Consider the following 72,089-nt stretch of genomic DNA (forward strand, 5'->3'; position numbering starts at 1 on the left):
CTTGGAAGGCCTTCATTATTATTGTCACAGAACTGCTGCACCTTTTTGCTGGTACAGTGGTCTCACTATATAAAGTACAACATTTCTTGCCATATTCATTTATGGGATTTGTGCTTTCCTTTAATGCTTTCCTGCTTACCAGCACTGATTTAGGTCTTTATCAGTTTGGGACTGTGCTAATAGGACCTATGCTAATAGGACACCGGCAAGATATTCATAGTAACCAATCAGCAGTTCACTGTAGTAGCTCATTGCAGTTATTAATAAGAATAATGAAAGCAGGCATATGGTTGCTATGGGTTACTATGGTAAATTTGTTCCTTTCACTACAAAACCTTTCATTCAATTGTAGAATGTCTAACCGTTCTGTTGCTGGATCTTTCTATGAAAGATCTTTCTTTAAGCTGATATCATAACATTCCTCTGGACAGTACCGATTCCCAAATCTGCTGATTATTGGCTTTTCTATTTCAGAATCGTACAGCAGGTGGTTTGGCTCATTAAATACATGTTCACTTAATATTCTACTTTTCTTTGTCCAGCAAGTAGGCAAGAATTTAAATGTTGTGAAATGGGATATTATTTTCCTTGAAACACAATACCTGTCTGTTCTGCTCGACAAAAAATCCACAAAACCCCAAAGAGATTGGCTTTCCCAACTAGACGATGATTAGTGAGCACAGACAAAAGCTTATAACCTTCTATCCTTTATGTACAAAAAAGCTTTAAAAAAACAGAACAAATAAGGACAGCAAATAGCGACTTGCTTTGCAATAAAGTAGATGTAAACTCAAGTCAGAATGGTCCATCACCAGTAAAGAATCATGGAATGGAATCTGTATGCTATTAATCTGAGGACAGGGAATTATTATACTTCCCATAGAATGCCTTGTCCTTTCCATCCATCGCATTGGTAAAAAATCCCCCCCCCCCCACAGGTTATTAAAATGCTAGTTTAGGCCTCATGTAGGGGTATGTAACCAATTAAACTATTTAATCTGGTCACCAAGGAAATCTCGCACTCCTGTCAATAATCCTGTCTAGATAAAGACACAGTTTTGCGTAGTAATGTGTGCCCAAACACTTGTACCCAAAAGGTTAATTTCCCATAATAATCCTGACACAGCCCATTACAGTCAGTGACTATGTTTCACAACTGTGCAAAAGGTATCCGCTATAGCAACAGGCAATGTGACTGGCTACCGAGTAGGGTAGAATCATTGGAAGACAAAGGTGCTTCCGAGCAGTGATCTGTATAGCTGTTTATAAATTCTCAGAACTGAAAAGGTAAATATGCCTCTGTGATTGGTGCAGCAAGCAAAAAAAAAAAATGTATAGGTCTAATTTATGTTTTACTGGTTTAGCAGGGTGCTGGGGTTGCTGTACAGTGGCAGATTGGCAAAAACTGATATGAAATGTTATTGTCATTGTCTTGCCCTCCTGTCAACAATTTTCCCTACTATACTTTCTATAATCCACCCCTCCTACCAACGACTGCATCCCTGCAATGCCCTATTATAGGTATAGCCGCTATCTGCAGCCCCACAAAGGGGAATCTATCCTACTGTATATCACCTAGTTATCTTGTTTAGTAAAGGTTCAGATTCTGTGCATGTAGGAGTTTAAGGGTCTAGGCACATGTTCTGATTCGGAGGGGGAGATTAGTCGCCCTGCAACAAATCTCCTCTTCTTCGAAGCGACTAATCTTCCTAAACTGCCTCCCGCCGTCTAGAATCTAAATCGCCAGCGGGAGCAATTTCGTTCCGAAGTTTCCTCGTGAGGCAACTTCGGCGACTTCGGAAAACTAAGCACTCCAAGTGCCATCCCACCTGCGATTTACATTCTAGCCGGAGGGAGGAAGTTCGGGGAGATTAGTTGCCCCGACGAAGAGGAGATTTGTCGCCAGGCGACTAATCTCACCGAATCTGAGCGTGTGCCCTGACCCTAAAAGTTCAATGGTTCTTGTTGTTCTGCTTCAGTCTAGTTTACTTATCTCACTCTCCTAGTTAAATCCAAATGGGCAGCCCCAGACACCAGTGCTGTAAATGAAATGAGCAGATGAATCTAAGGGGCAGATTTATTAAAGGTCAAGTTGTATTTAAAGGAGAACTAAACCCCCCATTAATCGAAAATCCCCATCCCCTTCCGTCCTTAGGCACCCCTCACTCCCTTCTCCCTCCTTAGTAACTCAATGGAAAAAGTGTCCCTGTCATGTACCTTGGCATATTCATGCAGAGTAGCGCCATCTTCTGGTTCCTTGCGGAAGTGAACGCTGGCACAGAGCTTTTTCGGACATGCGAAGTTGGGACCATCCTGGTATTCGTGTCTACTGCGCATGCGCGGAAAGCCCTGAAGATTGCTGAAGGAAAAGAAGAGTATCCGAAGATACAGAAGATGGCGTCGAAGAGCTCCGCTGCGCTACTCTGCAGTGCTGTGTCACATACTGCTCCAGCAAATAAAACACGCTAAAACACAACATTTATCAAAGGTAACCTGTTTAAAGGCATTAGTCATACTATTACCAATGTCACTTTTTGATGTTTATATTAGAGAATAAACACATTTTAACAAATATGTTCGCTAGAAACTCCATACTGTGCCTGTAGACCTATATGACAATGCATGCTATGGATAGGACTATAATTTGCTGTACCTTTAGACCTACTGTATATAATAATGCATGCTGTGGGCAGGGCCATACTTAACCATATAGGCACCCAAGTGGTGGTGCCTAGAGTGACCGCTTTAAGAGGGTGCCCTCAAGTGTATGATATATATAAGATCTGCAAGACCAAAAAAACTATCCTAGCCCACCACCGCCATTTTTGTCTACCAGACTGTTTTTGATCATTGTGATCTTTCACTTTAGGGACCTTTTAGTTTACCCAGGAAAATGATATATAGCTTCAGGACAACCTAAGCTTTCAAAATGTCCTAGAATTTTGGTTTAATTCCACTTCTGTAAAAAGATATAGGCTTTTAAGTGTCTAAAAAATAAAAAAAAATAAAAATGTTTCCAATAATACAAACACGTATATATCAGAAACATTATTTTATGCACTAATAGCAAATATATATAGTTTTATGGATATTCCTCACTTATATAGGTCAAAAAGTCCAAGCAGTACAAATTTCCAAAGCACTGCTCCACAAAGCTGCATACTTCTGATTTTAAAGTCACACATTCCACTAACAATAGGTTTACACTAGAAAACAACACATCATTAGAAAGAACAGATTCTGATGAATCCAAAATGGGTAAATATATCTGTGTACAGGTATTGGATCTGTTATCCGGAAACCCATTATCCAGGAAGCTCCAAATTACAGAAAGGCCATCTACCATAGACTCCATTTTATCCAAATAATCCAAATGTTTAAAAATAATTTCTTTTTTCTCTTTAATAATAAAATAGGTCCCATACCTGTACTGTGCCTCAGTCCTCGTATTGCCATTACCATACTGGGAGAGTTACGAGCCTTTACCAAATATTTCCGGTACCATGAAATAAAATGTTATTTAAAACTGGGGGAATTTGTTCAGTGATTTGCCCATGCTGAGGTGGCGCCTCTTTGGTTCTGGGAAGTGATTTATGATGAAAAACCTGCACAGGTGCATTGAACTATAGGGAATAAATCAGCACTGCATGGGATAGCAAAGATTCTTTACTAACACCTTCCTAGAACTGATAATGGATCGTCTCAGTATCACTTTTAGAAAATCCAACCTTCGGTAACCCCCCTAACCCAGCAGTACTTAGGTCCAATAGTACAGTAACTAGGCTGCACAAATCCATATTGTTGGCAAAACAATCCTTTGTTTTTATGTATTGTTTTTGTGATCCGAATTTCAGAATGGTCTCATACTGAAAACCCCAGGTCTAGAGCATTTTGCATAATGGGTCCTTTTTGCTTTGTGTCTTCCCCCCCCCCAGCCCATCAACTGGACAACATTGGTCAATTTGTATAGAGCACAGAATGTATCCTTCATATAGAATAAGGATTCTTAAACCTATAGGCCAGGACCCAAAAATGGATGCCATACTGCTTAAGGTTGGTCACCATGATGCCTATACACATTGAAATATCTTCCTACAATAGAAAACACATATAAAATTAGGCGAACAAATGCTTATGTGCCAATTTTTGGGTCATAAATCTGTTAATTCAGCTCTCAAATCTGATGGCCCTATATTATAATATAAGACAATGTACAGTTGATATAGAATATATTACAAAGGTTTCCTATATAATATACAGTAGAACCTTTTCATAGAGAATACAACATATACAAATTTTTAATTTTCTCACTGAACAAATTAAATGTGTTGTTACTATAATAACAATGTGTTGTTCCAGTGGGTTACATAGAATAACAAAGAAAGGCCAGTTGCAATATACAGATGAAGCCACTTGGATTTGTGAGATAAATGCGTCATGACTCATGGTTAATTGAAGAAACTGCGTTATCTAAAGTCATCTTAACTCATTTAATGCATTTAACCTTTCCATTAGCATACCAAAGCACCATTGTGAACAATGGTGAATGCTTTAATTAGATGGGATGTTGTGACTCAGTTTTCTGTGTTAAATGAGATAAATGGGATATCTGTGTTTAGTTATTCTGTGTCAAACAGACAAACCAAAGTGGCTGCATCTGTACATTACGGCAGCATACAACATAGCGTACATTTCTTTGGTGAACTTCCAATGTGGCCCCCTCTTATGCTAATTTTTTATTGATTTTTTTGAAAAGAAATATATGGTGGCAGGGGCCTTTATAGTATTAAAATATTGCATTGGTGGCCAAGGGTTTAATTAAAAAAAAACACATTGGTGTTCAATGGAACCCATCTTAGGCTCCTTTTGTGGCTTTGGGTCTTTTCGTGGCTTCAGGGCTTCAACTTCGGGTCTTTTCGTGGCTTTGACTCTTTTTGCGGCTTCGGCTCCATTTGCAGCTCCTGGTCTTTTCATGGCTTCGGCTCTTCGATGCTGTCATGGTGTCCTGGCTAATTCCAAAAGTGCAGCACAGCTGGGCCCTACTTTAGGCCCAATACAAATGTACCCCCTGTGTCCCCTGATGGCGGCCCTGCATTACACTTACTAGATATGAGAATTTTTCGCACTATTAGTGATGTTGGTACTACACTATATCGTAAGGATACAGATAGAAATACAGTATTACATGCACAATTTGTGGCTTAAGTCTAACAAGATGCAATGGATGCATTACCTGTGGCTTTCTTTTAACTGGATCATATTTTTCTCACCCACATAGTGGCAAAAACTACGAAAAATTCAGCATAGATTGACGTGCCTTTCTGAGCATGTGGTGTACTGTATTATATGCCGCTGTGGTTTGTACTATGTGGGGAAATGTACTACAACTTTTTGAATCCGAATGAATAACCAGAGGTCTACTATACAGTATGTACAGCCTTGGCTTCTGGGAGAGCTGACACTCCTCTTGCGAGACATTGCGCAAATTTTGGACACTCACTTCCCTCCATTCGGTGTGTGTTGATTGAATCTGTACCCCCCCCTGATATGTGGGGGAAATAGTAACAGTAGGAGTCTAAATGGATTCGGGCATTGGACACTGTGGCCCCTAGTTGGTCGTTAAGTGTTTGTGTTATACATTTTCGCACTGCTTTCACTAATTTGTACGCAAATTGGTGTCTTTTTTTAACAAAACTGTTCTTTACAGGTAGCTGTTTTGCCCATGGGGATTTTGAAGGTTTACATGGCAATATTCATGTTAATTGGAAAACGTTTTGAATGTTTCTATTTGAAGGGATTTATCCCCTTTTTGATGGGTCATTAAAACTATGAATGTTTCCTGGCATGTGCCAGCCAAATAGAAAAGTGAATATCCATTATTATAAAGTGGAAGAGTTGTGACTGACCAAATATCAACATTATTGATGAATATGTAGCTATTATTTGGTAGCTCTATATATGCTTTATGTATGCATTGCTTCATTAGTGCAGGTAATAGAGTGGGTGGCTTTTTTCTACCATTTGGAGTCCATACTGTAATTGCCATTGTTCAACTGGAGAAGAAAAACTGTGTCGAGGAAAGTGACGGTAGCCACTGTATTATGTAGCTGAAAAACAAAAATAAAACCATCAGTCAAACTTTAGGATTACCAAAATCAACTGTCTGGAATATCATTAAAAAGAAAGAATGAACTAGGGACTGGAATTCCGGAAAAAAGTGTTATGGATAGACAAGACCAAGATGAACCTGCATGAAAGTAATGGCAAGAGAAAAGTATGGAGATGAAAAGGAACTCCCCAAAATCCAAATTATACTCAACTGTTAAACATGGTGGTGGGGGTGTTGCTGCCACCAGGTACTGGCAAGCTTACCTTCATTGATGATGTAACCACTGATGGCAGTTGCGCAATGAATTCTGATGTTAATAGAACCATGTTATCTGCTCAAGTTCCAGTAAATACCTCCAACTCATTGAATGGGGCTTCATCCTGCAACAAGACCAAACTACTAAGGCAACATTGGGAGTTTCTCACAGCTAAAAAATGGAAAATTCTTGAATGGCCAAGCCAGTCACCTGATTTAAATACAACTGAGCATGCCTTCCATACGTTAAAGAGGAAACAAGCCCCCAGAACAAGCAGGAGTCGAAGGTGGCTGCAGTAGAGGATTGGCAGATCATCACCAAAGAAGATACTCAGCACTTGATGAATCACAGACTTCAAGTAGTCATTGCATACAAGGGACATGCATCAAAGTACAACTAAAGTCTAAAATGTGCACTTTAATAACGTCTGAATTGTCTGTTTTAAAATGTTACACAGACGAGCAGAGGGGTAAATCAGAAGAAAAATGTGTCTTTGTCCCAAACATTATGGAGAACATTGTTCCATAGTATAGTTAAAACAGTACAACAAAGGAATAACTTCACTTTATACACCTTCATAGAAGCTTTCTCTTAAAATATTCATATCTAAAATAATCTATGGGGGGGGGAGTTTATAGTAAGGGCCAGACTTTAAGATGCTGCGCCCCTAGGACCCCCACTGCTTGCACCTGCCATTCGCAGTCCTCAGCATCATAGACTGAACATGGTGATCCCCGTAGGCTACTATGCTAATGGATGTGGTTTATCAAGAGTGACAAAATGTCCATCTGACATTGCCCTAAATTTATGAACAACCAAAGGTGAAAACAAGCTGTCAGGGGTTGTAGTAGCATGGAGAGGGGTTGTGGTTGTGGCAGAAGGGGTGTGCAGAGAGGTGGGCCTTGGAAATCAGGTAACCCATTTTGATACTGTTTGCTGGACATGTATCTGATGTGACATACCAGGGGTCGCAAGTTGGCTATGCCTTCGTTTATCTCAGAGCTACACCCCCTGACTCGTGCACTATGACCTGATTGGTTGACTGGTGCAAAACTATGTCTATGTTTGTGAATCATCCCCCCTTGCTTAAATTGCAAGAATCTGCTAATGATTTAAAGAGTGGATCCCGTAGTAAAGCACATCTTTGTCTTTTTTTATTGCTAAGGAATCCTTGGAACTTGCCTAGTCACATTTGTTTAAAGTGATATTTACACGTTCCGTTTGTCTTTCAGCACAGGAGTACAGTAAAGTTTTATTGGCCATATAATTTTGCATACAATTATTTATATGCAGATCTATCTCAACGCAATTGATCTCTCCAGTGTTGCAATGTTTGCTGTTCTTGTCTCCCACGCTATCATAACATCAGCAGAGAAGGGTTTAATATAACTCACTGTTTTATGACTCTTTACTACAGACTTCAAATTATATCTCTTAATCATGTGTAAACTTGTTCCCTTTGAATATTCTGACATACAGTCATACAACAAGCTGTCACCTTTCTCTGGTGTGAATAGAAATTAAAGCTACAACTTGTCAGGGGCAGACATAGTCAGCATAGGGACCCCCTAGTCATTGCCATGTGTGATTGGTCCAACACAATTCTGGGAGGTTGCAGTAAAATTATAAGGGACTGAACAGTACATGCAATATTTTTTACATAAAAACTAAAACGATTGTGCAACTGCTCATGCTGTATGGCCACCTCTGGGCACTGTGGTGCATTATTTAATCACTGTTTCTCTCAACCGGAATGCGTTTTTATATGAAAGGAGAACGATAGTCCTCATGACAATTTTTTTATAGTGCCCCGTCCGAAAATGCTGTGAGGAATCCTTACCGGCATTCCAGTCTTCACCGACGCCAGAGACGAGATGGCGCCGCCCAGGTCTCCCATGTGGCATGTTCTGACACCAATGCATCAAAACATGCGCAGCGGCACCAGTAACAGAACTAGATGGGGACCGGCCGCTCAGCTGGGCCCGTCGTCCGTGTGATTTTTCTCTCGCACTGCAGCCGGCTGCAGTGCGCGCGATCTGCTGGGGGGCCCTGCGGGGGTGCGGCCCCTGGCCCAGTTGCACCCCCTGCTCCCCGGTAGCTACGCCCCTAAGCGGCATTACGCCAGTGTGTCAAAACGGGCGCAGCGTCGTGACGCTGGTGCTTCAAGATATGCAGCATTGACGCTTAATGTCAGCACGTGACGCATGACATCATCACGCTCGTTTGGCACGAAAGTATGCCAATAAAAGATGCCATAACCTTGCAGATCTTGCCCAATTATAGGTTCAACTTGTTGTATTCCTGGTGTTTTATTTATTACTACTATTCTGATTCCTGTTATTGATTTCGGCCTGTTATCTCGTTTATGAACCTTGCTGCCTGAATCAACCTTTGCCTGGACTTGACTATTCTTCTTCTATAACCCCTTTTTGATACCGCGAACTGAGTTTGGACTTGTCGCTTCCTCCTTGGTCCACAATATCTGCGTGAAGCCTTCCGGCAACCGTATCTAATTTTTCCCCCTTCAGCTGCCCCTTGTCCAATATCTGGGGTAGAGTTGGCACCTGGTTGGTATTTTACAGGTCTGTCTGGTAACAATGGTGCTTAATCCCAATGTTATTATTATTAGTTTGTCCCATGACAAGAGAATACATACTGGAAACCAGGCCCAGTCAACTTGCAGTCCCCCACTCCTTCACTATTAAAGTCTTCCTCCTGGCTCCTAGTCAAATGGTTCATATATAAGTATAACATTATAATTATTTATTCTATAAATCTTAAATAGCTGTGCACTGCTGTGTTCCTACATATATATATATATATACTTTCCCCATACACTCCTCCCTGATCCTTACTCTCAGCCCGGGACAATTTGTTGCCATTACAGTTCACCTCAAGGACCAGTGTCAGACTGGGACACCAGGGGCCCACTCTCAGTACTATTATTCTTCCTCTCTTCACTCAAACTCTATTCTCCTAGTCTCTTTTTTTACATACTATAATCTATTATTTCCTGTATTTAGCCTCTTTGTTCTCATATAAATAGGGAATGGCCGTGAGATAGGCCAAATATTTAGCAGCACGAGGGCCCACTGACACCTGGGCCCACCGGGAGTTTTCCTGATTTTCCGGTGGGCCAGTCCAACACTGACAAGGACCGAGTCACCCATGAAACCATTTTGCCTGAATGTTCAACATCTCTGAAAAGCCGTACCATATTGCATCAAGCAGGCCCTCACATTAACATTGTTCCCAAAGTTCCTTAGAAATCATTTTCTGTAGTTTTTATGTTTTTTTGTATGCTAAATAAAGGATGAAGAATAAACAGAAGAAAGAGAGAAAAATCTAAGTGGCAGGTCAGCATAGAGTTTGTGCGTGGGCCTCCTGGTCATTGCTCCATCTCCTAAAGCTGATATCTGTGGGTGGGAAGGACAGGTGTGGTGTAATGCTGGCTGACACACCATTATTTAATACATGGAATTACATAATCCATGTTTGACCAACTGCAACCTCCTCAGACAATTGATTTGTTAAAGGGCATGTGATGTAGCACTGGGTCCTATCATCTGGATTTAAAAAAATGTTTTTTTTAAGCCAGTGGAATAACATTCAAATATGGCCGTGCTGCCTTTATTTACTTGAAAGGAATCCATCGGTCACCATGTTTGCCCACTGCAACACAAAACTGAAAAGACCTGTGTGCCATGGGGCTAAATGTTCTTGAAATGTTACAATGGGTGCAGAAAGCCTGAGCTCTCATTTGCAAAACATATGGAATCCATAGTTTTTACATAGATGTTATGTTAGCTAACCTGCATTGTAGTTATAGTAGGTGAATATGTGGAACATTCTCTCTGGACCTGTTTAAAGGACTATACCAATTTTTTTGTAGGTGGTTCATAAATCATGGGGCTGACTGCCATAGAGCAGTTCAGTGCATTTGTTGGCATGGGCCATTCAAAGGGGTGATTCATCTTTAAGTTAACTTTTCGTGTGTTATAGAATGGCCAATTCCAAGCAACTTTTCACTTGGCCTTCATTTTTTCTTTTTAATAGTTTTAATTATTTGCCTTCTTCTGACTCTTTCCAGCTTTCCAATTGAGGGTCACTGACCCCATCTAAAAAAACCAAATTCTCTGTAAGGCTACAAATCCATTGTTATTGCATTGGATTGTCATTGCATTTTTGTTTTCAGGCTCTCTCCTGTTTATATTCCAGGCTCTTATTCAAATCAATGCATGGCTGCTAGGTTAATTCGGTCCCTAGCAACCAGATTGCCAAATTGAATAACTAGAGAGCTGCTAAACAAAAAGCTAAATAACTAAAAAAAATACAAAAAAATCAAAATCGATTGCATATTGTCTCAGAATGGCACTCTACATCATACTACTAATTTAAAAGTAAACAACTTTAAGGATAGATTTGGGGATAATACCTTTTTACTCTTCTACTTCTGGAGGCACATCTTGAAGGTCAATTAGAGCAACATCTAGAGTGAACAATTTAATCGATGTGCTACAGATTATGGCTAAATGACTGATGCACCTGTTTTCGTATGTACCACCTCTTTATGAACTAGGGGGGCTGTGCAAATACTGAGCCTTAAAGAGGGGTATAGGAATTAAGTCCTTCAACAACTGCTTTAGATGGGCTGAAAAAAACAATTACGAAGATATTCTATATAAACTATATTTTCAAACTTGAACAGCAATTTCCAATTGATGTAGGGTTTAATATTAGGTAAATACCAACATCCAGCCTCAATGAAACCCTAAGCCTTCCCAGTGTATAATCTTGGCTTCTGGGTGGGCCTTGTACCAAACAAGCCACACCATACACACCCTAACAAAATAAGGAGACAGCACAACCAAACTGTAGGTTTGGCCACACCTTTTATAAGAAGATATCAACACAAAATGAATCATAAGTGTAAAGAGAGGTGTAAGTGCAATTGTAGACTTTATGGGATAGCAAATTATAATGTATCTTCCTCTGCTCTCTGACTTATAGATGAGTCAAAATCAAGTAGCCCATATGCCAGTGGTTTCCTGCTTTTGTAGTTATGTACAATGTCAGAACAGAGCCTATTTTACATCATAAAGGATACATTTTAATGGGTCTATTATCCAGAATGCTTGGGACCTAGGGATCTTTCTGTAATTTAGTTCACCAAACTTTAAAGGAATTGTTCACTATAAAAACTGGGTAAATTAGATAGGCTGTGTAAAATAAAAAAGGTTGTCAATATAGTTAGTTTGGCAAAAATGTAATGTATAAAGGCTGGAGTGACTGGATGTCTTGGTTTCCATTGATTGACTACCAGGCAGTAACCAATGAGTGACTTGAGGGGGACCACTGTTTGATATTTAATGTGACCTGCATGCTAAGGATCAATAGAAAACTCACTGAACAGTTAAGTCCCATGCGGCCCCTCTTCAAATCGCTGACTAACTCAGAGTTAGAGAGCTGAAAAGCAGGAAGTAGTGTTCTGGCTATTATGTTAGACAGCCAGTCACTCCAGCCTTTAAATATTAAATTTTCTAACTATATTAGAAACATTTTGTATTTTGCACAACCTATCTACAGTATTTGCCCAGTTTTGATTGTTATACTGAACCTTTAAGCCTACTAAAACATTTTAAAAAAAATCTAATAGGTTAGTTTTGCCACCTGAGGGTCCTCTGTTCCCTAAAGCCCTCACATAGTCTTGGGGTCTGTTCCCTTTAATGTTGCTAGGGTAATTAAAGGTGTGGTTCACCTTTAAATTAACTTTTATTTTGCCAATTCTAAGCTACTTTTCAATTGAACTTCATTATTATTATTATTCATTTTTATTTTAATAGTTTTTTAATTATTTGTTTTTTTCTCTTACTCTTACCAGTTTCAAAGGGGGTCACTGACCCCATCTAAATACAAATGCTCTATAAGGCTACACAGTTATTGTTATTGCTACTTTTTATTACGCTTCATTCCATTGGGACCCTCTCTTAGTCATATTCCATTATTTTATTCATTATTATTCCATTATTTATTACATTGTTATTATTTATCGCTGGGCGACTTATCTCCCAAAATCTGAGCGTGTCTCTGCCCTAAGCCCTAGCATCAAGTTCTTTAGCTCAAGAAGTATAAGTGATTTAAAAAAATAGTTTAAAAAGACAAAAAGAAAAAAAGAAGACCAATAACAACTTATCTTAGAATATTATGTTTACATCATAATACAAATTAAATTGATTATGAATTACACTACTATCAAAAGTGTCGGGTTTGGTTCTATATTTTAGTTTTCCAACACAATGCAAATAAATCTGTAAAATGATACAAAATTCCATTAAAATTGCCTTCCTTTGAGACACGTAGGGGTAAATTTATCAAAGATGAAGTTCCGCCACTAGAGTGAAATTCCGCAGCTCTCAATTCATTTCTATGGGATTTTGAAAGGCGTATTTATCAATGGGTGAAGTGAAAGTTCACCCTTTGATAAATACACCTATAAAAATCCCATAGAAATGAATGGAGAGTGGCGGAATTTCACTCTAGTGGCGGAACTTCACTATTAACTTCACTCTTTGATAAATATACCCCATAGTAGGGGGAAGAGAGTAGCAGAAGACGCTGGTGCTGATGTTGCTCAAATTTTCTGGTTTATTGCAGTTGAAGTTGAGTTTTTCATTATCTGTATTGCAATTAATTCTACTGATGGAGATCACTGCCTGAAAAAGGAGCATTGATGCATCGGAGCATTTTAATGCACAAAGAGTTGTGCAGTTCTACATCTTCTCTACTTATACTGTAATACATCAGAGGCCTATTGATACCCTTGGTTTCAGAATGAGATAGGTATCAGCAGACACACAATAAGCCGTATCCTTTACCATTTATGTACCATCAAAACAGAGCGTACATTCCCTTTTCTGAAGTGCACCACTCTAGGCCAATTGTACGTTTGCCTGAAGTGTTTGGGATCTGGCCCAATAAATTCTCAGTATCGTAAGTGCTCCTAAGGGCATTCTCTTCCCTGTCCATAAAATTCAGGCAGTTCAATTACAAACAGTGAATAGGCACTTAAGGCGAACAAAGACAGAGATAGGTGCGTATAAAGCACAGAGAAGCTGCCTTAAAGCCAAAGTTCACTTTTAAGTGAGAATGTCCCATTCTTAGCAACATTTCCATCGAGATGGGGGTCGCTGACTCCTTCAGCCAAAAACCTGTGAGACTACAGTTTTATTGTTATTGAAACATTGTATTACTATTTTCAGGAACTTTCCTTTTCAGTTTTCATTTAATCCAATGCCTGGTTGCTAGGACAAATTGGTGCCTACCAACCAGATAGCAGCTGAACTTTTAAGCCAAAGAGCCGCTTAACTAGAAGCAAAAAATAAGAATATCACCCTCTGAGTCACACTAAGGAGCCGATTCACAAAGGGTCGAATATCGAGGGTTAATTAACCCTCGATATTCGACTGGGAATTAAAATCCTTCGACTTCGAATATCGAAGTCGAAGGATTTTAGCGCAAATAGTGTGATCGAAGGATTATTCCTTCGATCGAACGATAAAATACTTCGAATCGAGCGATTCGAAGGATTTTAATCCAACGATCGAAGGAATATCCTTCGATCAAAAAAACTTAGGAAAGCCTATGGGGACCTTCCCCATAGGCTAACATTGAGTTCGGTAGCTTTTAGATTGGCGAACTAGGGTGTCAAAGTTTTTTCTTAAAGAGACAGTACTTCGACTATCGAATGGTCGAATAGTCGAACGATTTTTAGTTTGAATAGTTCGATTCGTAGTCGAAGGTCGTAGTAGCCCATTCGATGGTCGAAGTAGCCCAAAAAACACTTCGAAATTCGAAGTTTTTTTACTTCGAATCCTTCACTCGAAGTTAGTGAATCGGCCCCTTAAAATTAATTTAAAGGTACACAACACCTTTAATACACAGAAGAGTGTTTTGTTGTCCAAGTGTTGTTTTGGCTATACAATTAGTATCCCAACAGGCTCAAACTATGTTGATTGTGACATGTGCCAGAGAGGCTGCTAAAAGATTCCATAGACATTATTTATTTACTTGGGCCACTGTGTACTTGAAATGCCAGGACCTATTTTGTATCTCAGTCTGGAGCTGTATCCAAGATAGCATCTGATGGTGGTTGTATTCATTCTGGTTCTTAAAACACAGATAGTGGAATTAAAATTGATATTCTTTCATTCAATATAATCAATGACCTAAATAATCAGTGACTGGCCAGTCTACTAATTCATAAACAATTACAAACAGCGAAAAAAATGCAGCTGGCCAGACACTGTTTATTTAGGTCATTGATTATATTGAAATAAATAATATACATTTCAATTCCACTACCTGTGTTTTAAGTATTTGATTCCATTCTTGGAATTTTTTTGTTGGTTTGAGCACCAACATGTGAAATTAAAATTTGAAGTTATAATACTGAGAAGTGTTACGACTGATTAATGTATCTGATCTGGTGCTTGACCGCACGGTGGCCTATAAAATAGATTCCTTATGGACTAATACGAAGCAAGCTTGCCTTCAGTCTCCTAAATACTGCAAGAAGCCCCAGCCTGTAATGCGTTATTAATACCTTCATTGCTGTGATCTTTGCTGTGTGCCAATAATCATCAATGATGAATGTGTGTGCTCTGCGCTGATGGTGTGAATTCATATATATTTACACACAGTCAATAAATAGTTTAGGCATGGTGCTTATTTAGCATTCCTGATTCCTTGATAGGTGATGGCTTTATCATCATTGACTTGTGTGCTGCAGTGCACTTTTGACTGCATTAATCTGTATATTAGAAATCACAACTTTTGTTGAAGACCTCACTAAACAAAGCAATTACAATTACATGCAGATAATTTGTAAGCGTAGCACCCATGTATCTATTACCCAAGAGAGTGCAGTAGTCATCTGTCCTGGTGTTGGTGCACTGACATGCATCAGTATCTGATACAGCATTTGCCTATGAAAAATGTTAGGGCATAGCTCATGGCCCTTTGGTTAAAGATTTCAACCCCAGCAACTCTGCTAAAGATGATGGACTTCTTGATCTGATTTTCCATACAGGTCAGAGAATAAAGGTTGCCATGGACGTAGAGATCTGCTCGTTTGGCAATGTCGCCCCGATATGTCCGATATGTCCACATTGAGGTGGGCGATATCGGGCTGATACGATCGTGGGCCCTACTAGGGCCCAACGATCGGCTCATAAGGCATCCGATACAGGCGGTCGGATCGTGGGACCACATAAATGCACAGATACAGGCGCGATCCGATGGGATTTTTTAACCAGCCAGAACGAAACCTGGCCAGATATCGATTGGGGAAGCCCTTTGGATGGCCCCACACACGGGCCAATAAGCTGCCGACAAGGTCTGTCAGCAGCTTTTATGGGCCCATGTATTGGGACCTTTAGTCCTAAAACAGTCAATTTGGTGCCCTTAACTAGAATTACCTGCAAATACTGACTACAAGGAGTTTGCCCTACATTTTGGAAATTTGGAGGAGATATTAATTCCAGTGACTTTTTTTGGAACTGTGGGTTCCAGTACTCTGGCCAAATTAAACAAGCGCATGCAAAATAGATGATCTTGTGTCTGTGGGACACTTTACCAGTAGTGATGAGCAATTTTTTCACCAGCCATGGATACACGGCGAAGTTCCGCATTTCGCCATCAAAGTTTTTCTCAAAACGGCGGCAACATTTTGCAGCGACAAAAAAGTTGCCATAAGAAAAACACCCAAAAGAAAAATGGCCATTAACTTTAATGAATGTTGACAATAAAGCCGCGATAAGAAAAAACGCCCATTGACTTTAATGAATTTGGAGCCAGAAAAATTGTTGTGCTCCTTAAAAAAAATGAATGTTGACAATAAAGCCGCGATAAGAAAAAACGCCCATTGACTTAAATGCTTTTCACAGTTTTGCAAGTTTTTTTTACTTGGAATCCTTCACTCGATCTTGGTGAATGGGCCCCTAGAAGTTAACTCAAAGGTAAAGTGTCTTCATCAGAACTGGATATCCAAGTGCAGTGAGATGCGCAGGTCAGGGAAAATTATAGACTGGGACTCAATGTAAACTCGCACCAACCTTCCAACTGCAAAGAGTATGTTATTGGTAGTTCAGCAACAAGTGGGTTTTACTGCCCCTTTTAAAGACAGCTGTTAGAACCGAGGCACACAAGTCAGCTAAGCCAATTTGCTCAATTTCCTACCATAATGGAAGTAATTGTTCAGAAAGGATACGTTGGTCATTTTCTTTAGCTGTGATTGTATTGGTGCATATATCTGCATATATGTGATCTGTTTGGCTAACTGTTTCTGCAGTGAAGTTGCCCAGTGTCTTGATCATTTGGAGCCATCTTCTTAAAGGGGTTGTTCATGTTAGCTTTTAACATGTTGCAGATGGTGATATTCTGAGACAGTATGCAGTTAGTTTTCATTTTTTATTATTTGTGGTTTTTGAGTTATTTAGCTTTTTATGCAGCAGCTCTCTAGATTGCTATTTCAGCAATCTGGTTGCTATGGTCCATATAACCCCAGCAACCATGCATTGATCTGAATAAGAGACTGGAACATAAATAGAAAGATGAGTAATAAAAAGTAGCAAAAACAATACACTTGTAGCCCTGCAAAGCATTTGTTTTTTTTAGATGGGGTCAGTGACCCCCGTTTGAAAGAAGAAGAAGTTGAAAAACTATAAATAATAAAGAATGAAGACCAATTGAAAAAATTCGATAGCATGCTAAATGTTACCTTTAAGGTGAACCACCCTTTTAAAGTTATATACTTGCCACTGTGGTTTAGGTCACTTTTGGAAGTAAACTGCTATTTACCCTTTGTTGCAGAACTGCACCTTCCCAACTGTAAGCTGCTGGGTTTTCTAGGTGTTGTCATTACCGGTTGATAACCCTTGATTTATAGTAGCAAAATAGCTGCCATGCTAAAATGTTACAAAATATTGTGAAACGATCGGATGTGGCCCCAGGCTACACTTGCCCACAAAGGAAACCTGGATATTGAAGAGAAAGGTGCAGCTTTACAGATACACACTGGCACTGTCTGCATTATAGAAGTTGAAGGATCAGTGGGGAACACTTTATACAGAACTCACTGAACTGGAAAATGAATATGGATCCAAAGATGATGCTATTAAACAGGCCTGTTCAGAATATACTGCAGTGTGGAATGAAGGGAAGAGGAAGCACAGTGTAAGGGATGTGTAGGCAGTAGGTGGAACCAAATAAGCTTGACATCTAGAAGATCGGCCACAAAAGCAAATATTACATAGAGCAGTGTGTTACTCTACACCTGTGGCTGTTGGACTTTTTGTTATGGTTAAGCCCTCTCTTTGGTGGCCTAATCTTGGTTTAGCACCTCCCTTAGCTCATGACAAGGTTATTGATTTAGAAAACCATTTGTGTACCAGAAGGACACCATGGTGGCTCAGTGGGTTGCACTTCAGCCGTGTAATTGGACTTGGAAAGCTTTAGCACAATTTTGTCTGATTTACAGCAAAGTGTGAGCACAATTGCATCAAACTCAATGCACCCATACCACTGCAATGATTCTATGAAAAATGCTACATTATGGAAAAAAACATGGCAGTTTCATTCAAAACTGCATAATTGTGATGTAAATGAGCCCTATAATCTCTGTTAAGTGCATTATCCCCATGTCTCACCGTTATTGTCCTTCAGGCTCAGCCTGCCAGCTTGTACCCTTATATTCTGACTTCTTGAAGATTGTGTCCTGAAAATCATTGCTTTGGGCCGAGCCCACATGTAGTTGTACCCCCTGCCCGTATAGTAGTTATGCCAGAGGGCAGATTTGGGCAGAAATAGCATCTTCTCAGTTGGTGTGACATTAGCCTTAGGGTGAGTGGTGAGCAGTGCGTGTTTGTGTGAACGAGAAATAATCCAGGACAAGGACAGTATCGGGGTGTTGAAATCAGTGAGACAAATTAAGGCAGGAAATAATTAAATGTTTTTTCTAAGAGAGGCAGCACCCAGTGCCAGCTTTATATGGCTTTATTCAAGCTAATATCTATCTTTAGGCCAGAATGTTACTTTCAGCTGCACATTTGCATAAAATAATTACACAGATTTTTAAATATGCATGATTTCCTATGATGTACTATACTGGTAAATTAGCAATGTAAAACCTGTTTATGCACAATTTAAGAGCTATACCCCTATTTGTTGACTGTGTGTGTGTGTATGTGTGTGTTTGAAAATGTGTTACTCAAATAGTATATTGATAGAAGGGCTGGTTTTACATGTACAGATACTGTATATGGGGTATCTTGTATACTATGGGGTCTTGTATAATCTGTGTTGAGCAAATGATCAAAATGTATATTTTTGTTCCCAGGGGCATATTTTCTATATGTGCAGTCTCAGGAGGCTCAAAGGATTAACTCTGTCTTTATGAGTCAGTGCACTTGGGGTGGGTGGAGGCCCGTGCCTAGGACAGTGATGGATGGAAGTTCAGAAGTGTTCATACCATGGATGTTGGTCATTTTCTGTGCCAAATGGGCCACTTCAGATTGAGTTGACAGTTTATCTGCCCATGTATGGGTCCTGTAAAATATCATACCTGGTTGATATCTGGCCAAAAATCAGCCACATTTCTATTGGCCAAGTCTAAAAATCACATTGGGACGAGGATTGCATCTGCTTGTTGATTCTGTTATCCCACAATGGACTGCATTTGCCTCGTATGGACATGTTGGGAGCAGGTCTGCTTGTTTGGTGACTAGCGGATTGTTAAACGTATGGCCAACTTTATGACCAGCTATTTGTTGGGGGGGCAGTCAGGAAGGGCTCACTGAAGACACTAATCAGGTCTGAATCTGCAGCTTAAGTGTGCCCGTGTGTGGCCAGCTTTATTTTTGATGATAGGATAATAGCTCTACATAAAATAAGGGTTAGTTCACACGAGGAGATTCGGGGAGATTTTGTCGCCTGGCGACTAATCGCCTCTTCTTCTGGGCGACAATCTCCCCGAACTGCCTTCGCGTGTCTTCCCATCTGCTATAATGAAGTCGCCCGAAGTTGCCTCATGAGGAAACTTCGGGCGACTTCTGAAAATGAATCGCCGTGTGTGCTTTAGCACAGGCGACTTTCCATTATAGCGGATGGGAAGACACTCAAAGGCAGTTCTGGGAAATTGTTGCCCAGAAGAAGAGGCGATTAGTCGCCATGCGACAAAATCTCCCCAAATCTCCTTGTGTGAATTAACCCTAAGGGGCCCGCTGACCAGGGCTGAAACTAGGGGTAGGCAGAGCAGGCGCCTGCCTAGGGTACAATCATAGGGGGCCGAATTTTTAATGGGAATTTTTTTCGGGGTTTGTTATTTTTTTCTTCTTTATAAAACCTGGTTTATATATTTGTATGGCTGCACTATCCACTATTGGTTAGTGCAAGCAATCCCCAACCTCCCTCTTACTTGCTGGAATCAGAGCATATTTTGCCATCCAGCACTTCTTTTCAAGGTGCGGTGGTGCATGCGCTGTAGGATTCAGCTCGTCCAGATGTTTATGTCTCCGCCGTCACGTCATATTGAGACGACATCGGGCATCAGAGTGAGAGAGGCGGAGAGCTGGGCTGGCGCGTTGGTGTGACGTGGGTTGAAGAGAACTGGTGAAAACCAGACTGGCCTTATTTTCTGATGCTTCCTGTTCCTATTTATGGCTGATCACTGACACAGGTACAGATTTGGGGGCAATATTTATTGCTGGCACAGTTACAGATTTGGGGACAATATGGCTGGCACAGGTACAGATTTGGGGGCAATATATATGGCTGGCACAGGAACAGATTTGGGAACAATGTTTATATTAATGAAAATTTTCAATCATGAATATGTTGTAAGGTTTGTTTATTAAAAAACTTAATGGTAATGTGGGAAATATTACAAGATGGGGGGAGGCGCTGATTGAAGCCCTTGCTGAGGGTGCCAAACTACCTTGGCCCTGCCTTGCCGCTGACCCAGATGTAATGCCGTTGCTTTCCCTCTACCCTGCCTCATAGGTGAGTATAAGGTGCAAATGTAGGGAAGGAAGGGACTGGCAATGGCAGTGAGTTGTTGAAGAGGTGTGTGTGGCGGCCACTAGCGTAGCAGCAGGCCTAGATTTGTGGAAAGGCCACCAAGGTCTGGGCCTAGGGCAGCATGTTGCCCAACTACACCCACTAGGGTTGCCACCTTTTCTGGAAAAAAATACCGGCCCTATATATTTATCTTTTTTCCCTATTAATTACATTGGGATCAGCCATCATTTTTACCGGCCAGGTGGCGACCCTAACACCTGCAGTGGTTTATAAACAATGGGGATGCACAGGAGATATGATCGTTTTTTACATCCCCATTGCTCTGGTCCCAATGATGAAAATTTGAGCGATCAAAAGGGAAACGGGGGCAAGCGGTAGTGGGCCTAGGGATGCCCAATATGTAAATCCAGCCCTGGCGAGCCTTGTACACCCCAGTGAGACCCTGTCACCCATTGGGATTTTTTTTTAAAATCTGCTTGAAATTGGGTCAGATACCAGTTGGGCAAACCTTCCTGACTGCCCCTTACACAGGCTCATCAGTTGAAGCTTGGTTTGGAGGAGCCAAGTCAAAAACTTTTGTTAGCCAATGGGGCAAATTTACTTACCTTTGAATTTGTGCCAGCGTTGGATTTGACGCACTTCGCCAGGGCACCACTAATTCACTAAATTCAGAAGGGAGGTGAAAGGTAGTGAAGTTGCGCTACCGTTAATTTTTCAAGCAAAGCGAAGTTACGCTAGCGATGCCTAATTTGCATACGGAGCCAAGTTAAAGTACAATGGACGTATATGTCGCAGCAAATACATTACACTACACAAGCCTGGGAAAGCTTCATAAAATAAAGTAGAGGTGTTATTTTGCCCTACACATGTTCCCACTGTATAGTTTAGGTGCCATATGTTAGGAAATGTAGGGGGGAAGGAGGGTACCCCCAAAAAAAAATTACGATCTTTTTCAGCCTATCATCCTTAAAAAAAGTAAAAGACGCCAGCGTTTTTTGGGACTTAGAAAAAATGTCAACTTTTTTTGAAGCAAGCCCTATCTACTCTATTGCACTTCGCCTGGTCTGAGGTGGCGAAGTCAAGTCTGGCACAAGAGGTAACGTTCAGTAAAATGCGCAAGTTAGTGAATTAGCGTAGTTATGTCCCTTCGTCATAGCGCAACTTCGCCTGCCGTACGGGTGTGAAGTAGAGCTAGAGTAGGTCCACTTCGCTAGCGAATTTACACCAGCACCTGTTACTAAATTGGCGAAGTAACGAAATTACGTCATGCTGGCGAATTTTTGCTAGCCTAGCCACTTCTCCCTTTAGTGAATGTGTCCCAATGTATGGGCTGCTTCATTATAAACCCTGCTCCTGTCCTTGTGACCACTGCTTGATGACAGATCTTTTCTGCAATGATATTTTCAAGACATTGATATAAAAAAATATACGGCTATCGTGCGGTACAGGGAATTCTCTGTGGCCACCTAGTGTGTGTGTGTGTGTGTGACTAGAGCATTACCCAGAGCAGTGAGAGTGCGTTACAGGAATCGGTATGCGCGTGTATATATTATAATATATTATACAGAGAGCTGTATGTGCGCAAGGCAGAGCAGTAGAACGCGTGTGTGTGTGAGCAGAGTGCTGTGCGGTAGGAGGAGTAAAGCAGCATCAGGCTCCGCCCTCACACACCGCTCAGTCTGCTGCAGCCGCCTCCTGCCCGGGAGTCCTGCAGAGAAGCTGCTCACTCGCTCACTGACTGATTGACTGACTGGCCGTGCTGCTCCCAAGCCCACCACCTGCAACTGCTGCCCGCCTGGCTGCTAGCGATCCGCACACAGGTACCAACCGTGTGACTGTGCTGCATCTTCTCTCTTTGCATCGGCTTATGGCTGCCTGGCACGCAATCGGCTTTTTCTTTATTTTATGTACAGTGTGGGCTGAATGGTCTGTATGTATGAATATTGTGTGTGTATAGCAGCTGCTGCTACATCTCACTGCATATGTATGTAACATGTATTAATCTACAAGGTGTGTGTGTATATATATATATATATATATATATATATATATATATATATATAATTATGCTTTTTTTTTACATATAAATCTTTGTGGATATATATATATATATATATATATATATATATATAACATATACAGCCAGTGTGTACATATACTAATGTTTAAACCGTGCAACTGGGTGTAATTTAATTTGGAAGCGGGTTGCCATCCAATATATGACATTATATATAAATACCTATATATAAATACACCCGACAGTTGTACTACAGTGAGACCAAGCCCATATCATATATATATATATATATATATATATATATGATATATATATATATATATATATATATATATATATATATATATATATATATATGATATGGGCTTGGTCTCACTGTAGTACAACTGTCAGGTGTATTTATGTACAAGGGAACCCAGGTGTGACTTGCTGTATTATGCACTTGTGTTGTTTGATCACATTGGTGGCACGCACACAACCTGACACAACTTGTTACTGCCTCCCCCTCCAATAGCTGCCATTGGCGTAAGTGCTGCGCTCCCATTTCTATCTTGTGTATGTCACACAGTTAATTCTACCTGGCACTATTTATCCACAAATTGCCAAGCAATGATTCTGTGATATCACTGGTTTCACTATTGTGAATATGAATGTTCCACTGCTTTGAGCCTGGATCTTTTCTCTCACTCCTGTTCCTTACACCTTTCTTTGCTGTCTCCCACTGATACCTGTTAATAATCCAACTGCCTTACGCCGCTCTGCCCACCTTTTCCTATCCCACCAACATACTTCTCTCTCCCTCTGCCCACTTATTTCTATCCCACCATTTTATTCCACTCTTTTCCCTCTCCCACTAATACATATTCCTTACCCAGTCAGTTTCACCTAACTTTCCTCTCTTATACCTTTCTCTCTTACACTTATAACTATTTTTAACAAATTATCTTACACACATCGCCTCTCTCCTTCTCACACCTATTTATAACCCACCAAAGTATACCTGTCTCTGCTTTTCTTTACCCACTGCCTAAATCACTCTCTGCTCTCCCCCGTTAACCCTTATGCCTAACCCACCTTACATTTTTTTCAGTCTGTTCTCTCCCACCTAACCCAGGACCTCTTTCCAATCTCTCTCCCCTTACACCTATCCCTACAGAACTGCCTTACACCTATATTGGCTCTCTACCACTTGAACCTATTTCTAACCCATCCCTTGCATTTATGTCTGCTATCTTTCACTTACACATCTGTTGCTGTCCCACTTTTTCCTTTCAAACAGTAGCACTCATTACTCGCTAATACCTTAGTTCCAGTCCTGTCCATACACAATATGTACGAACCTCCCTATGTGTCTACCTGCCATTTGCTCCAGCTGTGTATGACTTCATTTCTCATACTTGCTGCTGTTCCACCACTCTCTCACTAATACTTACCTACTACACCTGTCACTGTGCTACAACTGCTACTCTCAGGGTCTCACTAATCTGTCACCTGCCAAACTGTCACCAGCTGTAGCTATTTCCTTTCCTCTAATTCCTTGGTATCACACCTGGGACTTTCCCTCTATGCTTTAGCTGCCTCCCTCCTATTAATTATTTGGCACCACACCTGCCACTTTTCCACTTTTGCATAGCTGACTCCCTTTCACTAATTATTTGCTACCATACCTACCACTTTCATGATTCTGTTTATCTTCTCATAAATTCTTCTAGCTGCATCTTTACCATTGATCCTTTGATACATTATCTGGCACTTTCCCACTATCCCCTACCTCATGGGTCCCCAACCACCAGGCCGTGGACTATAACGAACTGGGCCACCTTTCGTCCTGGCTGCAATCTATAATAGCTGCAAAAACAATGAAAAATACCCATATTACCTTCAATTCCAGTTCCCTGATACGCCATCGCCATGACAACAAATATTATGAAGCCCAGGAAGCTTTCTACTGATCGCACCAAGGCCAAAATACTCTAACCATGCATCTTCACACCAATTGCCCCCCCCCCTCCTCTGAAAAACTGTCTTGCTTGCAACTGGTCCTTGGTCCATAAAAGGTTGGGGGTCACTGCCCTAGCTGCCTTTTCTGTCACTGATTCTATTGGTACCATAGTATTGCTGTGCATTAAACATGCCCTAACCTACATTTCTAAACCATATAGCATAGACCATTATATATAATTTGCCAATGTTATCATACCACCACGTTTCACTTGCTGTCTCTATAAATATATAGCGTTATATCCTTCTGAAAATAACGACCAACCAGGCTAAATTTCCAGGGTCATATTTCCCAGCATGCTCTTTTTTTTAGGAGGGTGCTTTTAAAGGCTTAGCTGGTTTTGATTAGCGGCCGCCACATCCAAGCTGAAATATATCACCTCTGGATAGTAGCTTTTCCTTTAGTTTTCTTTGAAGTGAATGCCTAATGTTCTAGATTTTTGTATCCGCATTGTTCTTTCCATGCTGTATATTCTTTAGTGGTCTGCCTTGCCAGTCTAGCTGAGGGATTGTGCTGCATAAGCTATTTCACACTGCAGAGGTCTCAGATCTATGCAACAGAGCTCCCTGGCTAGATCTGGCTCTTGCGAAACTATGAATAATTTAATTTATATAGACCGAATCATCCTTACCAAGCCAGTACTGGTTTAATGTTCTGGGTAGAGCAGAAAAGGGGTAGTTAGAGTAAATCCAGCGTAGGCAACAGGGATGGAAACCACTTAATTTGAAGCCACAATGTAGAAAACCCTCTGTTTTCACATATATTGATAGATCTGTGAACTGCCTGTGTGTCAGCATGGCCGACTAACTATCTGTTATCACGTACTACTAGCACTGCATGCTCATCACCTGGATGACTATCAGTTAGTTTGAATGCACCATTTAATGCTGCTTATATAGCCAATGCCATGCTTACTAATTAGCTGATACTTGCCCAATAAAAACTGGATGTTGGGGCAATTTCTCCATCTTTACTGGCCATTTTCTCTGTTGCCTGCCTGGATGGAGGGTAGAAAAGATGGCAATATTTGAAAAGGTTAAAATGATTCACTTACATGAGGGGCCAATACTTTGCCTGGTCAATGTGAGTTTTCTACCTGGTCTGACTAATATCAGACGAGGAATAACTGGGGACCTCATAGGGGCCCGTATTGCTAGCACTGTGAGTTGCACCTTACAATTGTGTGAACTTTTCATTCGGTGCAGACAAACCTGATTTTTAAAGGCACCGTTCCCAGTGAGAAAGCGAACTGGCCAACCTTTTCATCTAGTGGGCAGATTCTATGTTAACTCAGCATAATCACAGGCTGGCCGCACATGAGCTCTGGGATGCCGCTGCCAAGCCCTACTTTGGGCTGCAGATGAAGGTGTTCTGTTCCTGGTTGTGCGGACGCAGCAGGAGGTGAGGGGCTCAGTTATTAATCTCCTTCAGAGCTGGGAATTCCTTGCAGTTTTACACTGATTACATTTCAGACGGTATAATCTGTTCCCGGATTTCATTTTTATTTCTGTCACACCCTAAGAGATAAATAAGAAATAACAGGTGCAGTTGTGTTTGGGGGTTCAGATAACCGACAGCAGTTGCTAAAATAAAATTGTAAATCAGTCAACACCATTTAAAAATAAGCACACATTTGTGCACTTTCACTCTGAAATCCAAGTAATGCTGGTGACCGTTAAATGGGGCTCATATGTTTTGCTGTATAGAGTATTCAGCCTAATGTAAGCAGTGCTTGTCACCGTCTTCACACCCCACAAATGATGCCGTTGTTGCCCCCTCATTACCCGCTGCTTCATCTGTTGATCTGGCTTGGACTCCTTTTGCACAGCTGTGTCACTGCACGTCACACTAACTCTCATCCCTCTCTCTTGACAAAATACTTCTCCTCCTCCGCACACCCCCACGCACTCCCACTCTCACACAGTCATCCACAGACTTTGCTTTCATCTGAAGAGGCTGTATTGCCAGCGAGCAGCCCATGGGGAGTTTGCAGAGAAGGCTTTTGTCACTGCAGGAAGTTACATTTCTGCCCCGTCTCGATTTCTTTCCTGCTTTGGTCTGTTTTAGCATCACTAGTCACCGCACCGGATGTGCCCCCAAGCTGTCAGCACAGATAGTACCAGAGAGAGAGAAACTGTCATTTAATCTATTCTTTGTTACCTAGCCAACAGTGTGAAGTGTGTAATTGTCTATAAGCCACCGGCTCATTGGGACGACACTCTTCCTTACATCTTCACCCCTATTTGCTCCCTCTTAAAGACAGCTCTGGCCTCCAATGCCATTCATGCATAAGAAAAAGCAGCACGTTTATTTTTGGATGTTTCTGTATCTATTTTCAGACGCTAGTACAGTAGTTTTCTGACTTTTTTTTTAGTTTAAGGCCATCAGAAGTGGTCCAACCTCTGACCAGGGCCCTCTATTGCTAATAAGATGTTTACTGAAATAGGAAATCAGTGGTGTGTCAGTTATTCAGCCATAATTCCACAACAACAAATAGCTGTTTGACAAAATCTCATCCTAAATGACATTAATGCTGGGCTCTCGGGTGTATCTAGGAGAAGAAACAAGTATTCTTCTTAATTCCCCACCAAACTAACCTCCAGGATGTGTCCCATTGCCACTGCTCCAGTTTTGGAACCACTGCCCTAGGGCATACTCTAGGCCAGGGATCCCCAACCTTTTGAACCCGTGAGCAACATTCAGAAGTAAAAGGAGTTGGGGAGCAACACTAGCATGAAAAATGTTCTTGGGGTACCAAATAAGGGCTGTGATTGGCCATTTAGTAGCCCCTATGTGGATTGTCAGCCAACATTGAGACTCTGTTTGGCAGTGTACCTGGTTTTTATACAACTAAAACTTGCCTCCAAGCCTGGAATTCAAAAATAAGCTCCTGCTTTAAGACCACGGAGAGCAACATCCAAGGGGTTGGAGAGCAACATGTTGCTCACGAGCTACTGGTTGGGGACCACTGCTCTAGGCTGTATGCAGCTTTAATTGCATACAGAGTAGTGTGTGCTGCCTCAAATAATGTAGGAAAGATGCCAGAAAATAGATAGGGTACAATACACATTGTATGATGCAGCAGATTGACTGTCAGGTGGTCTTTTCACTGTCTAGCACCGTACCTACAAAAGGTTTACATACAGCAGAGAAGGCATGTCTATGTAGTACAGTAGGGGGCATAATGCTGACATGGCCATCTCTCTCAGAATACTATTATTACTATTACTAAAACATTTTAAGGTTTGAAGAGTGGAAGTCTAGAAGAGGAACATTAAGGATTTGAACATTTCCTGTCTTTTGGCTATTGGTTATTCATTTTCTGTTGACTGATTCACCTCTTAGATATACTGTGTGGCCTTATTTCCTTGCCTTCAATTTGACAGACATGTTACAGACACATCTAGAAGTTGTACATGGGTTTATGGTATGCTTGCCATGCTTTATAATACTAGTTCCTGCTTAACGTTATAGGGTTTGAAAAATGAAGAGGTGGCCGCTAGCTGCTGAAAGAGATACATACCTGCAACCCTGACAGTGATAGACTCAAAGCCCATGGACCTGTTTACAGAACTTCAGCTTCTAGAGAAAGCCTCCACTCTAGAGCGCCTCCGTGCAGCCAGGAAACGTAGGGAACAGCAGCTGAAAAGATGGACGCAGAGAGAGAAGGAAGAGGAGAACAGGAGGAGAAGACAGCAGAAAGCCAACAGGAAAACGCCAACTATCAGGAACAAGAGAGTGTCCTTCCCTCCTCGGGTCACCCTCCACGAGGCTTGTCTGAGGAACGATCCTGAAGAAGGTACTGACACAAGTTTGCTATAACAGTGGGTGATGGAAAGATTTTAGTTGCATTGCCTGATCATAGAAAATGACAAGGTAGTGCTGTGTATCCTTAGAAGGGGTAACAGGGTTACAGTTGATATGAGATGCAATATAATGAATTTGAAAATCTGTGTAAGATAGCCAAGCAGAATGAAAGGAATGGGACTGTGCTTCAGTGGCAATTACAAATCGATGGCTTACTTTCCCTTTTTTTCCTACTAAATAAGATGGGTTAGAGATTTTATTAAATGGTATGTGTGGTTAGTAGATATTATTATGCAAAACTGATTTCTTTTTCGTACAGGATAGTTGTAACTGAGCGGTGTGCAGGGTTAGCACAGGAAGTGCAGAGGGGACAGCAGGAAAGAATGGAGGTCTAGAGCCGAGGAAACGCTACGGAATATTCCACGTGCTTTGCATAGCAAAATACCCACAGGATGTGACTTTATTTAGAAGTAGATGTACAGAATCAACACAATTGTGTGACGTTCTTGCTTATAAGATGCACCAGTTGTTTTGAGGATGAGGTGCTTTTTTAAGGAAAGTTAAACTAAGCTGGGGGAGGTCCAATTAGTCGGGCAAAATAGATACTTTCTTTCCCGTGACAGGCGCACCTCTTCAATAAATTACTTTGTTTGGAAGAGTAGTGCAGCCATGTTTGTTGGTCTTCCAGGTGATTGCACAGTAAACTCCAACTTCAGCCAAGTAGCCAAAGCTACACAAGGAGCACCTGCAAGAAGAAGAAACGTAACACTATGCTCTCTTGCAATGCAATTTACCCCAGGCCAGTTAGTTGTTTATAGAACTGTCGGTGCTTAACTAACTAGCTCAGCCCAGGAAATTTACCTTTACTTGTCCTTTAAAGGGGAACTAAAACTTAAAGAAGACATATAGCAGAAGTGAAAGTCCCTTTAATTTTGTAGTCAACAATGAATACTATATGGAGCTGGTTAACACTCCGGGCTAAAAATGTATTTACGCCTTTACGCTTTATTTACACTTTATTGATGATCCCCCTCCCATAGAACACATTCCTTCTGTATTTAAAATGAGTATAATGCACTGGCACAATCTTGTTTTTACACACTATGTCTTCTTTAACAAAGCTGTAAGCTAGAAATTTTAGTAATAAAATTAGTAATTTGTAACCCAAGGCAACCACACCCCTTCAGTAGTGGCTCTCGTCTGCTGACTGTTTTGCAGTGGGACCTACTCCTCAATAAGGGTGCCCAGCTTCATGCAGTGATGATGTTTGGTTTCTTGCAACCATGTGTAATCAGTGGTACTTTGGGGAGGAGTCCATAAAATTAGTGTTTTGAACTTTTGCCCAGTAACATGAGTTGATTGCAGTAACCTTCTTGGTCCCTATCCTGTATACGGCATAATAAATAAATCCATGGGTTGCTCAATCCAATAAAGTATAATCTGGCCAACTGACTTGCCAAATGGTTGTATAGTCTGAAACCAGGAAATAAACCACAGAATTGCAAGAAGAACACAATAATACAAAAACTTCTATGCAAAGGGATATAATATAATTACATTAAGAGAAATATAGCAGATAATCAGTTAACGAGAGGCAGATATATAAAAGCACAAAGAGCAGGGTCATTCCATTGAACGTAACACTTCAGGCACATTTCTAAGTGCACTGACTGTGTATTTGTTATGAACCACTGAGGACATCTTTTCAACCTCACAGCCAAGCACCGAGCCTGTGTTGTTCTCTGCATGGTATGTCTAGCTATATAATAAAAAATCAAATATTGGGAAATTATACCAAACTGGCTTTGTCGCTTGGAATTCTGGAGAAAAAAACTCTGCATCTTTGTTAAAACATGCTGATTTGCATCTGAGAACAGAACTTTGCACACTGACTTGAGTTATTAAATGCCCCTTCTAATTCTGGTATCAAAACTCCATTCAGAATAGTTGCTGATAGTTATGTTTTCTCAACTGATCCTACAATGGTAATTTTTTGGAAAATCTAGCTGCGGAGAAGATATCTGTTTCGTTGGAAACTTTTTTCGATGTTAGTAAATCTGTGTCTAGCTCTCAGACTTTATTATGTATTTACAGGTTGAATTATGGTTTAATGGAAGATAGATTGTACCTATGAATATGTACACTTTCTTTTGAATAATGCTATAATCATGCAATAGCCTGTAGTGCTATATAATGGTATGCAGAAAAATAAGAATATGTTGTTTTAGTTACTGTACATGGAAAGCAATAACACTATCAATGGACAAAGACATTTCAGGATAATTAATCATAATATAATAGCAGTGAGAGTAGTGTAAGCGGAGTGATATGAGCAGCAATATTATATGAGGAGAGGATGATACATAAGCAACATAGTAAAATATAAATATAGTAAAGGAAAGACTGATAAGAACAGTGTAATATCAGTGAGCAATAAAAAAAGATCAATATAAACATCCGAGTGATATAAAGAGCAATATACTGTCAGGAAGAAGAATAAAAAGATGGATATAATATCAGATTGACTAATGTAAAGAGCAATATAATAACAGAGGTAGTGATAAAACAGCTGTGTATAATATCAGCAGTCGGGGTTGGAACAGGACAGTGGGACATCAGACCAGCTCCCCCCTGGGCATTGCACTGTTACCTCCACCCTGATCGCTGCACAACAAGATAAGATAAAGTACATGTGTGTGGGACCAGTGGTGGAGGGGTTTGCACCTGGGGTGGGCTGGGGGGAGTGCGGGCCCCTGAAGCAGCAGCCCCGGTGGGTCCTGGATCCCCGCAGTCTGACACTGTCGGCAGTGGACTATGAAGAACATTGAAATATCAAGGGAAGAGTTAGAGCAGAATAATGTTAGGGGAGAGATATAGTTTGCAATATAATATCAGGAGGTAATAATACAATATATAAATAAATAAATGTTGATTTAGTATAATATCAGGGAAGATATGACAAGCAGTAAAAGTCAGAAGAAGGGAATGAACAGCAATATAATACTGGGAAAGATACATAAATAGCAATATAATATCAGTGTAAGGTATACAAAGGGCAATATATTATCTGGAAAGAGGTAAAAGAGCTATACAAAATCAAGGCATATGAAAACGAGTATAATCTCATGCAGGGCTGTATTTTCTATGCACCTGAAGACATAAATATCCTTTTCCAAACTTTCTTTTAAAGATATCTGCCCCCCCTCCCCGCCAGAACCTTGATGTGAAATCCAATAGTGGAGTTGAGGGTGAGGGAGTTAACCCTTTTAGATCCATTCAGTGAATGCAATGGTGTGTGTGGGGGGGTTGATACTCTCAGGGGGAGGGATATGAAAGGTAAAACAGTACAATAATAAGTGTAGGGATGTATAGAAAATATTATAAGGGGTAAATGTATAATGTGCAGTATAAAGTAGGGAGACTTAAGGTGGCCATACACTATAAGATCAAGGGAGAGATGTAAAAGAGCAATTTGAAATAGGAGGTGCATTTAAACAACAGTAATATGTCAGGGGCAGATATGAAGAACATTTCAGTATCAGGTGGAGGGATGCAAAGTGCATAATGCAAAGAATAATACAATTATGAAAAAAAGCAAAAAGATCTTTAAAAAAAAAAAAATCACCAAGCCAATATAATAATCTTTCGAGCAGTACAAGCCAATTATTCGACACAATAACAAGCCAATCTTTATAATAACATACACAATATGAGAGTGAGTAGGTTTATATAGAAACATAGAACAGGATGACATGTTAATTGATATAATAACATACACAATGAGAGAGCAAGTAGGTTTATATAGTAACACAGAACAGGATGACCTGCCGAGTGATAAAATTATGACACAGAGCTTTATTATAACTTGCAGTGGGAGATGACACCATACAGAGCAACACTTAAATGGTTATATCAGGGCTGTAACCTCCAGAATTGGCCTGTTTCTTATTCAATCCTATAAAAACCTCATAAATACATAGGCACACCTATACATTAAATCCTTTGCATATCCAGCTTGTAAGTGTATGCCAGGAACAGAAAGTTGATTCTTAAATTCTGTGTAAACATGACTTCTGACTCGGGATAAAAACCTTGAAAGCGACAGCCTTGACTTGTAGTAAGGACCAGCCGAATACAAGTCAATGTCAGCCTGGGCATTTCTCATTCTGGTCATTAGAAGTGGTGACAGAATGAGGAGGTCATGTTGACTGATGCTGTTGTAGGGCAAGAGGTGGTCAAAATACTCTGTTTTGTCCCATTACCCTAAGGGTTCGATTTGGTTCAGCTGAACATCCCTAGGTATAACAGGTAATCATGCCTTACCCCAGCTAATAGTTGCAGTTCAGCAGAAGCAGGTTGGACACCCTCCGTTTTGAGCCCCTGTATTATAAAGACACCTCTGTACAGGTATGGGACCTGTTATCCAGAATGCTTGGGACCAAGGGTTTTCTGGGTAAGTGATCTTTCCATAATTTGGATCTCCAAATCTTAAGTCTGCTAAAAATAATTGAAACATTAATTGAACCCAATAGGATTGTATTGCCACCCTTAATGATTCATTCTATCTTAGCTTGGATTAATACAAGGTATTTTTAAAATGTTGAATTGTTTGCTTAAACTGTCTATGGGAGATGGCCTTCCTGTAATATTTAGCTTTCTGGATCACAGGTTTCCGGATAATGGATCCCAAATCTGTACATTATTTATTGTACTGGGTTACTTTCATGGCACTGTCTTTAAGACAGTTATCCCCAACCAGTATCTTGTGAGCAACATGTTACTCACCAAACTTTGGATGTTGCTCTCAGTGGCCACAAAGCAGGTGCTTATTTTTGAATTCCAGGCTTGGAAGAAAGTTTTAATTGCATAAAAACGAAGTATAGTATCAAGTAGAGTATCCTGTAGGTTGCCAGTCCACATAAGGGCTACCAAATGACCAATCAGAGCCCTTATTTTGCACCGCAACATGTTTGTGTTGCTCCCCAACTCTTTTTTTACATTTGAATGTGGCTCATGGGGTAAAAACAGTTTCGGACCCTTGCTTTAAGATGTTTGTATGGTCTCCGCATGGGTTTACCTCCCACACTCAAAAAACATTCAAGCATGTTATTGACTTCTGATAAAACTGACTAAATGTGACAGGGACAGTAGATTGTAAGCTCCACTAGGGCAGGATGTCTTTATACCAAGACTTTATGGTAAATGCACTTTTCTGTGTGAAAGGTGCCTGAAAATCTCAAGTACACTGGTTTAACCCCTCCACTTCCCAGCTGTGCACTTTAAAAACCTTGTGCTCTAATGGTGACACATTAATGGGAGTCAGGGAGTGTTTTATTAACACTTTATATGCTGACACGCCTGATATCATCAAACAGTTGGGTGTTGTAGTTTTGCAAACTGAAGGGCCCAGAGTTGCACTGATAAACACTCAAAGGTGCAAATAACAAACGGTGGACAGAACTATAAGGTGTCGGCAAGAGATTAGGAAAGGAGTGCCAGGTCGCTATTCATTACACAGTGCTTGGCTGCAGGAAAGGGGTTACTGAACCACAAGGACACCTAGCTATTTTTGTACCAATAAACCTTGGCAGAGCTTGTTATGCTGTTTGTTAAGAACCGGAGCTGGCGGGTTTGGGTAAGAACTGAGCACCAGATCTGTGCTTGAGAGAAGTGGGGGCTGGGCCAGATGTCTCCAAGTCACACATTAAAATGATTGCAACTCCGATCGGGGAATCCCGAGAAATCGCAAACCCAGCATGTGATTAGATTAAGCATTGTGTTTTTTGGGAGAGAAATTAGCTTTTAATACCATCACACTGAAACACCAATTAAGTAAGAGAGATGTGATCCATCATTTCCAGTGGGACTTTATATTGGGCTCTACATAAACCTCAATCAGACATCAATCAGGAAGGTGGAATAATTGACAGCCAATGCTTACGCTCATTAAACCAGGGTACGTTATGTTCCGTAAAGCAAAGATCTTGGCATGGTAATGTGTCCACCAGAGAGCACTGTTTAACTGGAGTCTATGTATTAGATTAAATATATAATATCAGGCCAGGCAGTTTGGAAGCCTCTTCGGATAGCTCACAAATAAATGAAGGTCCAGGTGTAGAATTACCTGAGTTAATATGTTGTTATTGAACATTTATAGAGAAGTAGTCTGTGTAATTGCAAATGTTGCAGTTTAAATTGCAGCCCTTAAAGGGCCAGTCTAATTCCCTTACAATAAGGGAGAAATCGATGACATGACACTGAAGATTTCTTCCTTTGCCTTCCCCCAGTTCTCTCGCTCCTTCAAAACAATGTGGACCCCGACCTCAGTAATGAAGATGGACTGACTGCCTTGCACCAGGTACAGAAGCCGCCTCCGTGTTTACTGTGTACAGGGTTCCCTATGATTCTCTTTCCCAGGGAAGGTTAAATGAGTGCGTTAAAGCTCCATGCAGTGGGCAGACAGTAAGAAATGGCACATTCTTCCTCTCCCACGTTGTTCTCTTTATGAACAAAGGCTCTAAGTGCTCCCAACTTGCTGTCTGGCCTTGCACACACCCCACACACACTCAGACAGGGAAGATTCAGCTGTGTGCTGGCCTCTGAAGTGGGTATGGGATTATACAATGTACGTGGGGACATTCTCCGTGAATAGAATGACACATTGATTTTTTTTTTCCTTATATAACGTTGCACCTCTCCCCCGCTGACTGTTGCTGATGACACACACTCTGCATCTGTGTGTAACAGCACTTTACTAATAACATGTTTTAGTGTAACACAACCTGTCCCCTCCACCCCCTTGTCCCATAACCTGCGCTCTCCCTTTCTGTGACCTGCCACTCATTCACCCCTTTCCCTACCCATAGTGCTGCATAGATAACTATGAGGATCTGCTGAAGCTGCTTCTATCACACGGTGCTAATGTGAACGTGACCGACAATGAGCTCTGGACCCCTCTCCATGCTGCTGCTACCTGTGGGCACACGAACCTGGTGCGCATCCTGATTCAGCAGTAAGTCATACTCTGTATCAGTATAGACTGTGGTGTGATCATTCTTACCTTTCCATGTACAGTCATAGAGTGCTAAAAGCTGCATGGTTGCCTTTATCTTTTCTCTGTCACTGGTACAGAAGTTGACTTGTGGCTATTTGAACCTGTTAACCCCCCTTGCCACAATACAGTAGTATGATCTAGTGCGGGAGTAGACAACCCTCCATGTTCCCAACAGGCTTTGCCATCATGCACCAGAAGGCATACTAACTAGAGGTATCATAGACAAAATACCCATCAAAGCAATGTGGATACATTAACTTGCTATAGCAATAAAGCAAGCTATCAGTGGATGCTGGGAAGTTATACATAAACGATAGGTAGTAGCTAAAAGGCTATAAACATGGCATTATATTGCATTAAATAGGCAGGAATATACCAACCAACAGCACTAGTAGCAGGGCAGGACAAGGCGACAAGAGGTAGATAGGAAACCCCAGACTGCAGGGATTACTCGCAGGAGCTATAGGCAGTGTATGATGGCAATCTCATGCAACTAAGTCCTAGTTCCTACAGAATGACCCCTCCAGTGGAAAGGGAATGTTGGGAGGCAAGGGTAAATAATGCACACATTGAAGAAGGGTTGAAATTTAATTGTCAATGGTTGGGGAGCATAGGGTTTCTCGCCCACTGTATAAATGCATGCAGACATGATGGTGGCTGCTTTTAGAACATAATTAGTGTATAATGATTAATATTGCACGCTTACTGCATGTGATCACACAGAATAACTGATCAATGCATATATATATATATATATATATATATATATATATATATATATATATATATATATATATATATATATATACTCACTACTTCTTCTCATTATCTAAGTGGTGCCGACCTGCTTGCGGTGAACGCTGATGGGAATATGGCATATGACCTCTGCGAGGATGAAGCCACGCTGGACGTCATTGAAGGCTGCCTGACATACCGAGGTGAGAACCAAGTGGGTAAGGCTTGAGATGCTCACATTAAATAGCACTACAGCTCTCAGCATCCTCTCATAAGCCATTATATCTTGGAGGATACTTGTGGCAAAGAAAGAAATGGAGTGATACCAGAAATCCTCTACTGTACCAGACTGAACACGTACCTTCTATAGTTCCGTTTTGTATCCACAGGAGTACTTAATAATGATTAGGTACCTCTGTGGGTTTGAAACGCGTAGGGCCCATGGAGATGCAAGAATATTTTTAACTATGAATAATAGTCATTTTTTTTTATTTATTTATTTTTTTTTATTTTTTAACTAATGCTTTTGGCCCTGTGGATTCTTCTGAGTGCCGGATAGCCCTGTTCTTCTTGTCGAATGTCCAATAGATAACCCACCAGCACACCCTGGCCTCTTATTCAGCAATGGTCCGGTGCACATTAAGAAGTAACGTCTCCCTCCAATATAATAGAAATGCAAAATTACCGCCACACAGGACACAATGCAAGCAGGGAAACCCCTGTGTATTTATTAAAGTGTAACCTTTAATAAATACACAGGGGTTTCCCCGCTTGCATCTTGTCCTGTGTGCCGGTAATTTTGCATTTCACTGATACTTGGGCCCAGGTATCGGAGGGCCAGTCCGACACTGCGTATGCCATCAGTTTGACCCAATGCATGGGTAGATAAGCTATTATTGGCCTGCGTATGCCCTGCTTAAGTCCTATGTCATTCCAAGCATCGTCTCTAACAAAAATAAATGAAAAGACTGCAAGATTCTAGTTTTATGGGGTAGGTCAACTTCATTTTCACCTGTAGTAACCTGTAAGAGAAAACCCCAAATATTTTCTATTTAACAGGCCAGTATAATATAACGCCCACAGGCATGCATGCAAGACTTCCATACTGCAAGCTCAGCAATATCTATGCACTAATAACTTTCCTTTCGCAGAAAATAAAATGTTCCACCTTCTTGCACCATCTTCACTCACACACATGTATGTTGTACGCATCAGAGTTTCCATACCTTGCTAATAAGTTGATCTGAAACTCATTCTTACCACTTCCTATTGCTTCTTGCTTTGTTCTTCTGTATTGAATCCCCCTGAACAGCAAGTGTATATCTATATATATATATTTGTATTTCATGGTGCAGAAAGTTATACTTTCGTTTCCTTTCCATGCATGTGAATTACGTGAACTGCAACATTCTATAATTGTGTACAGACTGTTTAGCTACATATAAGATAAATCTTGCCCAATGGAGCTGATTTGCAGACAATCATTGCTTGTGTTTTTTGTAGGCATTACGCAGGAAATGATTAATGAAGCTCGTCAAGCACCGGAGCGTCACATGCTGAATGACATAAGGGCATTAGTAGCTACTGGACAGGACCTGAACAGGACAGATAACCAAGGAGCCACACTGGTGAGATGTGAAACTGGCTATGGGAAGCTGGTGGATTACACCAATGTTGTCTACGACTAAAAGTGGGCGCAAGGCATTGGGGATACCATTGGTACCTAATATCCCTCCTTTATATATTTTCTTATAAGCATCTGTGCTTCCCATCTGCCTTTAAACTCTACTTCATCCCTATGTAGTTATACCAGCCATGCCTAGTCCATGATACTAACTGCAAATATAAGCCAAAGCTGATAGAACCCAATATAATTCCCTATGGTGATAGGGCAAGCAGGATATGCACTTAGAGCACTGGCAGACAACAGGTTTCTTCAAACAGTGTGTAACAGCCCACTGTATATATGTATGTGTATATATATATATATATATATATATATATATATATATATATATATATATATATATATATATATATACAGTATATAGTGAATAAAGTACCCCCTCTTGTAAAATATAAGTATATTATAAGTTACAGAGGAGTTCGACAACTGTATAAAAGCACAAGGCTGAAGGCTGAGTGTTTTTATACAGGTCAAGGAACGCCAAGGTTACTTCTAATATCCTCAGCAACAGGGGGTACTTTATATTTTATTATACACAATACTTTATATTTTATTATACAGAAGTTTCACTGAGTCATGTGACAAAAAATGACATCACTAAGCTCCGATTATAACTGATGACATCACTAAGCACCGTTTATAAGGATATCATTTACAGGGTAATCATGGCTCCTGTATATTATATAGTGAATAAAGTACCCCCTCTTGTAAATTATAAAGAAGTTACCGAGGAGTTTCATGACCATATAATAACATGAGACCGAAGGCCGAGTGTTTTTATACAGGTCATGGAACTCCAAGTTAACTTTTAATATCCTCATATTTTGCAACAGGAGGTACTTTATTAATTATATTATACAAGTTTCAGTGAGTCATGTGAGAGAAATGACATCACTACTCACCCTTTATAACTGATGACATCAGTACTCACTGTTTATAAGGAAATAATTTACAAGATATTCATGGCTTTGGTGTATTATAGCCCTATATTCTCCACCTCTAGCCAAAACACAAACATTACAAGTATGGGATCTGTTATCTAGAAACCCGTTATCCAGAAAGCCCTGAATTATGGAAAGGCCTTCTCCCATAGGCTTCTTTTTATCCAAATAATCCAAACTAAAATATAATTAATCCTTTTTGGTAACAAACCCCGTCTCTTGGGGTTATTTAATGTTTAAATGATTTCTAGTAGATTTAAGGTATAAAGAGCCAAATTATGGCAAGATCTGTTATCCAGAAAACCACAGGTCCCAAGCATTCTGGATAACGGGTCCCAAACCTGTACGACAAGTTTTCTGATGAAATATTGGTTTTACAACTTCATTTCTGTCCTACCTGCAGAGACACACTGGATGCAGCTTGGCATTTGTTTGTATTTAAAAGGGCAGCAAATGAAGCTTTTAGTAGTAATACCATTTGTCAGGAGCATTTTTTATCCTTAATCCAGTGCTGGAATTGGAGAGGGATTTACAGGGATGCCATTCCTTCATTTCTTTATTTCTGTGAAATAGCATCCCCTCAGTGGGAATGAAGGAGTTTTGAATTCCCGGAACTTTCTTTTGCTCCTCTCCACTTCTGCATGCAAATAAAATGCAGAGGTAAAATATAATATAGTTAAATAAAAAAGGATAGAAAAAGATTGTTGAGTGACTTGTGGGGGGGCACATTGGCGATAACTGTTGCTTTTGAATCTGAGCTGAATGCTGAGGATCAATTGCAAACTCACTGAACAGTTATGTCCCATGTGGCCCCCCTTCAAGTTGCTGACTAACTCAGAGTTAGAGAGCTGAAAAGCAGGAAGTAGTGTTCTGGCTATTATGTTAGACTTCCAGTCACTCCAGCCTTTATACATTACCTTTTTGGCTAACTAACTATATTAGAAACTTTTTTTATTTTGCACAGCCTATCTACAGTATTTGCCCAGTTTTGATTGTTACACTGAATCTTTAAGCCTACTAAAACATTTTTAAAAAATGTAATAGGTTAGTTTGGCCACCTGAGGGTCCTCTGTTCCCTAAAGCCCTCACATAGTCTTGGGGTCTATTCTATCTATTCAGCCAGTTTTTATTTTTACACTGTTCCGTTAAATTGTGCATTAGAAGAAAATACCAAAAAGTAAATGGCAAAATGGCTTTGCTTTAAAATAGGCGAAACCACAAAGTATTGGTGCGTGAGGCTTTTTATAACAATGGGTGTGACTTATGGTCATGGGAGGGGCTTGTTTGAGCACGCAGCACTACGCTTACCACACAGAGCATCTCTCCACTTTTCTCACTCCAATTCTAGCACTGCCTTAATCCATCTGGGATAACACACCCAGGGGACACAGTAGACATAAGTCAAGGTGTTAGTATCAGGGCTCCCTGTGAAGACCAACAATCTGAAAATCCACATGCTAGAAAATGTTACCTTAAGAAAGCCCAACACTGAATAGATTATAATATTTCTAAACCAGGGTATTGTAGTCTAGGGGGAATCTCTCTGTATAGAATACACACAGGTAACAATTGCCCCAAGCATAGTGCTGTGACTGTCTTTTAGCTACAAGATCAGGAAGATTGTAAAGTTTGCTGCACTTAATACCTATAGATGTTAAACTTTGTTGGTGTTTGGCTGATAAACACATTGCTGGAGTTACAGTCATCTATGTAGGATAACTGTGAATTAGGACTTGCTATGGTCTTTTTGAAAGAAGGGTAATATCGCCACCTAGTGGTTGTGCATTGCAAGTGCAATCCTCTTTGTCCCCTTTATATATTGAATTATATATCTGCTTTTGGCTGTTTGTTTCTACCCTGACATGAAATTCAAGCCTTACTTTGTCACTCTAGCTCCATATAGCAGCGTCTCGTGGCTTCGCAGAGGTGGCTGAAATGCTTCTGGAGAATGGGGCCCATATTGATGTGAGGGATCCTGATGAGTGGGAACCTCTACATGCTGCAGTCTTTTGGGGCCAGGTAAGATCTTTACAATCCTTGGTATGTTGCCAAGGCTGGGAGTGAGTGGCCCTTAGCATGACTATTATATGAATATTATATATTAATACCTGTAGTAGCTGACAGAGTTAAAATGAAAATATATTACCTCCTGTGACCCTTTTATTGCCATGGATTGTGATGCTGGTATAAAAGGACTATACTTATAGCACCATCTGAATTTCCAGTAGGATTTTTGATCTATGCCAAGGTAATTTTTACATGGCAATACATGGTGTTGCTGATTAAAGGATAATAATCCTAACTCTTCTCTGCTAGTACCATTGTGTGGCTCTTGCATGCCTAATATCCCATCTCTTTAATCTCTACTGTAGATCTATGTAGCAGAGGTGTTAGTCTCGCACAGTGCCAGCCTCAGCGCAAAAACAGCCCTGGATGAGACTCCTCTTGGTGAGTTAGGACACCTTCGATTTCCCTTTTATCTGTAGGAGGTAAGAGGACACCTCTTTGATCCTCAAATTATCCTCAAGTCCATTAGAGCCTTTGCTTTTGTTTTGTGGCATTATGTCTCATTTTCCTCTCTTGTTTATTTTTTATCCTCTTTCCACCTCTCCATTTGTGCTTATTTGTCCCTTTGGCAGATCTGTGTGAGGACGAGGAACTTCGCTCTTTGCTTCTGGAACTGAAACACAAACACGATATCATTATGAAGTCTCAGCAGAAGAACAAGTCCTCTCTGAGCCGCAGAAGTTCTAGCACTGGGAGCCACGGGTCAGTATATACTGCAAAGGCTTCACAGAGGGGACAGTGAATGAAAAGAGTCTTGTGACATCAGCAGGCATAGGAGGATGGGAGAGTAGATAGATGAGATTTAGGGGGTTATTTATCAAAATCCAAATTTTTCAGATTTTTTTAAAATAAATCAGAAAAAATTAGAATCCACGATTTGATCTTATTTATTTTAAAAAAGCACGATTTAATCGGATCGGGGGAAAACTCAATAAAATTGAGTGAAAACCCAAATCATACGTTTTTTTTCAGAGGTTTTTCCTGAATTGTACGATTTTTTGGGGCTTTTTTTGAAAAGTCAGCATTTTTCGGATTTTTGCCTGATGCTGCAAAAAGTCCTAACCCGAGAATCCACCATCTAAGACCTGTGGACGTTGTATGTAAATCAATGGAAGAGGTCCCTATTCTATTTGGAAGTTTCTGTGATCAGTGCTGGAATTAGCCCGGTATGATTCAGGGAAAACCTCTGTAGAAATCGTACGTTTTTTTCGGGTTTTTCCTGAAAAGTCAGCATTTTTCGGATTTTGTCTGAAAAAGTCAGATTTTCGGGTTAATTCCAGAGCAGACCACAGAAGCTTCCAAATAGGATAGGGACCTCTCCCATTGATTTATATACACCTTTGGTGGGTCTTAGATGGCAGATTTTCGGATTAGGACTTCCTATTAAATTTAGAAAAATTGAAATTTTTTTCCCCACTAAAAATTCAGATTTTCTAGTAGAAAAACTCAATTTTTTTGAGTTTTTGGCATTCTGACTTTAATAAATATATAAAAGGAAATGGCAAGACCATATGGGAGTAGGTGACTTGTTATTATCTGATGCACTTACTGTTAATTCTTCATTGGTTGCGTTTCTTCCTATCAGCACCTTCTATTATCCTTTCTGTCTGTTTCCACCCAGTAAAGTGGTGCGGCGTGCTAGCCTATCAGAACGAACCAACCTGTACAGAAGAGAATATGAGAAGGAGGCAGTGGTGTGGCAGTGCTTGGTGTCTTCAGGAAACACAGAGGACACCCATGACGAGGAAGAGAGCAGCCCAGACTTACAGCAGATAACCCAAGTAATAACTGTATTGATAATTAAGAACAAACATCTAAATAACCAGAAAAAAAATAGACAGAGTTCTGGCAGGAACCAGAAACAACATGAATTCATTAATAATTAATTTTTGGGGGAAAATAATTGCTTTTCCCCAACGGATTCAAAGGACCAGCTGCAATACTGCAGTCTTTCTCTCAGAACAGAAATGTAATCTTCTTTTTCTCTGCACTTATAAAGCAGCAGCTCATTTGTCCAACCATTTTCAGCAGAAAGACCTGACCTAGTTAGGACTCTGTGTAGCCAGTTCAGAGTAAATGTATTTTAGTAGGTCAGGGCAATTGAGGGTTTTCATGGTAAGAGATTAATACTTTGGTTTATGTAAACGCTTGCAGGCAGATAATGCTACAACGGATATAAAAAAATATATATTATACCTGCCTGATTTTACTAATCTCTAATGGGGAGGGGGGAAAAAAAAGTCCAAAGTAGCTGTAGCACACGATTCAGTTTTGTCAATGCAAAAAGTGACTTTTATTGGCTCATTGCAAACTTCAAAAACATGGCTGGGGAGGGGGGAGGCATACATTTTTTTAAAGTATAACTGATGTTCTAGAACTTGCCCTTTAAAGGAGACATAAACCCTAAAAATGAATGTTGCTAAAAATGCCATATTTTATATAATGAACTTATCGTATCAGCCTAAAGTTTCAGCTTGTCAATAGCAGCAATAATCCAGGGCTTCAAACTTGTCACAGGGGGTCACCATCTTGGAAATTGTCAGCGACACTCACATGCTCAGTGGGCTCTGAGCAGCTGTTGAGAAGCTAAGCTTAGGGGTTGTCACAAATTATCAAGCAGAAAATGAGGTTGGTCTGTAATATAAGCTGATGCTATAGGGCTGATTATTAAATGCTGATGCTAGTTGCACTGGTTTCTGTGCTGCCATGTAGTAATTATCTGTATTAATTACTAGTCAGCCTTATATTGTGACATTTAAATTCTATGTGTACTGTATATTGTGAGTGGGTCCCTAAGCTCAGTAAGTGACAGCAGCACAGAGCATGTGCAGTGAATCAGCAGAAAAGAAGATGGGGAGCTACTGGGGCATCTTTGGAGACACAGATCTTTACTGCTAAAGGGCTGTGATTGCTTTGGGCTGGTACAGAAGCACTAAACATAATGTACAACATTTCTAGTAATTTATTTAGCTAAGCTTTAGTTCTCCTTTAAATTATCTTGGCAGGGCATGCCATAATGAAACTCCAGTTGTATCTATTAAATTGAAAGGCTGTCCCAGATTAAAAAAAAAAAGGGCCTTTGTACTATGCCCATATGCTACACAAAACATTTCAACAAATACATTTCCAGCATTGCCAAGTATCATGCAATAGGCATGCCATCATCCTTTCTGACTGTATTATCAGTCTCAGGCTTTCAGAACGAAATGTCAAACATGATTTGCATGATTCCCAGTTAAAGCCAACCATTCAGGGCAGCTGTCATTGGGAGAAGTAGGAGGTTACAGAGATATATTGAATTCTTTTATCAGTTATTCCACTTTTTGTTCTGGAGCTCTGCTGGATTTAAAATATTATTTGGTTATGGTCTCGTTCACCCCAGCAACCAGATAGAAGGCAGATTGAGAAGGGGCAGAACAGAAACTAAATGGACCCACTGGGCTAATCTCTGTTGCTGACACCAACAACCAGATACTTTAAAATTAAAAATAAAATGTGAGACTTTATAGAGGTATAAAGATGGCATTATAATAAAAGATGCTGACTCCGTCCCGCCAGACCGAGTCAGCAACTTATAACCCCGTGTATAGAGAGCTTGAGACTGCCTGTCCAACTGTTACATGGCTGAAAATTGGGCAGTGATCTATCAGGCAGGTGTGAAAATCCCCGGGTACCAACAATCAAATCTGCCATATCTCGCCTAGCCCGCAGGTTGCCAAATGAACATATCTCCATGTAAATAAAAATAGAGAACTGATCCAAATTCTCTCAGGATGTTATTGTCTAAAATGGTGATGGTCTGACAATTAGCCCCAAATTTACTCTTTAAGCTCCCCATAGACGCAACGATTCTTCTTACCGAACAACGACCGATTTTAGCGAAGCCCGACCAATCCTTCGAAATTATCGTGCGGTTAGTGGGATTCGAACGATCGACCATCTTGCGATTTTTCGGCCGACATCTGTCCGGAAATTGATCGGCCAGGTTAAAAAATCTTTGTCGGTCCCAGTGCAATCTATCTATGTTTGCAGGGCCAAGCAGGCAGCTCCCCTTTGTTTTCCTGGCAAATTGGTCTTTTTAGTTGATGGTCAATTCGTACGATCGTTCCGAGAAAATCGTGGTCTCACGATGAGGATCGGATCTTTTAAAAATCTCAACATCTACGACCGGCTTTAGTGTCACGGATTGTAGAACTTGGATTCTAAAGCTGGACTTCCATTTAAAAGAACAGTAACACCAAAAAAAATTAAAGCGTTTTAAAGTAATGAAAATATCATGTAGTGTTGCCCTGCACTGGTAAAACTGATGTGTTTGCTTCAGAAATACTACTATAGTTCATATAAACAAGCTGCTGTGTAGCAATAGCGGAAATTGAAAAAAAGGCTATATGGCACAGGTTAAATAGTGGATAACAGATAACACCATTATGTTCTACAGAGCTTATCTGCTGTGTAACCTGAGCCTTTTCTCCTTTGAATGGCTGCCCCCATTGCTACACAGCAGCTCATTTATATAAACTATAGTAGTGTTTCTGAAGCAAAAAGTTCAGGGCAAAACTGCACACATCAATCGTTTAGACTGCGCATTCTTGGAGTCCACTTCAAAGGAATCGCTTGTTTCTCAGATTGTAAGTAAAACACTTTATTCAAACATCTTGATATACTGCAAACCCAGCGCCATGAGGTCTGACGCATTTCGTGTCACTGCTCTTCCTCAGAGACCTCACTTCCCATTGGTGCACATGTTATTTAAACCCCACATGATCCACCCCTACAATTAACATGTTAACCCATTATTCACATTGAATTTAAATACAAAGCTCATGCAAACCGTTAAAAACCATCAGTTAATCAAGTATGTACAAGTTAATTCATTTAGCACATTCCAGACAAAATTGATATAAGTAAATCCATACTATAATCTATAAAAAAAAAAGTCTTTCTATAATATTCATTTAATAGCTAATGCTCAAATCGATACTATTGTAAATACATCCAGTTAAGTTACAAATTCAATTAGGTACCTAAGTGGATATAAAATGGATACAAAGTAACTTTAATTTATTTCCTTTAGTTTTTAACTTGTTGCGATTCCTGACAAAGACAAATAGTACTCCATCCGCAGATTCGAAAAAACAACTAATGTCAAATACAGAATTCAAACCTCTGGGCTGTCTCGTACACAATTTATAAATCCATTTCGCCTCTGTCCTCAACAATTTAGCTTGTAAATCTCCTCCTCTTGGGCCCAAGGTTACCCTCTCAATACCCTGAACTGAAACCAACCGCAGAGACCGGTGCACAATCGTTCCCCGATTTAATGGTATTAAGGTGCTCCCTAATTCGATTCTTTAGGCTACTAATTGTGCATCCCACATACTGTATTCAACATCTTTTGCAAGTAATCAGATACACCACTGCCTTTGTGTTACAGTTTATGTAACTTTTTATCTGATGAATTTCTCGTGTTACACTGCACTCAAACGTATCTGATGTTAAAACCACTTCATATGACACGCATCGTGTCGATCCACATCTATACATCCCCCAACTCTGCAACCAAGTCTCAGGCTTTGTTTCCACACTAAATAGGCTCGGGCCAAGGACATCTTGAGGGTAGGGGCTCAGCCACAATCCGAACCCCTGGCTCAAGTATCCTTTTAAATGCCTTATCTCCATATAATACTGGTTGATGCTTATTAAAGATGCTCTTAATCTTAGTATACTGGGCACTATACATCATACTCATGGTGAGTTTCTGCTCTTCCTGTCTAGGTTCCACCACTCCTACTGTCACTCCCACTGTCGAGGGCATCATTAACCCTCCGTTCACAGTTCCTTTCCTTCCCACTACTCCTTTTCTTAATCAATTTTGTTCTATCCAAATTCAGGGCCTGCTGGAAGGCATTTTGCAACACCATCATGCTGTCCTTTCTGCAAGAACCTTTCCTGTAACCTATAAGATTCCTCGATGTACTTCTCCTCTGTACTACAGTTCCTGCATAATCACAGGAACTGCCCAAAACTGCGTTATATATTTCATTACACTTTAATTTTTTGATGTTACTGTTCCTTTTAAGTTCTACTGTACTGGAACTTTTCCCAATTTGCCATCAATGCACTATGCCAAATCTGCAGCCTCTGGGCCTACAGAGACCTGTCAGAAGAGGCCCACATGATAGTGCCGTTGTGGTACTCTCCCAGGACACGATTTTCAATTTTACCCATTAGATATCTAGTATCTAGCCAGATACCAGTGGGGCAGGCTGTTGGGAAGGATCCCATATACTGGCTAGTGAGCTGCTCATATGGTCTGCTGTTTTTATAGGCCTACGCGTGGCCAGCTTAATTTTTCAGTTGGCTTTTTGGTCTGTACCATACCATTGTTAACATGACATCATTTGGTAAGCCAGATAAAATTTCTCGCTTTACAAGGGACGAAAAAAACGTTTTTTCCCAATATTTGTGGGTGAGTACCATAACTAGGGGTCTTACAAGAATAACAGAATACAAACAGGATTGGTGAGCCCTGCTCATAAGAACTTAGTCTAAAATGAAAGTAAAGTTAGCAGTTGAGTTAGACCCTTGTAACCTGTGCTGTAGTGCTGAAGAATGAGAAAGGAGAGGACAGATAATCTGTTATCATTTACTAATATATTTCTTAATCTTCTACACAGCAAGCTTCTCTGGATTTTGAGCAAACACTGGGCCCTTCTGAGTCCCATTTCCGGAATGGATTCTGCCCTCCTCTGCCTTCCTGCTACTGCCCTTCTCCGTTGCCTGATATCCCAGTGCCAACTCCGCTTACAAATGGTAACACCAACCACTCCCTCCCCTACTATACTGGAAGCCCCCTGTGGAGTAGCATTTTGGATCAAGCCCCCCTAACTCTGTCTGAACTGAAAAGGAAAAGGTCAGCAGCAAAACAGGGGAGACTGATGCTAAAGAACAATGGCGACTTGCAGAGACTCACAGGACTAGATTATAACAGCCCCGAGACACCTCCCTGGTGCTCAAATGGGGGACCTGTTTACTATACCCCAACCAGCGGGGACCCTCCCATTCTGAGGTTAAAATCTCCCATGGAGGAAGAGGAGGAAACCAGAATATTGCATTGCTGTCGGATATCCTAAAGCGGAGGCCACGTCTTCAAGAGAATGTTCCGAATTAGTGTACAAGTGTCCTACATATAGCAAGGAGCACTTGTTGCCATGCAGAGCAGTGCATGCCTGTTTCATGTATATCTGTACATAGAAAGTCACGTATGCTTGTATATACTGAGCTGTATATAGAATGCCCCTCTCTACCTGTGTATACAGAGTAGCTCTACTGTACACACATCTGGGTGTACTTCCCCCATGTAATGTATACTTGTACAGGATCTGTAGCTGTAAATGCAGGACTGTTTTATCTGTGTATACGCAGCAATGTACATCCAAAGAACTATATATTTGCTTATAGGTATACTGTGAGTGTACGGGTGTGTAAATATGACAAATGGTGTAAATCTGACGATGAATTGTTTATTCACAGTAGATGTAATGACACATGGGGCATAAGTGGGCACTGCTGAAAAACACTTGGATCTGTGTTATTTGGTCTTGCCCACCTGTCGCCCCTGTGTCTGCCACAGACAGAGCATTTCCCATATGTATTTATGGGAATTGTTGAAAGTCACATTGTGACAATTGCAGTTCATCCTAAGAAGCCATGGGGTGGTCGGTACACAATCGGGGGCATTAATCAACACTGGGCAAATTTACCCATGTGCAGAAACTTATGCCAACCAATTAAATTGCTGTGTTATGCTTTCTTCATACAGATGGCTTTAAAAATCGAATCACTGATTGGTTGCTATAGGTAACTGCCCATGGGCAAATATGCCCAGTGTTGATAAACGAGCCCCAATGATATTTAGTGGGTCAGTGCACCAGCCCATCATCTCAACTGAATATCCTAGGAACAAAGTTTGACGGCAGAAAGAAGGCAGTTGGTCTGTCGGTTCTGTCCAATAAATGCCTACAAGGGAACATTGCCTAATTTACTGCAACCTTGACTTATTTTCGGCTGATTCAGAGGTTCATTTTTCATATATTTATATATTTAAACGTTCAGTGCTTCTGTTTACTTGTGCTTCAGCAAAGCTTTCCTTTCTCCTCGCTCTCTGTTAAAGCAGACGTGGAAACCTGCAGGCAGCAGCATGTAAATTAGTATCCTGCTTTGTTTTGTGGGATGTTGGCTGTATGACTAGAATCCCTGCCAAAAATCAAAGCAGGGCTGCAGTTAAGTAATGATAGTTACAATGGTACCAGGTAATATTCCTCCCCAGCCTCTACACTCTTGTTCCCTACTTCTGATTTCCTTTACAGCATCAGCCCCCCCCCCCCCCACTAGTGATGTGTGGGCCAGCCCAACATCCGCAGGACAGACCAGGGTCGGGCCGACTACCACACACATTTTGTGGGTCGATAGCGGGTTCTGGTTGAGCTCTTCTTCCGCTCTCTCTGCCCATGACCTTACTCTTCCGGCAGCCTCTATTTATAGGCAGCCCCACCAGTTCCTTTTTGTGGCAACAGAGATGGGTGGGTCAGGCACTCATCTATAAACATGGTGCTGGCCAGGTTAGGGTCATGTGCAGGTTGGGAGCAAGCACGTTAGGCGTGTTACGGTACACAAGGATACAGCCTTACGCGTTTCATATCATTCAGACATTTAATCATAGGCAAATTTGCACTTGGGCAGTATTTCATAGCAACCAATCAGTTATTAGCTTTTTTTCAGCCAGCTGCAGGTTTAACACTGAAAGCAATCATCTGATTGGTTTCCATGGGTTACTGTCCTGAGTGCAAATTTGCCCAGTGTTTATAAATATTGTTCGCAAAGCAGTGCACTTCAGGGTAATAGATTTTGTTCTAGGCAGAGAGGGCAAGTGATAACAGAGTTTAAGAGGTATTTGCCTGGTGCTGTGTAGCCCATGATAATCAGCCACTCCCCTTAACGTTTTACAGGTTCAATGTATCAACTTTCCAAGCTCCTTTTATAATAAAGATCATTTTAAGGAGAGTCACTGTGTCATTTTTCACCCTATCAATTGTGTTTCTTATGGCTCCTGTTACTTGGGGCAGCTTTTCAGTGATTTATTTGATCAAAAATGTCTCCTCTAAATAGGAATGGTGGGTGGACTAGAAGATCTTAAAGGATGCATAGGATAAATGAAAAAAAAAACAAATTTTGTAGGCAATTGTAAGTAATATATGGTGTTGCTTTTACATGGTGCTAAAAATTATTATCTTTAAATAATCCTGTACAAATGGCCCCTTTGTTGGAGCTCCCTATAGATGTTCTCTGGTCCCTGTCTGTGTTTCAAATGAGGGGTGGGCATGTCCTATCAATTCCTGCCAGAAGCACAGTAGGAGTGGGACAGCCAATCACAGCCCTGCAGTCACACAAGCACAGACAGGCTTCAGTTCCCTATCAGGTCCTGTAAGCTGCTGATTGGTTCCTGTCCTACAGTGCAGTGAGCTGAGATCCGCCTGCTCTGCACAACCTGGGAATTCAAGGAGCAGAAAGTGGAAGGGAAGGGAGGGATTATTAGGGTTTTTGCAGAAATTTTCAATAAATCAGCCTGAAACACTACTTTTTTTAAGCACAATTCTTTTATTTCTAAATGAGTATAATGCACTGGTACATTTTTATTGTTTACACAAAATGTCACTTTTAATACAGTATAGGTGAGCACTGGTGACAAATTATAACCACTAGGGATTTACAATGGGTTTTAAACCAGTGGGTTCACATTTTATTGCGTTATTACTTTAAATTAGCCCTGGGGCAGGGAGTTGAGGGTTATAGTGAGGGTGATAACAAACTGGTGCTCACTGGCTTTTTTTGGTGTTGTAGGGAGATCAGGAAGGGGCCCTACCTGAAATTATGCACCAGGGCATATGGGACCACCAGCTGCTGATTTAAATCCTCTAGTGGAGCCTCCAGTCTGTATAAGGTGGGCAGGGCCGCTTTAATAAGCAGGCAAAAGGGGCATCTGCCCAGGGTCCACTTTTTTGGGGGGCCCACTGCTGACTAAAACATTTTTTTTTTTACAAAAATTTTAATAGCTGTTAGGTACTTGTCTGAGCTCCCTCCCCCCTCCAATCCACTCGCACCCCCCCCCCCCCGACCTGGAAACCTGCGGGAAAACCTGCCAGAAACATAAATAATAGCAGATACAGTAAGTGCTGGTGCAGTCCAGAGGGAGCAGACGCATTGCGTTGCCACATAACACTGCGCTGGCCCTGCACATACACGTCATGAGCCAAGAGCCTTCCAGAATCTGGATCCGCTACCCGACCACAACGCACTGAGTCTGTCGCACACAGTGAGTGACCTGCTTCCTCATTCGCCCCAGGTCCCAGCCAGGCACCCGCACAAACACCTTCTCTAACCTCCTCCTGGTCTATCTATCATCTTTCTCTCAAAAAATCTCTGTCTATTGCTTTCTCCCTCTCTCTGACTTCTTTTCTATATGGCTTAGTATGAAGGCAATGTCCCCTGTGGGCCCACTCATTTTGGGGCCCAATGTCAGTATTTTTTTTACATCTCTTTTTGGTTTGCCACCCTGTGGTCCCTCTGACCTGGCCATTGTCACAACTAAATTCAGGGGTTATTTATTTATGAAATAATCTTTGTGCCATCCTGCTATACCTTCTGGTGACATTTATATATGAAATAATCTTTGTGCCATCCTGGTATGCCTTCTGGGAGTATTTATTCTCATGGGCGTAACTACTGGGGGAGCAGGGGGTGCAAATGGGCCAGGGCCCACCCCGGCCAGGGCCCACCCCCCCGGAAGATCGTGCGCGCGGCAGCCAGCTGGAGTTGGCTGCAGCGGCACAGAAAAATCGCGCACACGAGGGAGGGGCCCGTCTGCACGGCTCGCACCAGAGCCCGCCCCCACCAAGTTACGTTACTGCCCATTCTGCTATACCTTCTGCAGGCATTTGTATATGAAATAATCGCTGTGCCATCCTGCTATGCCTTCTGGGGGCATTTATATAGGAAATAATCTTCGTGCCATCCTGCTATGCCTTCTGGGGGCATTTATATATGAAATAATCTTTGTGCCATCCTGCTATGCCTTCTGGGGGCATTTATATATGAAATAATCTTCGTGCCATCCTGCTATGCCTTCTGGGGGCATTTATATATGAAATAATCTTTGTGCCATCCTGCTATGCCTTATGGGGGTATTTATATACGAAATAATCTCTGTGCCATCCTGCTATTCCTGCTATGAGTTCTGGGGTATTTATACAAGGAACTGCCACTGTACCATCTTGCTATGAGTTCTGGAGGAATACATGAAATTGGCACTTATTGATATATTTTATATATTCAGTGATAGTGTAACTGTAAGATGGGGAATGGTTTAATAACAGGAGTGTCTCCCACTGGCATGTTTGGAGTTAATGGAGTGCTTATTGTACAGTTTTCAGTGATCTTACTGACACATCTGGAATTCAGTGCTCATTGGTAATTTTTGTAGTGATTACACTGGTACACCTCGGGTTAATAAACTGAGTATCAATTTTCTGTAGCAGTTATACTGGCATGCCTAGGGTTAATATGCCGTTATCCATTTTACTTTGGGATTTACATCTGGGTTGTGTTTAGGTTAAATGGGGGTGTGGTCAAAAGTAGGAGTAGTCTCAAAAAAATTGCCGCGCTAGGGGCAGCAACGTAGTGGGCCCATTGCCCAAGGCCCACCAAGGGCTTAAAACGGCCCTGTAGGTGGGGAGAGTGCAGACTCCCTGTGACAGGCCTTCAGCCTTCATTCCTCAAACCATCTTTACGCAGGGCCGGCCGCCGGCCATATCGCGCCCCGCCCACCGCGCAACCCAGGACGCACGTGCGCAACCATGCGCAAGCGAGGACGCGCGTGCGCAACCGAGGACGCGCGTGCGCAACCATGCGCAAACGAGGATGCACGTGCGCAACCATGCGCAAATGAGGACGCGCGTGCCACTTCCCCTGTACAGCAGCAACTCTATGAAAACTAAAGCTCTAGTCCAGTGATCCCCAACCAGTAGCTCGCGAGCAACATGTTGCTCTCCAACCCCTTAGATGTTGCTCCCAGTGGCCTCAAAGCAGGTGCTTATTTTTGAATTCCAGGCTTAGAGGCAAGTTTTGGTTGTATAAAAACCAGGTGTACAGCCAAACAGAGTCTCCTGTAGGCTACCAGTTCACATAGGGGGTACCAAACAGCCAATCACAGCCCTTATTTGACATCCCCATGGACTTTCTCATGCTTGTGTTGCTCTCCAACTCTTTTTACATTTAAATGTGGCTCACGAGTAAAAAAAGGTTGGGGACCCCTGCTCTAGTCCTATGGTTATTGTTAGCAGGGCTAGCAGCAATAAATATATATATATATATATATATATATATATATATATAATATATATATATATATATATATATATATATATATATATATATATATATATATATATATATATATAAAGTTGTACTTGTTACTAGAGACCCCCCCAATCAATGCTTGGTATGGTCCTATGGTTTTTAAGCCCTAGAGGCAAACTGACAGCCGAGCAGCAGACACGTGGTTGCCCTGCCCATCCCATTCATAATTACAGTACTACATAAAAGCTCTAATAGGCACTATTGACAGCACGGGGCGTGTCTGGTTGCTTCTAGAGACGAATCATTGGACGGGGTGTGATCGGATTCACCAATCAGCGAGCTCCCCGGGCTTGTTTGGATTTAAATGCCACATAAGTAGACTCTGCGGTTCCAGTTCGCTCACGTTCACTGAGTAGAGTCTGTAGTAATGGCAAACGCCTCTCAGTGTCTGGATGATGTGCCTATGGGTGGTCGCTGGCCCGCAGCTCCCCCGGACCAGTACAACGAGGCTCACCGGCTGGCGATGGAGGAGCTGGTATCCGGGGGTCCTGAAGCCATGCGGGGCTTTTTAAAGCGAGAGCGGCTGCCGAGCTTCTTGTCCGAGCCGGAGATGGGGGAGATCCTGGGCTGCGCCTCTGTCCTTCCGTGCGGCGATGAGGAAAACTCCATGTCCGCCTCGGTCGATTGCTCGTCGGTCACTTACTTCCCGGATCGCTCGGACGTGGAGCCGCCTATTCTGGAGCTCGGCTGGCCGGCCTTTACCACCGGCTCGTACCGCGGGGTGACTCGTGTGGACGTGCACTTCCAGCCCAGTTTCGGGGACACCATCTACACGTGCAAAGAGGCGGCCCGGGAGCTCATCAGATCTGCGCGAGAGGTTAGACTGCAGAGACGTGGCCACCCCAACTCATATTGGCATCATGGGTTTTGGCAAGCATGATGGGAGTTGTAGTTCTGCAGCTGCAGAGGCCTCCAATGTAACTGCTGAACGTGTCTAACAATCGAAACATATCATGTATTTTATATTTCTTTCCATTTCAAGGGTTTTGTGAGCTGTAGGCAAGTACCCTAAAACCAGGCTTTGTGCTGAGAAATAGAATATCTATTCTCTAAGATGTAGCCAAAAATTGTTCTCTTTTTCCAATATATGGTAATTATGAGTTCTAATGGTGTAATTGCTATTGAGAGGGACATGTGTTTTTAGCCCTTCTCTGATTCTGCAAACCATATAGCAGAAGTCTGATCTCTGGAAGGTCTGTGGATCAGCTGTTTGTGCCAGGGGAAGGGTTACCAAGGAGACAGGGTTACCAAGGAAACAGGGGCACAATTGCATCAGCCCCCCACCCCAGTGACTTGTTGCTCCAAGGCAGGGTAACAATTGTGACACCCGCTCCATTCAAAGGAATGGGAAATGCCACAATTCTGCCTTGTTTTGCTGATTGATGGGCACAAAGACCCAGGGCCCTGCATTCTTATGCCACAAAATGTGACTGTGTCATTAACATTAAACAGGGGGAGGGTGATTTAGGGGGATTGGCATTATATCTGTCCGCCCGGCTCCTTCCTTTGGAGCAATAAATCTTTAGGGGGATAAAACTCTGCAAATCTCCCAGTGTGCCATTACTCTGAAGCTTATATCCCATGGGAAGATTAATATCTGCCACTCCTTGCTGTAATAAGGGATGGTGCATATTCCCGGTTGTATAGGGACGGGCGAATTTTTTCGTCTTGTTTCGCCCTGTAAATGACGCCCATAGACTTGTATAGCGTCGTGTCAAAAAAAAAAAAAAGATGCCGTCAAATTTTTGCCCACCATAGACTTTAATGGGCATTGGTGACTTTTTGCTGGCGGTGAATTTTTGGCAAAATGAAACGGGTCAAATTCGCCCATCCCTATTTCTAACAGCTATGAATTAGATTTGAATGCTCTGCTGTCTTCTACAACTTCCCTCTGTGAAGTGAAGCAAAATGACATTGTATGTAAAAAATCATCTCTCTAGCTTAGCCTTATAGCTGGCCACACACACACGACAGGTGGGCTCATTATTCCCCTTTGTGGCCGCAAGTCTATGTGTCAATAGTTGCATAAACCCCTCTGAGCAGATCGCTGCAGGTGGGCCACAAAGCAAGTTCCATCATGAAACAAATAAAAGTGTGGGTGTCATGTGAGAATTTCCCCAGCTTTGTCAGCAGTCCCCTCAGGGAAGCCTGTTATGCAGAAGGTATGCTCTCAGTGCTTGTGGGGGTTAATATGACAAGTATTTTCATATCCCCAGAAACTAGTTATTCTCCCCCCCCCCCCAAGGAAATAATCCCTAAACCTCAAATAATGGCTGATTAGAAATAATACAAGACCTTAGAGCAGTGATCACCAACCCCTTGAATGTTGCTCCCAGTGGCCTCAAAGCAGGTGCTTATTTTTGTATTCCTTGAGGCAAGTTTTTGTTGCATAAAAACCAGGTGTACTGTCAAACAGAGCCTCCTGTTGACTTCTAGTCTACACAGGGGCTACCAAATGTCCAACCACAGCACTTATTTGACACCACCCAGGCATTTTTTTTCATGCTTATGTTGCTCCCCATTCTTTTTTTAGATTTGAACGTGTTTCACGGGAAAAAGCTTGGAGTTCCCTGCCCTAGAGGAATTTATACTCTAGTCCAGTGATCCCCAACCAGTAGCTTGTGAGCAACATGTTGCTCCCCAACCCCTTGGATGTTGCTCAGTGTCCTCAAAGCAGATTCTTATTTTTTAATTCCAGGCTTGGAGACAAGTTTTAATTGCATTAAAATCTAAGTATAGTGCCAAGTAGAGCCTCTTGTAGGATGCAAGTCCACATATGGGCTACCAAATAGCCAATCACAAGCCTTATTTGGCACAGAAGGGACTTTTTCATGCTGGTATTGCTCCCCAACTCTTTTTACGTTTGCAGTTAGAGTAATATTCAGCCCCGTGTATGTACATAATTTGAACAGCACTGTCCTAGTGTGCTCTTGTACTTGCAATACTGACCAGATGAGCTTTGCTTCAAGCCTCGCCAGCCAATCTCGAGTGCCAACTGCTCTCCATCTGGTCCGTTTTGGAACTTGATATTCCCAATACCTTTTTATTAGCACTAACCATTGATATGTAAAATAAGGAACCAACACCCACCTGTTTCTTAATTAGGTTTTTATTTGTAATCGGCACTACCCCATGCCTCCCTGTGGAGACGACCCCCCAACGCTTAATTTTTTTGTGCTCTTACAGGTGCAAGGAAGGGCGGCATTGCTAGTGCAGATGATGCCTGAAGTTGGGTCTTGAGCAGAGATATTCTTTAGTCAATTAAGATCCCATTGGATCTATAGGGCATCCGCCTGCCAATTGTTGGCATGCTGTGAGCCATGAATATGTCATATACACGACATGTAACATGGCTTGCATATTGTATCTGTCGTGCTGAGTGTTTGAATCTATTCATCCAACCTACAAGTAATTCTTCTTGGCTAGAAATGCACTACTTTTTATGTCAAAAAGCCTTTAATTTCATTCCCTTCTGTGCCAGAGCTAAAACCATTGTATTGTGTAGAGCTTATCTGTTATTGCTGTGCAGCATCGTGCCCTATTGCCCTGTTCAATCTGAATGTCTGTTCCCATGACGACAAAGCAGTTTATTTATATACGCTATATTCGAGCTTCTGAAGCAAACACGCAGTTTGTGCCAGTTTGAAACGATAGAAAAGTTGGTGTTGCTGGTGGTTCTTTCAACACTGTTTTTCAGTGGGGGCAAAGTTATTTGAAAATATAATTGTTATTGGAAGAGGCTGGCTATTTCTGTTCTCTGCACTGCTGGTTCTGACTCCTGAAAAAATCAGCCGATTTACAGACCTAGAGCAGAACAGTTTATTTTTTTTTTTAAATTGCTGACAATCCTATTTAAGCACTTTCTTTGATACTGAAATAATGTGGTGTTTTTTTTTTGGTTTTTTTTGTATTGCAACGGTTACCAACCTCAGGGCCCAAAAAACCCTTCTATCAAGATATGACTCTTGCTCTGGTGGGGACTGCATCTGTGCATTTATCATTCTGCCCTTGGGGGTTATATTGAGCAATTAAACACCCACTGCACTGTGAGCATAGCATCTACATTACTGTACTCCCTGAAGGGACTGCTGACAATGCTGGGAAAATGAATAGAATATCCAGTAAGTCTCGCAGTTAATAGTTAATGTGCCTGAGCATGCCATGTGGCTCTGCAGATGTTTTCCTGCCATTAGGGATGATTATATTCTTACACAGTTCCAACAAAATATAATATAAAGTGATCTTAAAAAAATGCACTTTTAGCAACTTAATAATAATTACTGATGGTTTGGGAGGTGATTCTTATCAGAACTTAATTTTCCATGTGCTGTGCGGAACCTGTCCACGGAATAGTCCTGGAGACAAGAACTATCAATTTGTCAAATAAAAGCAATAGCTTAGAGCTGTTCATGTAATGGTGCTATTTGTCACAAAGGGTGCTATAAATTCACTTTGGGAGTTAAATCCACCAATACCTTGTCCTTTGATTGTGCAGCCCCGGTACATATAATATGCAGTAATAAGTACTGAATGTAGACATAATGTTTCTTGTATCTGTACTAATAATTGTTCTTCTTTTACAGGTCATTGCCTTGGTTATGGACAACTTTACAGATAACGACATATTCAGGGATATCCATGAGGCTTGCCGGAAACGTAGGGTCCCTGTCTACATTCTATTGGACCAGACACAAGTTTCTCACTTCCTTACCATGTGTTACAATCTGGGTGTTTCCATTGAAACAGAGCCGGTAAATAAGTCGATTGATTGATTGCTTCTTAGGGTGACAAATAATGATGTGGGACAGGGGAATGCAGTTGGTTACCTTGCCAGTGTAAATGTAGCCCAGAGTGCCTAAGCATTGTGTTGCCCTTTAGTTACTACTCATCCTAATGTTGATAGTTCTGTATAGGTTTCACTTTTGGAGCCGGTCCCTTGAGTGAAAGTTGGCAAACTGAAATGGCAAATATTTATACTAGGAATTCTATAGCCTTGCCTTGACATTGACTACTGCTTTTGTTTTTGCTCTCAATCACCCTTCTTTGTTCCCCACAGCACATGAGAGTCCGATTATTAACTGGGAACAATTATTATACACGATCGGGCACCAAGATCATTGGGAAGGTGCGGGAGAAGTTTCTGCTAGTAGATGGAGTCAAAGTGGCAACAGGAAATTACAGGTGTGACTATGGAATGCGTCATTGTCCAGTATGGTGGTGATGGGAAATCTCTTTTCAACCCATTGTTGTCTTGGTTCAGCTGTTGGTTCTTATACCTACAACTTCTTGTCTCCCTGTTTGTGTGATAATTCCCTTCAAGAAAACATGAACTGTGAGCATTGGAACTTAGTGGGTCACCGTTCAGCTAGGGCCACTGTATTGTACGCAAATAAACTTCTTATCCACTTGTTGGTGAATATGTTTTTGAGGCAAGAAGGGTCCGTACCATCTTTTATAAGGTAGTGTAAGAATAAATGCATTACACAGCACTTTTGTATCTGGGTTTTAGGGGACTGACCAATGTTATAATTTTGTTTGTTTATTTTTGTTTGTTTTTTTTTTTTCAGCTTCACCTGGACTGATGGCAAGCTTAACAGCAGTAACATGCTTGTTTTATCTGGACAAGTAGTGGAGAAGTTTGACCTGCAGTTCAGAATTCTTTATGCCCAGTCCAACCCTATCGGTGCCAAGCTTCTCTCGTCTATAAGATCCCGTGTTATGTGCCTGGACAAGCTTCCATGCAAGTTGCCTGCCTCCAAGAAACCTACACTGAGCAGCCTTTTGCGCATGGATCAGGCCAAGCTCTCCAGCACCCCAAAAAGGCATTTTGATGAATTTGGTGCCAAGTTCAACAGAGATGTTGTTGCCTTAGACAAAGCTGCAGAAGACGAGTGGCTCCAGAGCTGTGACATTATCTCAGGGCTCAAGGAAATGCAGACTGTGGAAGTTCAGACCGAGCCATGGGAGGGGAAGAATAACGTCAGAGGGGTGGATGTTGGCATACAGACTTCGGTAGCTGCTGCAAATGCTGCCACGCAGACCTCTGTATTATCAAGAATGGCTTCCACCCAAACTGTAATGGTCTCAAGATCAATTACTACTCAGACAACTGAAACTTCACAATGTACAACCCAGACACCAGCACCCACATCTTCTGTAGCCAGGCTCTCAAATTCCTCCAACTCTTCCTCATCCTCTTTTTCTTCTGCTTCAACAACCAGCACTGGCTCAAACTGTTCTATGAAGTCATCTGACTTCTCTGGCACTGCCTTTTATCAGCCTGAATATCCACTGGGAAACTGCTTCAAGAAACTGACCAAGGACCGGCAGTATCACTACTCCACCATCCGCTCTAAACTCAACCACATGGTGTCCATATTGTCCAATCGAAACCGTGTGCCTAATTCTTACATGGCCAATGATGCACCGTGTTATGGTCTGCAGAGGAGAGAGATTATGCACGGCAGTCTCCTCAATCTTCGGGATGGGGTACGCTTTTATCCTAACATGTGACTGTGGATGGATTCCAGGTCTAAGATATATTATTAAACCTTTTTAACCTTGTGTGCTTTCACTACTGCTTTATGTCTCTTTGAAGCACTTTATCTTTTTCCAGTGCCTTGACATGAGTGGCATGTTTTAGACCGTAGAATATTTTTGTCTAAAAACACCCCTCTTTTATAGATGTTTCTAATGTTCTTTACCCAATTCCTCCCTGAGGGGAGAAGCCTAACCTTAGGCATAAAAAGAAGACAAGTTGGGAATCTCCTGAATTGGAGGAACAAGTTCAGACTCCTTTTCTATTGTAGATGGATGAGAAGAAGATTTTCATGTCACCTGCTGTTTAAAACACCTCTGGGTGGTTGATTTGATTTCATCAGAAAAAACGGCCTTACATGCACTTTTATTCCTTGCTTTTTTTTATCAGACCAATGACTTGTTTGTCTTTCTACAATGATCCAATGAGTGACATGTTTACTAGTCTCTTCTCCATGTGCTATGAAACGCCCACTGTGAGTATGCGGCAGCATTAAGACTAAATAGTAGTCCATAAAATTAGCACTCATTGACTTGTCTGTGAGACTAAAACAATTGCCATCTCGACATCGGCATTTTATGGGCTCTGAGATTTTTATAATTTTTCTGAGAACCATATCAATGCAACCCACCTAATAGCAGGTGATAATGAACAATGATGCATTTGGCAGCAAGCCGAGCACCTGAGCACCTTTACATTTATGGGTTTCCCATGATGAGGTTACTGGTTTTGCCATATTCTGGTCACTAGATGCCTATAATACAGCTGGATTGGACCAAGGGCACGTGCATGGGTGTGCAAGCAAATACACAATGACTGAAAATAAATCCCAAGGAATGATATGTGCCTGCTATGTAGAAATGTGTGCAGTAATACTAGGATTTCTCGTTTGCAACTGGGATAGATTTAACACTTTTCACCCCCCTCCTTGTTTACTTTGTATTTTAACATTGGAATTCGTTTTTATTTGACTTTCCTCAAATATTTATTTTGAGTCCATTGCTGCACCTTCTGCAAATAAATGACTGTGTGTGGGGAACGCCACTGAATAATCAAGAGGAAGAGAGAAACCTGTGTGTCATGAGAAAGAGATTATGTATCCCAAACACCCAGATAAACATGTAATTGCTATATGATATGTACTGTATGTCACTACAATTTTACATTTGGATTTTAAATTTCCTTTCACCACTTTTCCTACTCTTACTCTTAAAATTGGCTATTTAGTCACATGTATATGTTTTCCCTTTCAGTCGTCTTTTTGTTCTTTTTTTTTTTCCATGAATGGTCAGTGCCATACCTTTGCTATTAGTACTACCAACTACCGAAAAATATTTTATAATCCTAGGCCTGCCAGCCTCAGCAGTTGCTCTGGGACCATGTGTTCCTTGGCAACACTTCTGATTGACTTTAGGGCTAGTCCACACGAGGAGATTCGGGAGATTTTGTCGCCTGGCGACTAATCGCCTCGTCTTTTGCGCGACTATCTCCCTGAACTGTCTCAGCGTTTTTCCCCATAGGCTACAACGCAAAGTCGCCAGGCGACAGAATCTCCTCGTGTGGCCTTACCCTTACTATAACCTGGACACATAGGGGTATATTTATCAAAGAGTGAAGTTAGAGATCGCCACAATCCACTAGCGTGAAATACTGCCTCTCCATTCAATTCTATGGGATTTTTAAAGGTGTATTTATCAAATGGTGGACTTTTGCTTTCACCCTTTCAGAAAAATAAGCCTTTAAAAATTTCATATAAATGAATGGAGAGGGGCGGTGTTACACTCTAGCGGAGTGCAACACCGCTCTTTGATAAATTTACCCAATAGAATCTAACTTGCTGGGACTTGCAAAAGATATGGATTCTACAGTATATTGTTGGCAGGGAAATATGTTATTTGGCCCCATAGCATTGCTCCGAGTATTTGTCGTGCTGCTTTTTTACCAGGGTACATCCTGCAATGTGAATGAAAACACTAAGGGGCGTTATGTTTTTCTTACACTATAAAATCTGCTAATTTAGCATATACTGACTTGATTTTTGGGCAGCAACCTGTGGGTTCAAATCTGGGTGATCCAATCATTTGTCACACAGAACAACAATCAGACGGTAATGGGAACCTATGAACCTAGCTTGACGGTATTAATGGGTGTTTGTTTGTTTTTTAGTCTATGAGGAAGATATTCCGGCTAGAAATAATAGTTACTTCAAATACCCTTCCTAACCTATATTGTTAATAATAATCGGGAAATAATTCATCCGCTTAAAATGTCAGATGCTGGATGAGCTGTACAACATTATTGTTTGGGGATATATACCATCAAATTCAATGTTTTTTTTTTTTAAAAAATATATATACACACCTCAAGGATGTGTTTTATGTTCTATGTTAAGGCTTTTATTTCATAAACCTGTAGTTTAGCCAACATGGTGAAGGCTAGGATTAGGCACTTTTGGGTGGTATGGGTTTATTGTATTTGCTATGTTAATATTGTCTAATAATATTTTTTAATGTTCTGCATGTCCTGGGATATAGTAAATAAGGTTGTGTTTGTTTGGGATAAGGTTTATTAAACTTATGCTTTTAACCAGTTTTGTCTTATTTTGTACAAAGTAAAATGTATATTTTTCTCTACAGGTTCCTTCAAAGCGCTGTCTCTATACAGATATTACGCCTGTTGTATATACAGTTATACAAGCTGTAAACTGATTAACACCTGATCTATCTATCTATTTACTTACATAGATGATAAATTGCATTAGTACAATTAGACCTTGGCTTACATTTTCTAATTTGATTATGAAACGTTATTGATGATTGTTTACTATTGGCAACTGGTAAACGTGGCGCAAGCAAAGGAGGCAGGGTCGAACTTGGGGTCCTAGGGCCAACCGGGCTGCCACCTTAGGGGTCCCAGCTCCAGGCTTGAACTCTTCCAGAGGCCTCATCCCTTGCCCATCTCATGTACCTGTTTACTTCTGTCCTTTGCGGCCACGATCAGGGGGAGTGCTGCAAGTAAACACAGTTGGTTGGGAGATTCAAACTGCTTTCAAGATCTCCCACCCAGTGGTGATGCGGCCAGCGGGAGGCATACCGCCCCTCAATTTTTGCTGCCTTAAGTTCGGGCCTTTGTGGCCTGCCCAAAAATCGGGGGGCCTTTTGGTGTGGGAGCGAGCCTGGGTCAGTGGGGCCCACTAGGTTTTTTTTCGGTGTCCCGCTGGCCTAGTCTGACCCTGAAAAGAGAACATGCCTAGGGCAGTGCTGGAGAGGGCAGGTTGTACTTGAATTGGGCACATTGATGCCAGGGGGCGATCCTGGAGATAAAGCTGCCTGAGGCAGCGTTTGCAATGCCACTCCCCTTGCACTTACCTTTACAGAGCCGGTGGGAGGGGCAATTGTGCTCTCTGCACTAGAAAAGCTGAATTTCCAGTTTAATAACTAAAAATTTGACTGGCAGATTTATCACTTTTCACTTTTTCACACATTAAAATTTAACATTTTTTTTTTCGGAAGAAAAACTCGATTCGTATGATTTGAATTTCAAATAACCCGTTCTGGGGGATACCAAAGAGCTACATTGGTGGCCAGGGGGTCACAAAATTAAACACTGGTGGCAAGGCCCCTCTGCAAGTCACTGACCACCAATGATTGCCCCTGAACTTCCATGCGGGCCCCTGACTTGCAGAAGGGTCTGGCCGCCAGTGTTTTTTTTCTTATTGTGACCCCAGGCCACCAATGTAGCTCTTTGGCATCCCCCTGAATGGCGTTGTGTTTTTATATATAATTTTAGTAGGGGGCCTTGGCCACTAGTTTTCTTTTATCGGTTGGGGGGGGGGGCGTGGTAAAGGGGGCCCAGAAAATTTTGTTGTGCTAAAACCCATTATCAATATATTTAGAACATAGAGATATTTTGTCTTCAGCTACAAAAATGTCTTGCCCTTTAAACAAAACGGATTGTTTGTCCATATATTGCAATTTAGTTAAGATGGCCAACTACTTCAAAGTCACCCCCTGTATGGCCAGTCCTATACTCAAACTTGTATCTGATTTATTAAGCATTATGTTGCTTCATTATACATTTTACACAGGAACTAAGTTTTACCTATTGCTGGCAGCTGGGGATATTTCCCCAAACCCTGGCCCTTACCCCCATCCCAGTTATATCACGGCCAAGAGCTCCTTCTCTTCGGTGCAAATTACAACAGTACAGAACTCTTATTCCTATACCCAAAAACCCAGTTAAAATTTCCTGTGCTCTCTGGAATGCCAGATCTGTTTGCAACAAACTCACCGATATACGCGACCATTTCATTGCAAATTCCTTTAACCTACTCTCACTTACTGAAACCTGGCTTTCTCCTACAGACACTGCCTCACCTGCTGCCCTGTCCTATGGGGGCCTACACCTTACTCATACTCCCAGGCCTGGTAACAGACCCGGAGGAGGGGTAGGTTTGCTTCTCTCTCCCTGCTGTACTTTTAAAGTTCTTCCACCTGTTCCCTCCCTATCATTCTCCTCATTTGAGGCTCACTGCATTAGGCTCTTTTCTCCTGTTTCACTCTGCATTGCTGTTATATATCGACCACTAGGACCAACTGCACAATTTCTGGACAACTTTGCTGCCTGGCTTCCTTACTTTCTTTCATCTAACATCCCATCCATCATATTAGGTGACTTAAATATACCCATTAACAACCCTTCTGTCTCTAAACTTCTTTTACTAACCTCCTCCCTAGGCCTATCTTTGTGCTCAGACTCCCCCTCTCACTCCAGTGATAACACTCTGGATCTCATATTTTCCAGACTCTGTTCAACCACCAATTTTACTAACTCACCATTTTCCCTCTCTGATCACAATATGCTCACATTTCAACTCTCACTAACTCCCTCCTCACCCCCTGCTATTCCCCAAACATGTACTTACCGTGACTTGCAAGCTGTAGACGTGTTACATCTCTCTTCTTCTTTTGACTCTCTTCACTCATATCTCAGCCATCTCTTGTCCTAATGTGGCTACCTCTGTCTACTATAGTACTCTCATCACTGCCCTCAATGAGCTTGCTCCTACAAAAACTAAACGTGCTAGACCCAAACCACTTCAACCTTGCAATACTGCTCATACAAAAGCGCTCCAAAGACACTCACGTGCACTTGAGCATCGCTGGTGCAAATCCCGCTCAGAATCAGACTTTTGGAGCTACAACAGACTTTTTGGAGCTATAACACCAGCCTCTTCCAAGCCAAACAAACAAACATACTTTACTTTACTCATTAACTCCCTTTCTAAAAAACCAGCACAACTTTTCTCCACCTTTAACACTCTCCTTTCCCCTTCATGCACATCTGTCTCTGCTAAAGATATTGCTGAGCACTTCAAAAACAAAATTGACACTATCAGAAGGGACATTACACTACTCGACCCCCCTAGAGTTCCTCCACCCTCCCCAGTCTCTCCTGTGCTCCTTCACCCCTGTCACTGATGAGGAAGTCTCAAAGCTTTTGGTCTCTTCTCACCTTACCACCTGCCTGCTTGATCCAATTCCCTCAAAACTTCTGTGCAATACCAATCCTTGTCTAATCAAAGCCTTAACTCACCTATTTAATCTTTCGCTCTCAACTGGACTGTTTCCTTCTCAACTAAAACATGCTCTTGTCACCCCCATTCTGAAAAAACCCTCTCTTGATCCCTCCAATCTTGATAACCTCCGACCTATCTCTCTGCTACCTGTCCTCTCTGACAATAACCTGCTGGATCCCCTACAATCTGGTTTTAAGCCATAACACTCCACTGAAACTGCCCTGACTCGACTGACTAATGATCTTTTAACCGCTAAAGCCAACAATCATTTCTCACTACTAATACTGCTTGATCTCTCAGCTGTATTTGACACTGTAGATCACCCTCTCCTCCTCCAGTCCCTCCATTCACTTGGCCTTTATGACACAGCCCTGTCCTGGTTCTCTTCTTACATCTCCAATCGTTCCTTCAGTGTTTCCTACAACGGAGTAGCATCTTCTCCCCTACCACTTTCTGTATATACTTCCTCCCTTGGCAAATTAAACAACTCGTATGGTTTCCACTACCACCTCTATGCTGACGATACTCAGATCTATCTCTCATCTCCTGATCTCAACCCAGAATTCCTAACTCGCGTCTCCTCCTGCCTGTCCGCAATCTCTACCTGGATGTCACAACGATACCTTAAATTAAACCTCTCTAAAACTGAAATGGTTCTCTTTCCTCCAACTAACACCAGTAGCATCCCGGAAGTATCCATCATAGCTAACAATTCCACTCTCCCCAGGCCTTGGGGTTATCCTAGATTCTGCCCTGTCATTCACTTCTTTGTCACTTCCACCTAAGGAACATATCCAAAATACGATCATTTATCACCCAAGATGCTGCCAAAATTCTTATTCGCTCTCTCGTCATATCACGTCTAGACTACTGTAACTCTCTTTTAATTGGCCTTCCCCTCCAGAGACTGTCACCTCTCCAGTCCATAATGAACACTGCTTCGAGGCTCATATACCTCAGCAACTGCTCCTCTTCTGCCTCGCCATTCTGTCAATCCCTGCACTGGCTTCCGCTACCTTTCAGAATCAAATTCAAATTAATGACCCTGACATTCAAAGAACTTCATAACTCTACCCCACCCTACATCTCTAAACTCATCTCTATATACTCACCCAACCGCTTACTACGCTCCTCTACTGACCTGCTACTCAACTCTTCTCTCATTACCTCCTCACATGCTCTCATTCAACACTTTGCAAGGGCTGCACCCCTCCTCTGGAACTCTCTCCCACGGTCTGTCCGACTTTCTCCCAACCTTTCTGCTTTCAAGAAATCTCTTAAAACGCACTTCTTTCGAGAAGCCTACCCTCACTCTGCTTAACTACCAAATGCAACACCACATACAGTACCACATTTCTCACCCACTTAATTCAATCTTGCCCACTCCCACACCTTGTGTATTACTCCCTTTAGATTGTAAGCTCTTTTGCATAGGGCCTTCCTCGCGTTTTGCACCGGTATTGATTGTGATGTATGTAACTCCATATGTTCTGTATTTGCCGTATAGCCTGAAGCTCTGGCTAAGCTTCCTGTGGTTTGTAGCACCCCCCATACCCACCCCTATTTTATTGTGGCCCTATGCTTTTAACCGCACCATATTAAACACATATATATATATATATATATATTTTTTTTTTTTTTTAAAATGGGCGTTGGTTTGGGCAATCACTCTCTCTTAAAAGCTGCGAGTCAGTAGCGGGGGAGGATTCAGCCCATAGATAGAAACCAAGGTTCAGCAGACTTCTACTAATGCTATTATGCAGAGAGACATAGGATCCTCAATAATGTGACTGGTAGGTAAACAAGTTAGGGACCGCCATATGGGGTTTACCTTGACGTGGTATGGTGGCTTTTCAACTTTATGATCATAACTTTGTAACAAAAAAACCCTGTCTTAGTTAACACATGCATTTGCATATCTACTGAACTACCTAGACAGGGGCCCAGGGAATGTGCACTGACCAATTTGGACATGTCAGTAGCACTTCCCTTATATTTATATACATTTTTACTTAGCAATGTGGCGTGCTCCCACAACCCCCCCTCCATATGTTCTATGTACATAATTCATGTGATTTAGTTGTATAATCACATTTACTTTACAGTGCTACGCAATATGTTGGCGCTATATAAATACATGTTAATAATAATAATAATACCTGCAACTTACTTCCTGCTTTCAAGGTTAAAACTCCAAAACATGGTAGCCCTTTAATTGGCCACCAGTGTGATCACCTGACTATGGCTGGAAAGGGTGGGAGATACAACATGGAGCTGGCCAACTTTTCCTTGTTTTTTTTAGTTTATACAGGAGCATTTTCCAGCTCCATGTTGTAGCTCCCCCCCCCCCCTTCAGGCTATAGTCAGGTGATTTATAATGTACTGTTGCCCTGCACTGGTAATGATTTTTTGTTGGTTTCAGAAAGACTACTATAGTTTATAGAAACAAGCTGTTGTGTAGCTATGGGGCTCAGGTTTACATAGCAGATAACAGCTAAGCTCTGTAGAATACACTGGGAACTTTTCAATTATCTACTATTTAACCTGTGCCTTTTATCTTTTTTTCAGACTGACTGGCTGCCCCCATGACTACCCATCAGCTTATTTATATAAACTATAGTAGTATTGCTTGAGCAAACAAACCAGTTTTACCAGTGCAGGGCAACAGGAAATTATATTTTACTAACATACCAGCCAACATTTTGAAAATAGAAAGAGGGACAAAAATAAAAATACATTTTTTTGACCATGCCCCTTTTTGTATCCACACCCCCTAATTACCATTTTCTTTTTACTAAATTTAGCACGCTGCAGCGCGAAATTCAAATATTTAAAGGGGCCTTGGGCAAATGTCCATTGCCCAAGGTAAAGGTCTTTTCATAGTTCCTGGGTGCTTTCTAATATATTCTGATTTATTGCTGACCCTGCCGTCCAGTTTACTGACTACTCTTTGGATCCTGCTCTTTGTACTGCGTTTATCGGCCTGTGAACTACGCTTCTTGTTCTCCATTCCTGTTACGACTTGCGGTTCCTTTGCCTGCCCAGAATTCTCTCCCTGGTCCTCTCACGCCTAGGTTTACCACCTTTTCTAAAAAAAATGTTACGGGCCGGTGGGGTGCGGGAACAAAGGGGGGCTATCTGTGAAGTGAAAGGCGACACAGTGGTGCAAAAGTGGGTGAAGCAACACGCGCGATGGGCAGAAGCCTGAAAAAAAAGGCAAGTACTGACCGAATTGGGGATGGGCCAAGGGCTTTTTTTAAGGTTATTACAAATTACCGGCAACTTGTCACAATGAGCCCTCGGCGCTCCCTACCTTTCCCCCGGCGCGGCGGATCCAAGATGGCGGCGCCCAGGACTACACGTGGGCGCAAGGAGACCAGCGCCGGAGCGTCGGCGCGGTGACGTCACGCGCTTGGCGGCAAATTGAAACTTAAAAAGACGCCGGACGTCGGGTTCGATGCCCAAGTATAGCTCAATATTATATTGTGTTCCTGGGTCTCCCAGCTTGCCTGTTTTTCCTGTTATAGATCTTCTGCCTGTTTCCTGACATTTGAACCTTGCTGCCTGCCATCTCGAACCCGTGCCTGAACTTGACCTCTCTTTGGATTACCCTTGAATTGTACCCTGCCTGGACTCACTGGAAAAGGACTTCCTCCTTGATCCTTACTACACCCCGCTGTGGGTGCCGCAGGCCCCCGCTGACATTATACTCGGGCCATGGATCCTACTGAGGAAGCTACGCCTGACGTCTGACGTGCGCTCCGCAGACTGGCATCCCGCATGGAGGAATATGAAGCCCAGCAGTATCGCATAGGGCAGGCACTCGAAAACCCTTCTCTCTCGTGTGCCTCCAGCGCCCCCTGCTTCCCAAGCTGCTGTAAATCCTCCCTTGGCGGTCGCTTCATCCAACGCAGGATTCTCATCTGGTGAGCCTCGTATTCCACCTCCTCCTCGCTTCAGTGGGGACCCACAGGCCTGCAGAGGTTTCGCTACACAGTGCCAGATCCAGTTCGAGTTTCAACCTTTGCACTTCCCCAATGAACGTTCCAAGGTGGGCTATATAATGTCTCGTTTGATGGGCAAACCGCTTGAGTGGGCAACATCTCTTTGGGAGAAGAATTCTCCACTGACTTTTGATGCAAAGGCTTTTCTTCAAGCATTTCGTACTGTGTTTGATGCCCCGGGTCGGGTCACTAATGCTCCTTCTCGTCTTCTGCAACTCCGGCAGGGAAACCGCAGTGTCAGTGACTATGCTATTGACTTTAGAACTTTGATGGCTGAGACTTCCTGGAATGACGATGCCTATAAGGCTGTATTCTATCAAGGACTGTCTATTCGCATTAAAGATGATCTTGTCTCCAGGGAGTTCCCTGACCTGCTAGAAGATCTGATTGCACTATCCATTAAGGTGGACACTCGTCTCAGAGAGCATCAAGTAGAGAAGGAGCATTGTAAAAGATTTCAACCCTTGTTGGCACCCCGTTTCCAAAGGCCTCTCTTGTATACTCCAGCTTCTCAAGCTTCTACTTCTCCTCCGGAGGAACCGATGCAAGTTGGAAGGGCTCGTCTCTCTGAACAAGAAAAGCTCCGTAGACGTACGGCTGGACTTTGTCTCTACTGTGGTGGGCAATCCCACTTAGCTGTCTCCTGTCCTGTAAAGTTGAAGAATGTTCCTACTCAGAGTAAGACTGGAATTTCTTTTATCAGTGGTGTCTGTTCCAAGTCCTCTGAAAACTCTTATCAGTTTCGTCTTCCTTTGCAGATCCTGCTGACCTCCAAGTCAATTCCTGTTTCGGCCTTCCTTGACTCTGGAGCTGCAGGAAACTTTATGGACTTGGCTTTTGCTAAAAAGATTGGAGCTCCTCTATCCTCCGTGTGTCCTCCCATACGAGTTTTCGCCATTGATGGCAGACCCCTTTCCACTGACACCATCACTCTGTCTACTGGTGAAGTATCTGTTCAGACTGGAGCACTACATCGGGAGAAGATGTCTTTCCTGATCATCCCTTGTCCCTCCACTCCGGTCGTGCTGGGTTTACCATGGCTACGACTACATAACCCTTCCATAGACTGGTCCTCCGGTCAAATCTCCCATTGGAGTCTACATTACCAAGGACATTGTTTAATTTCTCAGCCCATCCAACGGGTTACAGTTTCCTCAACGAACTTATCTTCATTGCCCTCTGTCTACAGGGACTACTCCGATGTTTTCTGCAAAAAATCAGCAGAATTCCTTCCCCCGCAGTATGACTGCCCCATTGACCTCCTTCCTGGAACCATGCCTCCCCATGGGCGGACTTACCCTTTGTCTCCTGCGGAGACTATTGCCATGAAGGAATATATCTCTGAGAATCTCCAGCGAGGTTTTATTCGTCCTTCCACATCCCCAGCCAGAGCTGGTTTCTTCTTCGTGGAAAAGAAGGACGGTGGTCTCCGCCCCTGTATTGACTATAGGGGTCTCAATAAGATAACTGTCAAGAACAGATACCCCTTACCCCTTATTTCTGAACTTTTCGACCAGCTAAAAGGGGCCAAGGTTTTCTCCAAGTTGGATCTCCGCGGGGCTTACAACCTCATCAGGATCCGAGAGGGCGATGAGTGGAAGACAGCTTTCAATACTCGAGATGGGCATTACGAGTACCTTGTGATGCCCTTCGGCCTCTGCAACGCCCCTGCTGTCTTCCAAGAGTTCGTTAATGATGTCTTTCGGGACCTCCTGGGGAAGTCGGTTGTTGTGTATCTGGATGACATCCTCATCTTTTCTCAAGATTTGGAAACCCATCGCTCCCAAGTCAAAGAGGCTCTTTCTCGTCTCAGGGAGAATTCTCTCTTCGCCAAGCTGGAGAAGTGTACTTTCGAAGTCCCTAAGATCTCCTTCCTTGGCTATATCATTTCGTCTGAGGGCTTCGAGATGGATCCTGCCAAGGTATCAGCTATCCAGAAATGGCCACTCCCCCAGAGTACCAAGGCGATCCAGAGGTTCATAGGCTTTGCGAACTATTACCGCCAATTCATTAAAGGCTTTTCTTCCCGCATTGCTCCTATCCTCTCCCTCATCCGCAAAGGAGGGAAGCCCAATTGTTGGCCTTCTGTGGCTCTTGAAGCCTTTCAGTCCCTGAAGGATGCCTTCATTTCTGCCTCAGTTCTTCGGCACCCTGAGCCTCACCTACCCTTCTTCATTGAAGTTGATGCCTCTGACGTCGGGGCAGGTGCTATCCTTTCCCAGAGACATTCTGCAGATGGTAAGCTCCATCCGTGTGCATACTTCTCCAAGAAGTTTTCCTCCGCTGAGCAGAATTACGACATTGGGAATCGTGAGCTTCTGGCTTATTAAACTCGCTCTCGTGGAATGGCGTCATCTCTTGGAGGGCGCACCTCATCCAGTCACGATTTACACTGACCATAAGAACTTAGAGTTTATACAATCCCTCAAGAGACTAAACCCCCGTCAGGCAAGATGGTCTCTCTTCTTCTCTCGTTTCAATTTTGTCCTGACGTATCATCCTGGGACCAAGAACCGGAAGGCAGATGCCCTGTCTCGAAGTTTCTCCCCAGAGGACCGCCTTCCTATAGAGCAAGATCCTATCATCCCTCCATCCAGGATCTTCGCTGCTGTATTTCCCCAATTCGCTGAACAAATCATGTCTTGCCAGTCTGCCGCTCCTCCAGATACCCCCATTGGAATGGCGTTTGTGTCCCCTGAATTACGCCTTCCCATCCTCCAGCAGACTCATAGCTCCAAACAAGCCGG

General features: G+C 41.9%; 2 protein-coding genes and 1 long non-coding RNA gene across 3 annotated transcripts; 2 read left to right on the top strand and 1 right to left on the bottom strand.

Annotated features, from left to right (window-relative positions):
* Nucleotides 1-4,905: 4,905 nt before the first annotated feature.
* Nucleotides 4,906-8,480, bottom strand: LOC108701054. The gene is made up of 3 exons (XR_001933095.2): nucleotides 8,206-8,480; nucleotides 6,373-6,489; nucleotides 4,906-6,107 (listed from the first exon to the last, which is right to left on the bottom strand). It is a non-coding gene; the product is annotated as an uncharacterized LOC108701054 (long non-coding RNA).
* A 13,608-nt stretch (nucleotides 8,481-22,088) lies between these two features.
* ppp1r16b.L (protein phosphatase 1 regulatory subunit 16B L homeolog) lies at nucleotides 22,089-49,811 on the top strand. Its single transcript, XM_018235201.2, has 11 exons — nucleotides 22,089-22,258; nucleotides 27,932-28,256; nucleotides 34,552-34,622; nucleotides 35,131-35,276; nucleotides 36,153-36,256; nucleotides 37,557-37,681; nucleotides 40,575-40,700; nucleotides 41,054-41,129; nucleotides 41,321-41,450; nucleotides 42,370-42,529; nucleotides 47,426-49,811. The coding sequence occupies exons 2-11, from the start codon at nucleotides 28,013-28,015 to the stop codon at nucleotides 47,879-47,881; spliced, it is 1,638 nt and encodes a 545-aa protein (XP_018090690.1). The 5' UTR covers nucleotides 22,089-22,258; nucleotides 27,932-28,012; the 3' UTR covers nucleotides 47,882-49,811.
* Nucleotides 49,812-53,535: 3,724 nt separating this feature from the next.
* Nucleotides 53,536-62,099, top strand: fam83d.L (family with sequence similarity 83 member D L homeolog). The gene is made up of 4 exons (XM_018235202.2): nucleotides 53,536-54,039; nucleotides 57,806-57,973; nucleotides 58,279-58,403; nucleotides 58,790-62,099. Exons 1-4 carry the CDS (start codon nucleotides 53,590-53,592, stop codon nucleotides 59,733-59,735), a joined length of 1,689 nt encoding a protein of 562 aa, XP_018090691.1. The 5' UTR covers nucleotides 53,536-53,589; the 3' UTR covers nucleotides 59,736-62,099.
* The last annotated feature ends 9,990 nt before the right edge of the window (nucleotides 62,100-72,089 follow it).

This window comes from Xenopus laevis, chromosome 9_10L, assembly GCF_017654675.1.
Source record: "Xenopus laevis strain J_2021 chromosome 9_10L, Xenopus_laevis_v10.1, whole genome shotgun sequence".
Taxonomy (NCBI): Eukaryota; Metazoa; Chordata; class Amphibia; order Anura; family Pipidae; genus Xenopus; species Xenopus laevis.

Coding starts and splice junctions, on each gene's coding strand:
- ppp1r16b.L (XM_018235201.2), top strand. CDS start 28,013: ATGGACCTGTTTACAGAACTTCAGCTTCTAGAGAAAGCCTCCACTCTA. Junction 28,257..34,551: donor GAGGAACGATCCTGAAGAAG/GTACTGACACAA, acceptor GCCTTCCCCCAG/TTCTCTCGCTCCTTCAAAAC. Junction 36,257..37,556: donor AGGCTGCCTGACATACCGAG/GTGAGAACCAAG, acceptor TGTTTTTTGTAG/GCATTACGCAGGAAATGATT.
- fam83d.L (XM_018235202.2), top strand. CDS start 53,590: ATGGCAAACGCCTCTCAGTGTCTGGATGATGTGCCTATGGGTGGTCGC. Junction 54,040..57,805: donor TCATCAGATCTGCGCGAGAG/GTTAGACTGCAG, acceptor CTTCTTTTACAG/GTCATTGCCTTGGTTATGGA. Junction 58,404..58,789: donor GTGGCAACAGGAAATTACAG/GTGTGACTATGG, acceptor TTTTTTTTTCAG/CTTCACCTGGACTGATGGCA.